This window comes from Spermophilus citellus, assembly GCF_964194105.1.
Source record: "Spermophilus citellus genome assembly, chromosome: 3".
NCBI classification, from domain to species: Eukaryota; Metazoa; Chordata; class Mammalia; order Rodentia; family Sciuridae; genus Spermophilus; species Spermophilus citellus.
The window spans coordinates 90,142,788-90,214,734 of record NC_138184.1 but is presented as its reverse complement, the minus strand read 5'-3'; the positions used below and the strand labels follow the sequence as shown (position 1 = coordinate 90,214,734).

The following is a 71,947-nucleotide window of genomic DNA, read 5'->3' as shown; positions in this document are numbered from 1 at the left end:
GTTCTTGTAAGGTCTGTGCCAAATGGGATATGTACAGAGTTGCTTTTCAGTATCCAAGGAGATTGGTTACAAGACTCCTTTCCCCCAGGATATCAAAATTTATGGTTGTTCAAGTCCTTAATAGAAAAGTATTGCATAGAACCTATGTACATTCCTTTTACATACTTTAGGTCATTTTCTAGATGTTTTATGATATTAAATACAATGTGAATTCTATAAAAGTGGTGATTACGTTGAATCATTGAGGGAATAATGCCCTGAACAAAAAATCTATCTGTGTTCTGTACAGATTCAGCAATGTTTTCCCAATATTTTCCATCCTGGGTTGGCTGAATCCATGGATGTAGAACCCACAGATATGGAGGGCCCACTTTCACAGCCAGTGGCCACTGTGGTCAGCTAACTCCGTCCCATTCTTCCACTGTAAATACTCACACACGCACACACATGCACACATGCAGAGTATTACGTATATATGCATATATGTTTTACATGTAAACACATATATAATTCCCTTTCCATATGTACACACACTAATATGAATAACACATATGCTGTATATAATATACTTAAAACTAAAACAATGTAAACTGCTGCATGGGTTTGTTAGGATTAAGTAATAAAAATGAATATAATGCATATATGATGTAGGAATTTGAAATTTTTAGCCATTTAGCAGTGAAAAAAAATAGTTACAAAATCACATCTTAGTGGATTGTTGTAATTTAGAGTTAGCAACACTTCCTTCCTTAGACTTTTCCTTGGTGTCCTAGGAAGGTGGCCAAGACTTTTCTTTTAAGTAGCCCTGTAAGAGAAGTTTCTGTAGTCAGGTTTCTCTTGTCATTGGACATGTAGAAAATGAACAGAAAATATGGTTTCCAGGGCTTAAAAATTGGTGTCAGATGAAGTATTCTCCAAGTAACATTTTATGTTTGATAAGCCTTTTTTTCTTGGGTTGGGGTTGCCTAGCATGCTTGAGGCACTGGGGTTGATTCTCAGCACCACATACAAATAAGTGAAAATAAAAGTCCATCAACAACTAAAAAATATTTTTTAAAAAGATAAGTTTTTTTTTCTTATCTGTCAAATGGCTATAGCTTCTTTTCTCTCCACGTTCTCTCTTTACAAAAAGATATGACTGTGCACGGTGGAGCATACCTGTAATCCCAGCAGCTCCGGAGGCTGAGGCAGGAGGATCCTGAGTTCAAAGCCAGCCTCAGCAAAAGCAAGGAGCTAAGCAACTCAGTGAGACCCTGTTGTTAAATAAAATATAAAATAGGGTTGCGGACGTGGCTCAGTGGTCAAATGCCCCTGAGTTCAATCCCTAGAACTTAAAAAAAAGTGGGGAAAAAAAAAAGATATGGGCTGGGATGTAGCTCCTTTGTAGAACACTTGCCTGGCATGCACACGGCCCTGAGTTTGTTCCTCAGCAACACACACATGCATACACACACACACACATATTATATTATAAACCAGTTATGCAATTCATTGGGAAGTCCTTTGAGATATATATATAATTTTTATTTGTTTATTTTTATGTTGTGCTGGGGAATGAACCCAGGGCCTCACAAATGCAAGGCAAGAGCTCTACCACTGAGCTACAACCCCAGCCCAAGTCCTTTGAGTTTTATTTATTTTTTTTTTTTAAAGAGAGAGAGAGAGAGAGAATTTTTAATATTTATTTATTTATTTTTTAGTTCTCGGTGGACACAACATCTTTGTTGGTATGTGGTGCTGAGGATCGAACCCGGGCTGCACGCATGCCAGGCAAGCGCACTACTGCTTGAGCCACACCTCCAGCCCATCCTTTGAGTTTTAAAAACTATCATCTTATCCAGGTACAGTGGCACAGGCCTGTGGTGCTAGGGATCCAACCCAGAGCCTCATGCATGTGAGAAAACACTCTACCAACTGAGCTATATCCCCAGTCCTAGGAAGTTTTCTTAATAGTTACAATAGTTTGCTAAGGTTGCTGTAACAAAGTATCACAAACCGGATGGCTTACACAGCCAACTTTTCACCTGGAGGCTAGAAGTCCAATATCAAGGTTTTGGCAGGGGTGGTTCCCTGAGAGGGCTGAGGAAGAAAGTGCACGCCTGTTATCCCAGAGGCTCTGGAGGCTGAGATAGGAAGATCACAAGTTCAAGGCTAGCCTGGACAATTTAACAAGGCCCTAGGCAATTTAGCAAGATCCTGTTTCAAACATTAAAACGGGCTGGGGATGTGGTAGTGTCCCTGGGTTCAAAACCTGATATTAGGGGGAAAAAAGGGTCACCCCAATATTTGCCAGCTTTTCCACATAGCATTCTCTCTGTCTCCAAATTTCACCCCCTTTTATTTATTTTAAAAATATTTTTAGTTGGAGTTGGACACAATACCTTTATTTTATGTATTTATTTATTCTTTTTTTAAAATATTTATTTTTTTGGGCTGGGGATGTGGCTCAAGTGGTAGCGCGCTGGCCTGGCATGCGTGCGGCCCGGGTTCGATCCTCAGCACCACATACCAACAAAGATGTTGTGTCCGCCGAGAACTAAAAAATAAATATTAAAAATTCTCTCTCTCTCTCTCTCTCCCCCCCTCTTCTCTCTCACTCTCTCTTTAAAAAAAAAAAAAAAAAAAAAAAAAAAAAAAAAAAAAAATAATAAAATATTTATTTTTAGTTGTAGTTGGATACAATACTTTTATTTTTATTTTATTTTATTTTTTTATTTTTTTATTGGTTGTTCAAAACATTACAAAGCTCATGACATATCATCTTCCATACATTTGATTCAAGTGGGTTATGAACTTATATGGTGCTGAGGATCGAACCTAGCACCTCACGCATGCAAGGCTAGTGCTCTACCAGTGAGCCACAACCCCAGCCCCGTTCCCCACCTTTATTTTACTTTTATTTCTATTATTATTTTTTGGGGGGGACAGGTTCTCACTATGATGCTCAGGTTGGCCTCTAACTCGAAATCCTCTTGTCTTAGCCTCTCAAATAGGTGGGTTTACAGATGGCACCACCCTGCCAGGTTCCTATTATTATTATTATTTTGTATGTATGTTGGGGGAGTATTGGGGATTAAACTCCTAGAGCACTCTTAACACTGATCCATACCTCATTCTTTTTATTTGTTATTTTGAGAGAGGGTCTTGCTAAACTGATGAGAACCTATATAAATTGCTTAGACTGGCCTCAAACTTATAGTCCTCCTGCCTCAGCCTCCCTAGCCACTAGGATTACAGGTGTGCACCACTGCACCTAGCCAGTTTCTCTTTTTCATAAGGACATAGTCATGTTGGATTAGGGCCCACTCTAATCATTAGAATAGATTAATTTGATTATATTTATAAAGATCCTATCTCCAAATAAGGTCACATTCTGAGGTAGTAGGAGTCACGATTTCAACATGTAAATTTGTGGGGGACAAAACACAATACTTAATGACAGTATTTTTTTTTCTTGGTATTGGGGATTGAACCCTCAGGGGCACTCAACCACTGAGCCACATCCCCAGCCCTATTTTGTATTTTATGTAGAGACAGGGTCTCACTGAGTTGCCTAGTGCCTCACCATTGCTGAGGCTGGCTTTAAACCCATGATCCTCCTGTGTCAACCTCCGGAGCCACTGGGATTACAGGCATGAGCCACCGTGCCCAGATAGTGACAGTATTTTTTTAAAAAATATTTATTTATTTATTTAGTTTTCTGCGGACACAACATCTTTGTTCGTATGTGGTGCTGAGGATCGAACCCGGGCTGCACGCATGCCAGGCGAGTGCGCTACTGCTTGAGCCACAATCCCAGCCCCGGCAGTATTTTTTTTAATACCTTTATTTTATTTATTTATTTTTATGTGGTGCTGAGGATCGAACCCAGGGCCTTGCATGTGCTAGAAGAACGCTCTACCACTGAGCCACAATCTCAGCCCCTTGACAGTACTTTTGAAAAATAATTTGGGCCAGGTGTGGTGGTGCATGCCTATAATCCCAGCAGCTCGAAGGCTAAGGCAGGAGGATCATGAGTTCAAAGCAAGCCTCAGCAACTTAGTGAGACCCTAAGCAACTCAGCGAGGCCCTCTCTCTAAATAAAAAATAAAAAGAGCTGGGATGTGGCTTAGTGGATAAGCACCCCTGGGTTCAATCCCTGGTACCAAAAATAATAATCATAATAATTCAAAATTTTAAATGTAGTGCTTTTAAGGGAAAGTTTACAAAAGTGAATAGCAAGTCTTCCATTATAAAAACATGAAAAATATTTTTATGTTGATCTATACATAGGGTGAAAAGTTCAAGCACAAACTCTCTTCCCACCCTGTCAATCCCCCTGATTTCAGAACTGTTCCATACACAAGCTAGAATAGTTCCTTTGAGAAGATAGTTACAGTGATGACCCCGTGGGATAATGACTATAAATGTGCTTTCTATGTGAACCTCCATGTTAAGAAACAAGTGATGATTCTTAGGTACCTGACATACTTAAAGTCAAGTGACTCAAGCTGGGTGCAGTGGTGCATGCCTGTAATCCCAGCGACTCAGGAGACTGAGGCAGGAAGAAGGAGGCTGAGGCAGGAGGATTGCAAGTTTAAGGCCAGCCTGGGGAACTTAGTGAGACCCTGTCTCAAAATAAAAAGTAAAGGGGCTGGGATTGTGGCTCAGGGTAGAGCGCTCGCCTAGCACAGGCGGGACCCGGGTTCGATCCTCAGCACCACATAAAAATAAAGGCATTGTGTTGTGTCCATCTACACCTAAAAATAAATAAATAAATATTAAAAAAAAAAAAAAGTAAAAAGGACTGGTGATGTAGCTCAGTGGTAGAGCACCCCTGGGGGCCATCACCAGTTAAAAAAAAAAGTAACCCTGGAATTGAGGCTCCCTAGCCTGACTCTAAGTCAGTCACTTTGGCTTTGCAATAGTTGAGTATTCCAGTTGGCCAAACCTGGCTTTCAAGCATCAACTCTGATGCTGTGTGGGGGTGAGGGTTGGTGTCTTTTGAGGGGACTTTTAAGAGGGGGAGATAAAATGGAGGTATTCTATGAGAAGAAAGAAGGATGGATTCTGAACAGTCAGAAACAGCTACTGGGGCTGGGGATGTGGCTCAAGCGGTAGCGCGCTCGCCTGGCATGCGTGTGGCCCGGGTTCGAACCTCAGCACCACATACAAACAAAGATGTTGTGTTCGCCCGCTGAGAACTAAAATAAATAAATAAATATTTAAAAAAAAAAAAAAAGAAACAGCTACTGTGTTTACTCTGAGGTCTACCATTTTGAAAGAAAACCATAAATACTTCAGCCGCATTCCAGTATCCTCTGCTGCATTAGCTATTTCAGACCACTCATTTCTTGAAACTTTACTCCCTTGGCATTCATGAAATAATCTCTCCCAGATTCAACTTGGTCTCCTTGACTGATCTATCTCAAGCTTACTAGGCACTCACCTCTTAGATGGGAACTCTAGGGTCAGCTCCTGGTCCTTGCTCTTGTCTCTGCAGTCTCTCCTAGTACACTCTCTTATTCTCCCCTGTCGTAACCCCCGCCAGGAACCTCAGCATGTTGATTCCAGTCACTTTCTAAACACTGCCATTGGACTTCCCATAGGCTTTCAATTCCTTTATGATAAGATAAGTGGCATATAATCCCAGCTACTTGGGAGGCTGAAGCAGAAGGATCACAAATTCAAGGACAGCCTGGGAAGCTTAGTGAGACCCTGTTTCAAAGTAAAAAATATAAAAAGAAGCCGGGTTCAGTGAGGCATGCCCATAATACCACTGACTTTGGAGACTAAGGTAGAAGGATTGCATGTTCCAGGCCAGCTTCAGCAATTTATTTTTATTTTATTTTATTTATTTATTTATTTATTTATTTATTTATTTAGGTATTGAGGACTTAACCCAGGGGCGCTTTACCACTGAGCCACCTCTCCAGCCCTCTGTTTTTTTTTTTTTTTGAGACAGGGTCTCACTAAATTGATTAGGGTCTCGATGAGTTGCTGCTGAGGCTGGGCTCAAACTTGTAATCCTCTTGCCTCGGCCTCCAAAGTCTCTGGGATTACAGTCATGTGCCACCACACCTGGCTTGAGTCAGCCTTGTTAACCAACATAAAGCATCACTTTGTCAAGTGTAAACCTAATATTTTAAAAAGACTAGCATCTTCTGTTTTCATATGCTTGAGATCTCTTAGCTGTCACATAAGAACCATGGAACGGCTACTGGAGAGACCACATGGGCAGGTCTAAGAGTGAGATAATCAGCTACTCCAACATCCCAGCTGAGCCCAGCCCATGGTTGACCCATCAGCTAGTTATAGTCATCCAACAAATAACTATTAGCAACATTTGCTTAGCTAAGTAAGCCCAGCCTAGTTTGCAACATCATAAGAAATTACAAAGTGGTTGTTGTGCTTAACCTTTACATTTTGGGGTAGCTGGTTACATGGCAGTAGATAAGGAAACCATTCTCTGCACCTGAAGCCAAAGTCATTAACTTTCTCTTTATACTTGCTTCTCTTCTTGGGAACATAGTTTCAACTTATTGCATCATTATCTAGGGTAGAACCCAAGCCAGAAACTGAGGTATCACCCTGGATTCCTCTCTCTCCAGTATTGCTATTCAATAAGTCGCCGTTTTTTTTTTTCTTTCCTGCCTTTACCTCCTAAATATTTCTTGAACTTAGTCATCTTTTATTGTTCAACATTTCTGCTCTGGTTCAAGTTCTTACCTTCTCTTGGCCTTTCTGGCCTTCATATCTGGGGCCCAGTCCTTCTCCCCTGCCCTACTGGGGCTGGAACCCAGGTCCTTGTGCTGAGCCACACCCCGTCTCCTGCAGTACAGCTCTCAGAGCCCTCTGCGCCACTCCATGGCTTCGAGAGTGACCTTCTAGCATGCACGTGCAAGTGTGATGGTTTTCTGCACAGGAGGTTTCTGAGTTCCCCATAGTTTATGGAATAAAGTCCAAACTCAACATCTTGAGAATAGAAGGCTCTTTGAGGATGGCCTTCAAATACTTTTGCAACCTTTTCCTTACTGCTAACTTTTTCTTGGTACTAGGGTTTGAACCTAGGGCACTTTACACAGAGCTATATCCCAGTCCTTTTTATTTTTTAATTTTTTTTTTTTGAGAGAGAGAGAGAGAGAGAGAGAGAGAGAGAGAGAGAGAGAGAGAATTTTTTAATATTTATTTTTTAGTTTTTGGTGGACACAATATCTTTATTTTATTTGTATGTGGTGTTGAGGATCGAATCCAGCGCCACTCGAATGCCAGGCGAGCGTACTACCGCTTGAGCCACATCCCCAGCCTTATTTTTAAAAAATTTTTAATATTTATTTCTTTAGTTGGACACAATATCTTTAATTATTTATTTTTATGTGGTGCTAAGGATCGAACCTGGGGCCTCACATGTGCTAGGCGAGTGCTCTACTGCTGAGCCACAACCCCAGCCCTTTATTTTTTATTTTGAGACAAGATCTGAATAAGTTGGTGAGGCTGGTCTCAAACTTGAGATCCTCCTGTCTCAACCTCGCCACAAGTTGCTGGGATTACAAGTGTGGCCACCACATGCTTTGTTTGTATTAATCAACGTTCAGGAAGGAGACAGAGACTGCATCAGTTTAAAAAAAGAAACTACAACAGTCTTTTATTTGTATGTTTTGGGGGGAACTGGAGATTGAATTCAAGGGTGCTCCTACCACTTAGCTACATCCCCAGACCTTTCTCTCTCCTCTCTTTCTCTCTCTCTCTTTCTTTCTTCTGGTGCTGGGGATTGAACCCAGGGCCTTATGCACACAAGACAAGCATTGTACCAACTGAGCTATATCCCCAGCCCCCCTTTTTATTTTTTGAGACAGGGCCTAAGTTGTTGACATTGGCCTTGAACTTGTGATTCTCCTGTCTGAGCCTTCAGAGTCTCTGGGATTACAGGGGTGTGCCATTAAATACCTGATTACACCAGTTATTTAATGGAGGTGATATAAGGCTTTGCTACCTAGGCATAAACTGAGGTAACTGAAAGGGTAAGAGAGTACTTCAAGATATCACAGGTAGCACCTGCAGGAAGCAGGTCTCACCATTAAGCACAGGGGCCACAGAACAAGAGCTGGTGTAATTTAACCTTAGAAACCTGGAGCAGGGGCCTCATGTCGCTGGAACTCAAACTCCAAGGAGGGAGTTCTGCTCAGCTGGTGCTCATGTCCCTGAGCTTAGAGGGCCCCCTGTGGGGCCTCTGGTGGGTCCTGGAGTCTCAGGGGAAAGGATTGGCGTGATGAGGCTAGTTTTGCAAGCTCCATTCCGCTGCTGCAGGAAGGAAGCACAGCTGCCAGGGTGGAGAGGTGCTGCTTAGAGGACAGTGATAGAAAACCTTTTCCTATGTGCTCAGCATAGCTGAGTCTCTCTAGCACTTTCCACTGTGCAGTTAACAAAGAACATCTGGAGAAGCAGAAATGTAGTTTGAGTGCATCACAAAGCCCAGTACAGGAGCTTGGGTTTGGACCTGAGGGACAAAAACCCATACCCTGCCTTTTATTGTCCTTTTTACTTGCTTTGCTTGCAGCCACCTGTCTCAGGATATTTGCATGTGCTGTTTCCTCTTCATTAACTGCATCTCCCTCTTCTTTTATCTAGTAACACCTTCTATTCTTTCTTTCTTTTTAGGTTCACATAAAAATTGAGTGGAAAGTATAGCGATTTCTATTTTTTATGATTTTTTTTCTTTTCACATTTTTTTGTGGAGGGGTACCAGAGATTGATCTCAGGGGCACTCAACCACTGAGCCACATCCCCAGCCCTATTTTGTATTTTATTTGAGACAGGGTCTCACTGAGTTTCTTAGTACCCTTCCTTTGCTGAGGCTGGCTTTGCACTCATGATCTTCCTGTCTCAGACTCCCGAGCCGCTGGGATTACAGGCATGTGCCACCACACCAGGCCTCTTTCCACATTTTTTATTGGTGTATTATTATTATTATACATAATGATGGGATTTGTTGTTACATATTTGTACCTATACGCACACACAATATAACAATATAATGTGACCAACATCCCTCCCAGCATTTCCCCTCCCTCCTCCCACCCCTGGTCCCTTTCCTTTACTGATCCCCCTTTGATTTTCATGATATCTGCTCCCCACCTTTCTTTTCTTTTTTCCTCTTTAGCTTCCACATGAGAGAAAACATGACTCTTGACCTTCTGAGTTTGGCTTGTTTCGTTGAACATAATTTCTCTAGTTCCATCTATTTTCCTTCAAATGACATAATTTCATTTTTCTTTATGGCTGAATAAAATAGATAACACCTACTTTTCAAATCTCAGTTCAGTCCTTACTTCCAAAGAAGCCAAGACAGCCCTGATGAGGTCAGATTCCCCTTTGGTGGGCTCGGCCAGCTACTTCGTAGCACTCTCACAGTTTTTACATTTTGTGTAATGTTTTGATTCATGTCCACTAGTCTGTAAGGGCATTGATCTCAAGGGTGGAAATCATCCCATCTTATTTTCCTTAAACTGGGATTCCTGGCCACTAACATAGCGCCTAGCATATGGTAAGCAGGCTTGTAAACATTTGTTGAATGAAGTGAGAAGTTCTGTGTGAGTAGTGGATATCATGCCTGAATAAGGATATGCTGGATCTTCTGCTTCTAGTAGCATCACTTCTGGGTATAGCTGGCTTTCACCCTCCCTTTTTTTTTTTAGTACCAAGGATTGAACCCAGGGGGCACTTAACTACTGAGCTACACCCCCAGCTCTTATTTATTATTATTATTATTTATTTTGAGATAGGATCTAGCTTAATTACCCAGGCCTCGCTTAGTTCCTGAGACTGGCTTTGAACTTGTGATCCTCCTGCCTCAGCCTCCTGAGTTGCTGAGATTATAGGCATGTGCCACTACTGCACCCAGCTCATTCCTCTTTGATTCCCTGATATCTCAGTATCTAAAACCTGATGCAACTTCTGCTGATTTGTGTTATCCTTCAGAGATGCTGTATGTGCATGTGAAAAAATCACACACACACACACACACACACACACACAAGCAGGCACCACTCATTCAGGCACCTGTCTTTGAACAAGGGGAGTAGCACAGTTGGGCCAACCAGCTCTTCTTCAAAGACATTTAGGCTGTTTCCAATCTTTTACTTTTACAAATAATGCTGTGATAAATTGCCTTGTATATAACACTAGTGTGCATATGTGCAGTTAAAAATATTCCTTGAAACACCATCTTTCACTTTGGTTCAATGTAAAGAGATTATGCAGACCACATACCAACAAAAGATGTTGTGTCCGCCAAGAACTAAAAAATAAATATTAAAAATTCTCTCTCTCTCTCTCTCCTCTCTCTTAAAAAAAAAAAGAGATTATGCAGATAGTAGCAAGCCTCTGGCTTGGATATTTAGAAAAAAAAAAGTATCTCAAAGAATGGGAATACTGAGGTCAGGGCTCACTTCCAGAATCTCGTACTCATCTAATCCTAGTGTGCAACTAGAATTGGGGCCACTTGGAAACAACCAATCTCTGAAGACACCCTGTATTAACTAGACCTAATGCCTTAGGTCTCTGCTGCTGTATTTCTTTATCCTTTTATAACATATCAGATTTGACATTGCTTGCTTGCTGTCTTCTGCACTGGGTCATAAGCTAGACTATCGAATAACAGCAAAAAAGACAAATGAGGTCCTTGTTGTATGAAAAAAAATAAATATTTTCTTAGTTGTAGATGGACACAATACCTTTATTTTATTTTGATTTTTTTTTAGTTGTTGATGGATCTTTATTTTATTTAATTATATGTGGTACTGAGAATTAAACCCAGTACTCACACATGCTAAGCAAGCACTCTATCACTGAGTTGCAACCCCAGCCCATGTGAAAATATTTAAATATTTTTGTCTTTGTAAGTTTTATTTTAATATATGTTTGAAGGTTAAACAAAAGGGAATCTCTATCTCACCATATAAAAATCAAGTCAAAATAGACCAAAGACTCAAATGTAAGACCCCAACTGTCAATCTACTAGAAGAAAATGGAGAAAATCCTTCAGGACTTTGGGTAAAGTTTTTTTTTTTTTTTTTTTTTTTTTTTTTTTTTTTTTTTAAGATATAAGCCAAAAGATCAGGCAACAAAAGCAAAAATTGACAAACGGGATTACATTAAACTAAAAATCACAGCAAAGGAAACAATCAACAGAGAGAAGAGATAACCTCAGAATGGGAGAATATATTTGGGAACTATTCACCTGATTAAGGGATTAATTTAATATGTAGCATATATAAGGAACTCAAAACACTATTCACAATAGCCAAGGTATGGAATCAAAACAACTCAATAGAAAAAAAAAATTCAATTAGAGAATGGACAAATAAACCAAATAGACATTTCTCAAGAGTATATACAAGGACTGGGGTTGTGGCTCAGCTGTAGAGCGCTTGCCTAGCACATGTGAGGTGCCGGGGTCAATTCTAAGCACCACATAAAAATAAATAAACAAAGTAAAGGTATTGTGTCCATCTACAATATTTTTAAAGAGTATATACAAATGGCCAACAAGTATATGAAAAAAATGTCAACATCACTAATTATCAGGGAAATGGAAATAAAAAACAAGGCAGTGCCATCTCACCGCAGTTATAAAGGCTGTTATAAAAAAGACAAAAAAATAATAAATGCTGGTGAAGATGTAGAGAAGGGAAACTCTCATACAAAATGGGATGTAAATCAACACAGCCATTATGGAAGACAGTATAGAGGTTCCTCAAAATGGAATCAGAAATAGAACTACCATAGGATCCTACCATCCTGCTATGGGGTATATATCCAAAGAGACTAAAACCAATATGTTGAAGAACATATGCACTTTTTGTGTGTGTGTGTGTGTGTGTGTGTGTGTATGGTATGGATTGAACCCAGGGGCTCACTCTATTGCTTGTTGGCCTTTTTATTTTTATTTATTTATTTTAAAAATATTTATTCTTAAGCTTTAGGTGGATACAATATCTTTATTTTACATTTATGTGGTGTTGAGGATTGAACTTGGTGCCTTGTGCATGCTAGGTGAGCACTCTATCACTGAGCCATAACCAGAGCCCCTGACTTTTTTATTTTTTATTCTGATACAGGGTCTTGCTAAGGTGCCCAGGCTACCCTCAAACTTGCGATCATCCTGTCTTAGCCTCCCAAATTGCTGGGTATAGGGGTGCACTACTGCTACTGGCTGTACTTTTGTTTATTGCAGCACTATTCGAGATAGCCAAGGTATGGAATCAAGGAAGGGGGTCCATCCACTGACAAATGGATGAAAAAATTATGTTATGTATGTGCAGTGGAATACTGTTAGGTCATAAAAGAGGAATGAAATTCTCTCATTCACAACAACACGGATGTAACTGGAGGACATATGTTAAGTGAGATAAGTCAGAAACAGAAGATCAATACTGCATGCTCTCACTTTTATGTAGAAACTTAAAAATTGATTTCAAAGTAGCAAATATTGTTTGTTTTGTGTGTGTGTGTGTGTGTGTGTGGGTGGGTGAAGTACTGGGGATGAAGTCCAGGGCCTTGCACATGTTTGGCAAGTGCTCCATCACTGAACTATATGTCCTTAGCCCCAGAAGTAGAGAATAGCATAGTAGTGGCCTGTACAGTGGCAAATGCTGTAATGCCAACAACCAAGGAGGCCAAGGCAGGATTATAGTAACTTTAGGAGAACCTTAGCAATTTCTCAAAGTAAACAATAAAAAGGGGTGGGGTTGAAGCTCAGAGGTAAAGCAGCCCTGGTTTCAATCTCAAGTACAAACACACAGCCACAGAGGTTACCAGAGCCTAGGAAAGATGTGGGGAGAGGAAAGGATAGCGAGAGGATGATTAATAGGTATAGGAGTACAGCTGGATAGGATGATTAACTTCTTTTTCTTTCTTTCTTTTTTTGATACTGGGGATTAAAGCCAGGGGCACTTAATCACTGAGCCACATCTCCAGCCCTTTTTTGTATTTTATTTAGAGACAGTCTCACTGAGTTGCTTAGCACCTTGCTGTTGCTGAGGTTGGCTTTGAACTCTCCATCCTCCTGCCTCAGTCTCCTGAGCCGCTGAGATTAGAGGCATGTGCCACCATGCCCAGCTAGAATGATAAACTTCTAATGTTTTAGAGCACAGTAGAGTAAAACGGTTGACAATAATTAATTGAGCATTTCAAAATAGCTAGTAAGATAATTATGCAAAGAAGTGATTTTTTTTTTTTTTTGTATTAGGAATTGCTCCCAGGGTTGCTTAATCCTGAGTTACATCCCCAACCCTTTTTATTTTTATTTTGAGACAGGGTCTTACTATGGTGTTTAGGGTCTTAAGTTGGTGAGTTGTCCTGGAACTTGCAATCTTCTTGCCTCAGCCTTCCGGAGTCCCTGGGATTACAGACATGCATGCACCACCACTCCCCTGGCAGAAATGGTGTTCGATATGACAGATATGCAAAATACCCTGATCATTATGTATTGTATGCATGTATTAAAATGTCACACTGTACCCCATAAATACGTACAATTATTGTCAACTAAAAATAAAAATGTATTCTAAAAAGAAAACCATGAAAGTAAAGTGATTACCAAATGATCAGCTGGCATTTAAAAATGTTTATAGAAATATGCACACATACGTAATACATATGCATACAAATTCCAGGTTGGAAGATTCATAATTACCCTCGTCATGCCTATACCCTCCACCCCCATACTTTCTCTTGGAGAGTTTATACTGCTCCAACTACAGAGCTGGTTCGCTTTCACCAGAGGCGAGTGAGATGCACAGCCGGTAGGGGGCAAGAATCACTCAGGCCTGCCCATTACCTAAGCAACGGAGTCAAACAGCATTCTCAGAATGACTCTACAAAAGGAAAAGAAGTTAGTATGTCTGGTCTGTTAGGTCACTTAATCGTAATGAAAGTGAAAGGTGGTAGGGATAAACGTTTCCTACAGCAAACATTAGTTAAGATCAATAGTTGCTTCGGGCGGCCGGGTGTTAACTAGGGACTGCGGTTGCTCACACTCCATAGCATGATGATGGCCGTGGAGGAACCCACGGGCTCCAGGTTAATTGCGGTTTCTCAATAAAGTGCTTTGAACGAGTCTAACAAGCACTGGCTATGTGAATATTATCCAAGGATGGCTAGGCATTGAAGAGCTTTTCCAAGTGACAGAAACACCACTAGGTAACTTTGCGGGCCATAGCAACCCACCAACAGGATTCTGAAAATAGCTTCGAGCCCCTCCTTAGCCGGACTTTGAAAGCTGGCACGGGACGCATGCGCAAGGCCCACCCGCTGACCTCCTGGTGGCAACCCCAGAAAGCCGACCTTCTTCCCGACAGCCCGCAGGGGAGAAAGGGAGGGGGAACGGTATTCTCGCGAGGTCTCAGCGAGAGCCGGCGGAAGCAGTAGACACGTGACTGTCCTAGGTGGCCTTCGCTTTCTCCCCTCCCCCTTCTCGGAAACCCGGCCCCCTTACCCCTCGCCCACCCCAGAGCCGCGGTAATGGACCGTTTGGGTTCCGGAGTTCCTTTGGATCCGATCACTGGTACTTGGCTAGCGAGAGCTAGTGGAGTCCGTTTTTGTTGGCGAAGGCAGAGGGCGGTCAAGATGGGGGGGGTGGACTCTAGGAGGGGGGCGGGGCGAAGGGCGCGGGGTGGGGGTGGAGAGGAAGTCACGTGGGACGCGGTGCGGGCTGCGTGCGCGCGGTGCCTCATCCGTCGCCCCGCCCCTCCCCTCCCTGCGGGCGGGGGGCTGGGGGAGGGGCGTCAAGATGGCGGCGGGGAGGTAGGCAGAGCCGGACGCCGCTGCCGCTGCCGCCGCCGCCGCCGCCTCCGCTCCAGTCGCCTCTGGCTCTTAAAGCTCTCACCCCCGGGGAGAAGCTGTCCTGGCGTCGGGTCCCGCGAGGAAAGTAAGTCCTCCCCTTAACCCTTTTCTCTTTCCACTCTCGTCCTCCCGGACAGCCTCCCACTCCCACCTTCCTCGGGGTCCGTGTGGGGCCGTCTGGGGGGGGTAACCACCTCGCTCCGGCTTAGGGCCTCGCTCCTGGCTCGCCGACCCCCGCGGCCGCAGGGCCCCGGCGGCGGCCCTCTGCTCTCGCTTCCTCCGCCGTCAGCGCCGGCCCTACGGTCGCCGCGCGTGGGGCTCTCGGGCCTCGGGAGCCCCGCTGTCCCGAGCCGGAGGCACCCCTGCGGCTGGGGAGGCGGGGGCTGCGCACGCCGGTGGCGCCGGGTCGCCCCCTTTGCTTCCGCGCACGACCCGGTGGCGAGGTCCCGGACCAGCGGGGAAAGTGAGCTCGGGGTCCTTCCAAGTCCTCCTGCCCGAGCCTTGGTCCCGGTTTAGGGCGAGGAAAGGAGGCGACGGGTCCCTCTTCCTGAGTCTGTCTGCCTCGCCGGCGGTTTTCCGAGAAGCCCTTAGGGCTGCGGAGAAGGTTGGCGGGACACATGGAGGCTCCTTTCACTCCTCGCCCCGCGATTAGCTTAGTTTTGCCTCCAGCGAGCCAGCAAGCTCGTCTTGTAGACCCTGAGGATAGGCACACAGGCGAGGGAATGGCGGTTGGGCATTTGCTTGCTTTCGGAGTGCTTGTGTACCGAGCATTCAAAGTTCCCCAGAGCAGTGTCTGCTCACGGGTTTCCCAGAAGTAGTTCGGGATCGGTTTAACCGCTGAGGAGATTTGGATATTCGTGAACCCTTGTGATTGTTTCTTTTCTGACCCTGGCATCCAGCTCCTCCCCTTTCCACCCGGCTTTGTGCTTCTGTTGGGTTAATGTTTGCGGACCACTAACTTGATCCTCGCACAGACAAGCATTATTTATGTGCGTGGTCCGTTTACTGTGGGAGGCTTTTGTTTTTGGGAGTCGCTGGTTGAGAAACGTGGGAAAAGAACGGGCGAGAAAATGAGAGTCAAATAAAGCAACGTTTTTATCCATTGAATTGCGCAGCCAATTGTAACCGCACCCGGAAGTTTGTGCTGAACACGTGTTGAGGGAAGGTTAAAATCTGGTTCCCTTTGACCTTTAAAAGTTCATTGCGAGCAGTTTATGTTAAGTTATATGTTTCATATTCTCCAGACAGCCTGAATTTGGGATGAAAGAATACTAAAGAGCCGGGCAAGGGGGTCCAGCAAACTGTCAAACTCTTAAGTGCCCCAGCTGGAATCAACTTAGCACTTGCAGATGGATTCTGTTTTCCCCGTATTTTCCAGTGATCAAGAATTGATTTTCATAAGTAGTGGGAAAAACCATATCATTGCACAAAAGATAGCTTTTACAGAATTTCTGGGATGAAATGCAGAATTTGCTACTGGTCATTGGAGTAGGACGTGAATTTTGCAAGGAACAGACGTGCTTTCATCTTGTAAAGAATTGTTTCTAAAATTTTCCTGACAGAAGACATCTTTTCTTTGGCTTCTACTTAGCTCCCAATCTTTATTCCATGCAACTCCCTTAAGTTTTAATTAAAACTTAATTTTAGTTACTGGAGAAGTATTAAAAAGGAGAGCCTAAGTAGTTGTTTATTATTCATTCCTTGAATGCTGTTAATACTAGGCAATATATGTTTCCAGAGCTTTGCTGAAATTGTTATTTAAAAATGGGCTGCATGGAGATTTCTTTTCATGCTCTTAGAGGTGATTTGCTTCAGAAGACTTCATCCACAGATATTTTATTGCATTTCTTAGAGTTTTGAGTTGAGACTTGCCACCTGTGAAGAATAAGAACACTCAGGTCTGATTTCATTGAATAGAACTTAGAGCAAACATTAGTCTCTTTGGTATCCCATGCTTTGCCTGCCTAAAGTTGGTGTGAAGATAGTTTTTGAAAGAAATTGCTTTCACATTAAGTAGCCAATCAATAACAAAATGATGTAATCCTAAACTTTTTGTAATCATCTTTTTTATAAGCTAATTGATTAACTTATCTGTCCCATTCTCCCCCACTGTCCCACAATCCCCAATGGGGATTGAACCCAGAGGTGTTCTATTACTGAATTACATTTCTAGTCCTTTTTATTTTGAGAGAGGGTCTCCCTAAGTTGTCCAGGGTGGCCCCAGCAATCTAGTGAGACTCTCTCAAAAAATGAAAATAACTTGTGATGTAGTTCAGTGGTAAAGCACCACTGGTTCAATCCCCAGTACCCCCCCCCCCAAAAAAAAAAAAAGGTAATCTTGGGATATCACTGAATTTTTCTGTCAGTGGAAAGGCTCTTGAAGAGCAGGAACTCTGTTTTATATTAGTAAGATATAGTGTAAAATCCATCAAACTAACTTGTTTACTTGTTTCTTGAGAGGCAACAAATTAGAGTGGTGATTTACAAATATTTGTATTACATCCACAGTAAGAAATGTTTTATATTGTGAAGTAGTGTATATGTGTATACACAAATAACAAATATTTCACAAAATAACGTTTCTCTGTGATAATTTTCTGTTCTATTATTAAATGGGTAAATATACTAGCCATTGATTTGAAAACTCATTAACTGTTACTGAAAATATGGTACTCTTGTCCCTTGGATATTTTGGGGAGATGAATATATTTCTACAGTGGGGGATATTTTATTGAGCAGTGTTCATTAGTAGGTGTTGAAAAATACAGATTATGATGGTGCATGCATATAATCTCAGTAACTGAGAGGCCAAGGCAGGAGGATCACAAGTATTAAGCCAGCTTGGAAAATTTAGGAAACCCTAGTTTCAAAATAAAATTAAGAAGGGATGGGTATATAGTTCAGTGGTAAAGTTCCCCTGGGTTCAATCCCAGTAATGCAAAAATAAAAAAAACAAAAAGGGCTGGGGATGTAGCTCAGTGGAAGAGTGCCCCTGGGTTCCATCGCCAGTTCCAATAAAACAAAACTTTTTTTTTTTTTTATCATAATACTCAAGTTTGTCAAAATGATAGTAACTAGTAGCAAATATTTATTGTAGGTAGCATCACATTCACTATTCAATACAACAGTTCCAGAAGGGAAGTTCTGTTTTTATTTGCCTTTTAAAATAAGGAAACTGAGTCAGGAGGTTATTACTTGACCATTATACCATTAGTGGATGATGTCTGACCCTACAGTCCTCAACTTCTGTGTTGTGCTCTTGTCTTACAGATATGTATCCCTTGTATCTGCTTAGAGCCATAAGGATCCTCTTTAGGTTTCAATGAAAAAAACCTTGTCCCATTTCAGTATTTATAATCTCAATGGGAGCTGTCTCCTTTCTGTCTTCTGATTGGTATTGTTCCTCAGTATTCTCTTCCTGCCAAAGGTGTTTATTTCTTATTCATCATAGAAATTTTCATAGGCGTACTATTTTGAAATAAGTGATGTTTTCACATACACTTTTGATAAAAGTTGAAACAGTTTTCTATTGTTTGTGATAATTTGGGGGTTAGGTTGCTGCATGGTAAGTATCACCTGAGGTCTGTGAACTTCTTTTTAAACATACTAATGTGATTTTCTTAACATCTAACAGTATTTAGCATTTACATTATACTTTGTGGATTCAAAGTGAAAATGTTTTCCTTCCCAGGAGTAAGTCTTACTTATTTACAAAACGAGATGGGCTACTATAAGTTTTTAAGGGCTCTATCTGCTTGAGAACTGAAATTGCATATGTTTATAATAGTTTCAGAATTAGAAATATAATTAAATTTCAGAGTTTTCTTTAATAGAGTTAGAGAATTGGAGTATGCTTTGCTTCTTTTTCTTCTTCACCCCAAGAAAAAATAATTTGTGTCCAGTTGGCTGAGAGAATGGATTCTTAGGTTCCATTTTTGTATAGGATGCATATTACATTAGGAACTTATTCACTGTTAGCTTGTGCAAAATAATGTCTTTTGTAGACATGGTCACTACTCCAAGAGTCTCAAATTGTTATTTATTTGACATGTAAAAATTTTTTATATTTATGAGGTACAACCTGTTCTAGTATTTGAATACATTTGAAACAGCTAGATTGTGATTCCTCTGAGTGAATTCTGAGCTGATCACTGAGTGTTATTTATAAATGTTGCTGTCTTTAATGAGCATCAAAATCTCTCCCCACAATTCCTTTCCATGATGATAGTTTTGTACTTTTAATGCTCATTGTTAAGAAAATACATTTCAAAAAGCTATAACATTTTTTTAGTGAATTAATATTTCATTAATAAATGGTATTTCTATACTTTGAGTATAAATACACAGGACTTGGTATGATGGATTAATGAATCTATTGAACTACAAGGGCTCTGTGGTCTGTAGTTTAGAATTTGCTGCCTTAAAACAGTACTTTGGGGTGTGGTGAATAGGCTAAGGCAAGAGGATGGCATGAGCCCAGGAGTTTGGGAACAGCCTGGGAAACATAGCAAGACCCTGTCTCTTTTTTGCTGGACAGGGGTACTGGGGATTGAACTCAGGGGCACTCAACCACTGAGCCATGTCCCCAGCCCTTTTTTGTATTTTATTTAAAGATAGGGTCTCACTGAGTTTCTTACTTAGCGCCTTGCTTTTGCTGAGGCTGGCTTTTAACTCACACTCCTTCTGTCTCAGCCTCCTGAGCCCCTGGGATTATAGGTGTATGCTACTACACCCAGCTAAGACCTTGTTTCTTAAAAAATAAAAACGTTCTTTTATTTCAAATGTAAACCAGTGATTTCTAATTTTACAAAAAATAGATAATATTTTGATAGTTTCTGAAGTTTTATTACTCTTTTTTTTTAAGTTGTAGTTGGACACAACACCTTTATTTCTTTTTTTTTTTTTAAAAGAGAGAGTGAGAGAAGAGAGAGAGAGAGAGAGAGAGAGAGAATTTTTTTTTTTTAATATTTATTTTTTAGTTCTCGGCGGACACAACATCTTTGTTGGTATGTGGTGCTGAGGATCGAACCTGGGTCGCACGCATGCCAGGCGAGCGCGCTACCACTTGAGCCACATCCCCAGCCCACAACACCTTTATTTCACCTGTTTATTTTTGTATGTGGTGCTGAGGATTGAACCCAGGGTCTTGCATGTGTGAGGCGAGCACTCTACCTCTGAGCCACAACCCCAGCCCAGTTTTATTACTCTTAAGTCAAGATTAACCATAGCAAAGAGTGTGGCGATGCAACTCTGTATGTAATACCAGCAACTCTGGAGAACTGCAAGTTCAAGGCTAGCCTCAGCAACTTTAGCAGGACCCTGTCTCTAAGTAAAAAATAGAAAGGGCTGGGGATATAGCTCAGTGGTAAAGCACCCCTGGGTTCAGTCCCCAGTACCCCCCCCAAAAAAAAAAAAAAAGCATAGCTTGTGGCCCAAGACCCTGTTCCCACAGATCATTGGTTCTAATGAACCAATGTGGGTTAAAAATGTTTTTAAAGCATTAGTTTAGAGCTCTAGGTACCATGTACTAGGATAATTGTAAAGTATGATCAAATATGTTTACATTAGAAAAATGGATAAATTTTATTGTAAATGAATATTGGGACATTTCTCCTTTTTTGTGTCCCTGTCATCCATTCCTTCGTATTCTTTTTTTGGGGGGGGTGGAGAGAGCTACTGAGGATTGAACTCAGGGGCATTCGACTACTGAGCCACATCCCAGTCCCTATTTTGTGTTTTAGTTAGAGATGGGGTCTCACTGATTTGCTCAGTGCCTCACCATTGCCGAGGCTGACTTTGAACTCGCCTTAGCCTCCCCAGCCATTTCCTCATATTATTTTCATCTTGCTGTCTAGTACTTTGTTCCTTGCCCCTTCATGTTTTTTTTTTTTGTTTGTTTGTTTTGTTTTTCTTGGTGCTAGGTATTGAACATAGAGGTACTCTACCATTGAACTATGTCTCCAGCCCTTTTTTATTTTTTGCAACAGGTTCTTGCTAAATTGCTGAGGCTGGCCTAGAATTTGAAATCCTCCTGCCTCAGCCTCCTGTGTAGCTAGAATTATCTGCAAGTGCCCCTCCATCCAGCCCCCCTTCAGTTTCAATCTCAGTCAGGCATTTATTCCAAAATAAGGTATTGAAACTTCTTAGGTTATTAACATCAGCTCTACTCATTGGAAAGAAGACCCATGAGGGCTGGGGATGTGGCTCAAGTGGGTGGTGCGCTCGCCTGGCATGAGTGGGGCGCTGGGTTCGATATTCAGCACCACATTAAAATAAATAAAATAAAGATGTTGTGTCCACTGAAAACTAAAAAATAAATATTAAAAAAAAGAAGATCCATGGCCTTTAAGAGTTTAAACTATGTAGATTTTAAATCTTCTACCACTCCCTGTTGAGTGAATTTAGGTAATTTAAGCTTTCTGAACTTCAGTTTCAGTGGTAAAAATTAAATTACCTATTTTATTCAGGGTGGTTGTGAGTTTACTGATGGTAATGTATATGAGGAGCCTGGCATTGTATCAGGTTTGTGGAACATACTTAGTCACTGTCAGTTTCCTTATCTTGCTCTTTCCTGCTCAAAATGTTTTTTCTCTTCTACACTTCTTTTTCTTTCTCTGTAAATTGTTGGCAAAGTTTCTTTTGGGTTCTATTTTTGTGGTGCTGGGGATTGAACCCAGGGCCTGGGCCTAGTGCATGCTAGGCTGGTATTGAACTACACCCCCAATTAATTTTTTTGAGAAAAATAAGTATAGTCAGATTTTTCATGTTTATATATATAAATTGGTTATTTCAGACAGATTGAGAAAAGTTAAAACTGAGAAAACACTGTTTTGTTTCCCTTTCTTCTGGCTCCTAAGATCATTATATTTTGAAAAACCCCAACTTAAAATGAACTTGTTTACTCCTAAATTAACCACTCCCACTGCAAAAACAAAATCCAAATAACACTTCACATAACTTGTCCTTAAAATTTCCTGACTCAACTTTTTTTATATATTTATTTTTTAGTTGTAACTGGGTACAATATCTTTATTGTATTTATTTTATTTTTATATGGTGCTGAGAATCGAACCCAAGGCCTTGTAGATGTAGACGAGCGATCTACTGCTGAGCCACAATCCCAGCCCCATCCTGGCTTAACTTTGACGTTTTCATTTTCTCATGGCTTAACTTTTTTTTTTTTTTTAAAGAGAGAGTGAGAGAGGAGAGAGAGAGAGAGAGAATTTTTTCTTTTTAATATTTATTTATTTATTTTAGTTCTTGGCGGACACAACATCTTTGTTTGTATGTGGTGCTGAGGATCGAACCCGGGTCGCACGCATGCCAGGCGAGCGCGCCACCGCTTGAGCCACATCCCCAGCCCCGTGGCTTAACTTTTTTAAGGGAGTGGTAGTGAGAGTTCTGGGATTGAATTTGGGGACACTTGGCCATTGAGCCACATTCTCAGCTCTATTTTGTATTTTATTTAGAGACAGAGTCTCACTGAGTTCCTTATCAGCCCACTTTTGCCGAGGCTAGTTTTGAACTTTCTATCCTCCTGCCTCAGCCTCCCAAGCTGCTGGGATTACAGTTGTGCGATACCACCCCTGTTTTATGGCTTAATTCTTAATTGTCCGTTAATTCTTAATTTCTCTGGAATGTGTTATATTCTCTCAGTCATTCTGAGTTTATATTTAAGTCTGATGTATTATTTCTCCTAATTGTCCTGGGATATTTTCTCCTCTCCCTGCAATTCAGATCTGTCATCTCTCTCTTGGTCTGCTGTAGCAGTTTTCCAATATGTCTTCCTGCTTCTGATCTTAGTCTGATTCTTCTCTATATTTGCTTCCCCACTGGTTTTGAGTAATCTTTCTAAATCGCAAGTCTACTGTCTCAAGTGGTCATCCATCTGAAAAACTCTTTAGTTACCTGTATTACCCACAGGATTAAGTGAACCCTCTAGAATGGTGGATAGTACTGTGGGTGATATCTTCTTTATCTATTATCTGAAACCCTTACTTAACTTATGAGCTTTCATACCCACGATGATTAATTATAAGTTTTTTTTTTTTTGTATGTGTGTGTATATGTGTTGTTGGAGATTGAACCCAGGGCCTCGGTCATACTAGGCAAGGCTTCTACATTCCCAGCCAAATCATACTTTTTAACGAGTGCCAAATTCTTTCATCCCTTCATGATGTTCAGAGAGTCTTGTCCACGTGGTGATTTCCTCCTTGAGACTAGGTCTCTGTTATCTTTATCATCTCTCTAACTAGGCAAAGTTCACTTTTTCTTTCTCTGATCCCATGGTCAACCCCTTTTTTGTTTTTGTTTACTGGGGATTGAACTCAGGGGCACTAAACTACTGAGCCACATCCCCAGCCCTATTTTGTATTTTATTTATAGACAGGGTCTCACTTGCCTTGCTTTTGCTGAGGCTGGTTTTGAACATGAAGTCCTCCTGCCTCAGTCTCCTAAGCTGCTGAGATTTCAGGGGTTCACCACGCACATGGCCCCACATGGATTTTTATTTTTATATATATATATATATATATATACATACACACACACACACACATATTTAGTTGTAGACGGACACACTATATTTATTTTATTTTTAAAATTCTATTTATTTTAACATTACGTATATATGTAATATTATATATATATACATTACATATATATATTTCATAAATCTATTTCTTTTTTTTAAGGGGGGGGGGAGAGAGAGAGAGAGAGAATATGTTAGTTTTCGGCAGACACAACATCTTTGTTTGTATGTGGTGCTGAGGATTGAACCTGGGCTGCACGCACGCATGCCAGGCGAGCACACTACGGCTTGAGCCACATCCCCAGCCCCAATATATTTATTTTTATGTGTGCCAGTACCTCACATGTGGGAGGCAAGTGCTCTACTACTGAGCCACAACCCCAGCTCCCCCCCAACTCCATGGAGTTTTGTAGACATATTCTTGCTGTGGTTGACATACTTTTCTGTCCTTTCCATTTCAGTCTGAGCTTTCTGGAATTGAAGACTTATTCTTATTTTTCTCATTTCCTGACATATATCAGGTTCTTCATAAATATTGAATGATAGATTATTTATATTTAGAGAAATGTTAATTTTTTTTTATGTTACTATTTAATATTTTGTCCTAAAGATGGTGGAACCAGGGCAAGATTTACTGCTTGCTGCTTTGAGTGAGAGTGGAATCAGTCCAAATGACCTCTTTGATATTGATGGTGGAGATGCAGGGCTTGCAACTCCAACGCCTACCACTCCAGTTCAGCAGGTAAGTTTTTTAAGCCTGTTAAAAGAGTAGAATTTTTTCTTAATTTGTAGTTTTCACTTATAGAAATAGATACTATTAAATTTTTAATTTTAAGTATACATGTATTTTTCTGTTGAGTATTTGTCTTCATAAGGTAGAAAATATTTGCAATGAAAACCAAGATATAGTATTATATATTTATAAACATAAGAGATGAATTTATTGAGTTTTTGAGGGAGTATCATTAATCTCCTTTATGGTTGTCTTTGTAGTTATATAGGGACATTTTTCTGGGTCTTCTCTATGTCCATTCTCTGAAATAAAAAAATAAGATTCTAATATAGTGGAGTTTTTATGCCTGCAAAAATAGCTTTGCAATACATGGTATTAGTGATTTCATATTTTTACGTAAAGCTTGACTCCCACCCCTGGGATTCAAACCCAGGGTTTTTTATGCTAGGCAAGCTTTACCACTGAGTCTCACCCCCACCCCCCCCACACACACATACACACATGTATTTTTCTTTTTGTTAAATGCAACTCTTGTTCTTGAAACAGAGTTTACTGCTGTCCTCCTGTTTCTTTCTCTGATGTGTTTTCTCTCCAGTCGGTGCCACTTAGTGCATTAGAACTAGGTTTGGAGACGGAAGCAGCAGTTCCTGTTAAACAAGAATCAGAGACGGTACCTACTCCCGCACTGTTAAATGTGAGGGTAAGAATTGTCCAGATTTGGCATTATTCTAAAATAGTTGAGGATTGTAGCAAGAAAATTGCCTTTTGAGTATGGAGTAGTTTTATTTCACCAGTTCTCCTTTTTTAATACTCACCCAATATCCTACTGTTATCTCCTGCTTTTTAAAAACTTTTGATTCTTGTCACTTGTGTTGATCAATGGTAATTAGAAAAAAAAATTATTACAAACCATTTAAAACTGATGAAATAAGGATGAAATGTACATTATCTCATTATTTTCATTTTTGTTTGTTTATTTCAGTTTCTATCCATTGATATTATAATTTTCATGAGATTGTTATGTTTTTGTGTGGGGGGGAAATCTGGGGATTGAATTTAACAAAATTCTGTCTCTGTGTTACATCCCTAGTCTGCCTTCCCCTACCCCCCAGCCTTTTTTTGTTTTGGTACTTGGGATTGAACCCAGGAGTGCTTAATCACTGAGTCACATTCTGAGCCCCTTTTTTTGTTGTTTTGTTTTGAGAAAAATTCTAAGTTGCTGATGCTGGCTTTGAATTTGCAATCCTCCTGCCTCAGCCTCCCAAGTTGCTGGGTGTGTGACACAAGCCCAGCTGTAATTATGCTTTACTTATAGAGTTCTTCCAACATTACCTTAAGCACAGAAATTATTAACTGACACCTAGTGATAAAATGTTATTGGACCAACTGTTAACATCTGATAATTTGTATTGTCATTGAGTTGTATTACATGCCTGTAATCCCAGTGGCTCAGGAGGCTGAGGCAGGAGGATTTTGAGTTGAAAGCCACCTTCAGCAAAAGTGAGGCACTAAGCAACTTAGACTTTGTCTATAAATAAAATACAAAATAGGGCTGGGGATGTGGTTCAGTGGCCAAGTGTCCCTGAGTTCAATCCCCAGGACGCACTCCCTCCCAAAGAAAAAAGTAATAAATTGTAATCCAGAAGAAGATTTTTATTAAAAGACTCATGGACAAATAGTTTGAGGAGGAAAGACATTTAAAACTATCTCAATTGTACTAATGGTAATAGATTTGCATCCCCCCCTTTTTGGGGGTTTATTTCCACCCTACTTTACCATCTAATAAAAATAAAACAGTGGTTTTGTGTTAGGCTCACTAGCACCTACATTATCACCAGTGTTTGCAGTTTACCTGGTTCAGTTGCTTTTGTTATTTTAAGTTCTAAATAATAGTGTAGCTTATATAATGAATCATTGAACAGGGATCATAGAATGTTAAAAATGGAAAATGGGCTGCAAGAGAACCCACACCTCCAGTGGTTTAAGTGATTTGCCTAAGGTTATCTACCTAGTTGGGGCAGTGCTGGCATTAGGAATCTTTTCTGTTACTAACTATATTATTTGGAATTATTGTATATCATGGTTTGCTTGGAATAACTTCTTTTTATGTTTTCTGACTTGATGTTTATATAAAATGTCACCTTACTACCATACCTTCTTTTCCTCAAAGTGCTATGTTTTAACTTGGTAATTTATAGCTAACCTTATTAAGTTAGAAGTGAAGTGCTCTACCATGTTTATAGGTAAAGACTATGTTAGAGAAGAAAATATTGTCAGTATTTAAGTGTTTTATTTTCCTTCCTAAGCAGCAGCCTCCATCTACTACAACGTTTGTGTTGAATCAAATAAATCAGCTTCCAACCTTGGGATCTACAATTGTAATGACTAAAACACCACCTGTTACAACCAATCGGCAAACCATCACTCTAACAAAGTTTATCCAGACTACTGCAAATACACGCCCTTCCGTCTCAGCACCAGTAGTACGAAATGCCATGACTTCTGCACCTTCAAAAGAGCAGGTTCAACTGAAGGATCTACTCAAAAATAATAGTCTTAATGAACTTATGAAACTGAAACCACCTGCAAATATTGCTCAGCCAGTTGCAACAGCAGCTAGTAAGTCTGTTTTCAGCAGTATCATTTTCTGTCTTGGGTAAGCTATGTCAAAATGTTTTGTTTTTTCTAAGGATTTACTTGGGTCTCAAAAGAACAGGGCATGAAAGAGGCATTATCTGCCTTGCTCTGTATGCTTTTAACATTCGAAATCCAAGGGAAGCAAACATTTGGAGGCCGAGGTAGAGCAGGAAACTCTGCAGTGAAGTGTATGAAATTATCAAATAGCTACATTAATATGAGATCATCTTGTTTTTATATTTTGAATAACTATTAACATTTTTCTTAATCCATAAATCAGTGCTTCTTACACTTTGTGCCTATGAATGAATCACTTGGGAATCTTGTTCAAGAGCAGAGTCTGATTTAGAATGAGGCCCAAGATTCTGCATTTCTAAGTTCTCCAGAGATGTTTTATTGGTGGTCTTTGGACCATACTTGAGGTAGCAGGCTTTTCTTTGGAAGGAGGGTTGGTATTGAGAATGGAACCAAGGGTCACTTAACCACTGAACCATATTTCCAGTCCTCTCCACCACCACCCCCTTTGAGATAGGGTCTCACTAAATTGCTTAGGACCTCCCTAAGTTGCTTAGTGTGGCTTTGAACTTGGGATCCTCCTGCCTTAGTCTCCTAAATTGCTGGGATTAGAGGCATACACCATCACACATCTGGCTAGATACTTAGATACTCTAAACTTACATGGTTTATGATTTTATCTGTCTTGGCTTCATCGCTTGTGGGTAGTTGTCTTAAGTACTCTGATTCAGTAATACATTTTTTTTTTTTTTTTTTTGATATTAGAGATTGAACCCAGGGGGTGCTTTACCACTGAGCTACATCTCTGCCCCCCCCCCTTTTTTTTTAAGAGAGAGTGAGAGAGGAGAGAGAGAGAATTTTTTAATATTTATTTTTTAGTTCTCGGCAGACACAACATCTTTGTTTGTATGTGGTGCTGAGGATCGAACCCGGGCCGCACGCATGCCAGGCGAGCGCGCTACCGCTTGAGCCACATCCCCAGCCCTCTGCCCCCCCTTTTTAATATATATATTTTTTATTTTTAAGTGGACACAATATCTTACATTTATGTGGTGCTGAGGATCGAACTTAGTGCCTTAAGCATGCTAGGCGAGTGTTCTACCTCCGAGCCACAACCCCAGCCCCTCTCAAGCCTTTTTTATTTTTAGAGATAAGGTTTTGTTAAGTTGCTGAGGCTGGTCTCCCAACTTGTGATCTTTCTGCCTTAGCTGCCTGAGTCCCTGGGATTATAGGTATGTGCCATCACACCTGTTCAGTAATACACTTTCAATATAAAATTGTTATATTTTCTTTGAAGAATGAGCACCCATAATTTTTTTTTTCCATTTTTTTGGAGAGACATATAGTTCAGATAAATAGCCATTTATTTATTTATTGCAGTACAGGGGATTGAACCCAGGAGTGCTCTGCCACCCAGCCACATCCCCAGCCCTTTATTTTATTTAATGAATAAATGAATTTATTGACATATTTTGCAATGCTGAGAATCAATCCCTGGGCCTCACATATGTTAGGCTATATCCCCAGCATTTTATTTTCTATTTTGAGACAGGATTTTGCTAAATTACTGAGACTGGCTTCAGTCAGATCCTTCTGACTTGCCTTCCTCAGTTTCTGGGATTAGAGGCATTCCAACATGGCTCATTTATTCTTTCAAAGTATACAATTTAGTGGATTTTAGTATGTTCATAGAGTTGTGCAACCATCTCCATTATAATGTTCAAATTAAGAACAGGTTCAGGGCTGGGTATGTGGCTCAAGCAGTAGCGCGCTTGTCTGGCATGCGCAGGGCGCTGGGTTCGATCCTCAGCACCATAAAAAAGTGTTGTGTCCATCGAAAACAAAAATAAATATTAAAAAGAACAGGTTCAGAATATTAGTGGGAAAAACTCAACAATGATTTTTTTTTTTAAATTTGTTTATAGTTGTAGGTAATCTCTACAACTATTTTTTTTTTAAGTTTCTTGTCTTTAATTTTTTTTTTTTAAGAGAGCGTGAGAGAGGAGAGAGAGAGAAAGAGAGAATTTTTTAATATTTATTTTTTAGTTCTTGGCGGACACAACATCTTTGTTTGTATGTGGTGCTGAGGATCGAACCCGGGCTGCACACATGCTGGGCGAGCATGCTACCGCTTGAGCCACATCCCCAGCCCCTATTTTGTTTGTTTTTATGTGGTGCTGAGGCTCAAGCCCCGGGCCTCACTTGTGCTAGGCAAGCGCTCTACCACTGAGCTACAAACCCAGCCCCTCAATAATGACTTGACCCGCTCCTTTTTAAGGAATTTGTTTGTAAATAAATTTAAAAAAAATACATAAGGAATGTCAGTTTTATAGTTAATTCTTCTCTCTAGTGTCTTTTATTGCTCATTCATTCACCAAATATTTGAATGTGTATTAGGTGCCAGACACTCTTCTGGAATTTTGAGTCTATAACTAGGAAGAAAAAAAAAAACAACTAAAAACTCTGTACTCAAGGAGTTTGCTTTCTAGTGGGAAAGACAGGTAGTTTAAAAAAATTAATTACATAGTATATCAGAGTAACTAGAACCATGGAGAAAAGTGAAAATGTGTGTGTGGGTAGGAGGAAATAAGTTTTAAATGGAGTGGTCAGAGGAAGCTTCCAGTAAGTGTGCCAAGGTAATTTTTAAGGGTAAAATAGAATAATGTGTCTTTTTTTTTTAATTATTACAATTTCAAACTTTGGCAGTATAATGTATTTTAAGTTATAGACATAATGCCTTTATTTATTTATTTGTAAGTGATGCTGAGAATCAAACACAGTGCTTCACCTGTGCTAGGCAAGTGCTCTATCACTGAGCCACAACTTCTGTCCTAGCAGTATAGTTTTAAAAGACTAAAAAATAAAAAGTTAACCTGTAAGAGGGAGAGACTTGCCTTCCCTCCTTCATTGGGTTAAAGATTGTCTTGAATCTTTGTTATATAAAAGTCCCCCAGTGTTGAGTCCTGTTTTATAATAGTCCTCTGGTGCGCACCGTTGGAGATACTCTGACTTCAGCTATAACCTGTGCTGGCCACTGTTTTTATAGTTTCAGCATACAAATGGGTGTTCATAGCTTTTTTTTTTTTTTTTTTTTTTGTCAATTTTATGGGGATGAAGGGGCTAGTAGTAGGAAGATAAAATGTGAGCTGTTAAGACATGTTTCTGATGATTTTTCACTAGTATATACATAGCATTGCATCAGGCTCTTCAAATTAGGTGGTGATTTTTATTTTATTTTATTTATTTTTGCATGGTGTTGGGTGAAGAACCCATGGTCTTGAGAATGGTTAGGCAAGCATTCTACTGCTGAGCTACAACCCCAGTCTAAGATGATAGATTTCAAGTGGACAGTTTCTCCTTCCTAAGAACTTTATTCTGTTTGTTGGAGCTATGAACAGTACATATTTGTGGCAGAATTGATAGCTTGGAAATTGTAATGTTCATGTGTTTATTAAGTAGAGTGCGAGGGCTTTCTGAAAAATTATTAAGAAGTGTTTCTAGGATAATGTAGAATTAATTTTATCTCTGTGTTGGGTCCATACCATTGCATCATCATTCTGATCTAACTATACCCAACAGCTATATCCCAACAGCTAAAGGATACTTGGGTAATAATTTTAATTGTCTCAGTACTGGTTTTCCTTTCCTGCCATGGATTTTAGGATGGTGGCCTGACAGGGCCAAAGTTCAGGCAGCATCTAGATGGCTCCTGGGGATTTTGAGGTGGTCAGCAGTTAGTGGAAGCCACTTTTTTGAGTCAGGTCTTTGGGTTTAATGAGGAAGCCTGCCCCTTTTATATGAGGTGTTCCCTGAGTATCCTAGTTTTCAAATTAGTTTATGCCCTTGTAACTCAAAGATAGGATGTATGCCATTGGGAAGAGAGTTTGAAGAGAAAAACAGAATAAATTGGAGCTTGCTGAGTAACATCTGGTAGAAGAAGTTCTCCCACATTCAATGTAGTAATTTTTAAAAGATGAAAGCCTGCAAATCAAGGTCATCCTTGCATGTAATCTGAAAAACTTAACAAACTAGAATAGGACTAAATAAAGAAAGATGGTAAGTGAATGCTGAAGAAAAAGGTTTGTAGGAAAGGATCATCTTTTTCCTGATGGGAAGGACATTGAAAGTATAAACATGGCAGACACGATGATTTTGCATGTTCCACTTTTTTTTTGGGGGGGGTATCAGGTATTGAACTCAGGGCACTCAACCACTGAGCCACATCCCCAGCCCTATTTTGTATTTTATTTAATATTTGTCCTTTTTAAGTATTTTTTTTTTTTTTTTAGTTGTAGACGGATACATTTGATTTTATGTGGTACTGAGGATCGAACCCAGTGCCTCACACGTTCAAGGCAAATGCTTTACCAATTGAGGTACAACCCCAGCCCTTTGTATTTTATTTAGAGACAGAGTCCCACTGAGTTGCTTAGCGCCTTGCTTTTGCTGAGGCTGTCTTTGAACTCATAATCCTGTCTCAGCCTCATGAGCCACTGGGATTACAGGCATGTGCCAATGAGCCTGACACATGTTCCATTTTAATTGTGCGGTATTGCCCCTTTTGGGGCTCTTAGACCTTTGGGTTCTGATCTCACTTGAGCTCTACTATTTTTTTTCTTTACTCATGTATTTGTGCTGCGGTGAGTATAAAACCCAGTGCCTCATACATGCTAGGCAAGTGCTCTACCACTGAGCTACAACACCAGCCCTTGAGTTCTAGTCTTAAAATTTTGAAATGATCACTGTTTTTTCCAGAGTTTTTCAACTGTTTCAGTTTCCTCATTTTTAATATTTTTTAAGACTTTTTTTACATCTACTCATTTTGGACTCCCAAGTGGTAAATTTCCCAAATACTCCCAATCTTTGGTAGAATAGATAGATGCTAATCAAACTTACTGGCATTCTCTCTCTCTCTCTTTTTTTTTAATATCTATTTTTTGGTTGTAGTTGGATACAATATCTTTAATTAATTTATCTATTTTTATGTGGTGCTGAGGGTCGAACCCAAGGCCTCGCCTGTGCTGCTAGGCGGGCGCTGTACCGCAACCCCAGCCTGCCTTCTCTCAAGCTCGGTGATTTTCACACTGTGATATCAAAACTCCTTCATACTAGAGGTGCTTCAGGGATATTAGAGGTTGGTTACATAGTCTTTGGCCCCACCCTACTCCATAAACCCATTCAGTTAAATAGTTTAGATTTAACTGATATGGGTTCTGGGGTGCTATATTTAAAAATATTTTGAAAACCGCTGGTATAGAAGAAAGGGTTCAGTCATTGTGTGGATCTTTATTCCAGGGACAAGAGTGAAATAAGGAGTTCCCAAAATGATTTTTCTTCTACAAATAATAATTATTCCTTTAGAAATTAGTAAGTAACCACCAAATTAGAACTTGCGGTACTCTTACCTCAGCTTCCCTGATAGCTGGGTTTACAGGTGTGTGCCCCCACACCACTCTGTGGATTTCTTTTGAACTACTTGTTTTCTAAAGTTGATTCTTGCATAAAGACACAATAATTTGGAATGTGTCCGCATTTACACTAAATTCAGCAATAGGCATATTGATGTCCTTTATGAAATGGATAAAAATCTAAATTTGTAAACTAGGAAAAGAAATTGAGATTTTGTTCTAATATATGAATATATTCTCCCTCTCAGCTGATGTAAGTAATGGTACAGTGAAGAAAGAGTCTTCTAATAAAGAAGTAGCAAGAATATGGATAAATGACATGAAAATGAGAAGTTTTTCCCCAACCTTGGTGAGTTTCAAAAGGTTTATCTGTTTTTATGTAGTATGAAAGTATACTTAAGTTCTTTAGAGCAACTCTCAGGAGGATTTGAACAGAGAAGTGTTACGTAAATATGGGAGAAGCTTAAGCCTCATAAGAGTAAATAAAATCACCAAACTGGATGATTTTATAAAATTATGTGTTTGATAGGAATTGACATTACACGTAGCTTTGACAGGTTTTTGTTATGAATTTTACCTGATTAGGAAAAAAGAACGTAAAAAGAATGTAGAGTTAAAAATCTTTGATAACTGTTCATTTTACTATTGAACCTGAATGAGCTATCAGATTGTGTAATGATTTCTTTTTTATTTTTTTATTTTATTTTATTTTTTTTTTAAGAGAGAGAGAGGGAAGAGAGAATTTTAATATTTATTTTTTAGTTTTTGGCGGACACAACATCTTTGTTTGTATGTGGTGCTGAGGATTGAACCCGGGCCGCACGCATGCCAGGCGAGTGCGCTACCGCTTGAGCCACATCCCCAGCCCCATCTTTTTTATTTTATTTATGGTAGTACTGAGGATTTTATTTTATTTTTTGTAGTATAAGTGCATGGTAGGCACTCTTGTCACTGAGCTACATCTGCAGAGCTGCAGGGGTTTTGGGGGTAAGGGGGTTAAGGTTTTGAACTCAGGGGCACTCACCAATGAGCCACATCCCCAGCCCTATTTTGTATTTTATTCAGAGATGGAGTCTCACTGAGTAGCTTATCACCTTCCTGTTGCTCTGGCTAACTTTGAACTCACCATCCTCCTGCCTCAGCCTCCCGAGCCTAGTTTTTTTTTGTTTGTTTGTTTGTTTTTTTGTTTTTTAACTGGGGATTTAAACCAGTGAGTTGAATACCCAGCCCTTTGTAAATTTTTTTTATATTTTTGAGACCGGATCTCTCTAAGTTGCTTAGGCCCCATATTGCTGCTGAAGCTTGCCTTGAACTTGCCATTTTGTCTCAGCCTCCTGAGTTGCTGGGATTACAGGTGTGCACCACTGGGCCCAGTATCTGTAGCACATTTAAAAAAAAAAAATTAATTTCAAGATAGGGATACACTAAGTTGCCCAAGCAGGCCTTGAACCTGTGATGCTCCTTATTCAGCCTCCCATGTATAATGATTTATATATGAATAATTTGTGATAATCTTTTTTCTTTCTTTCTTTCTTTTTTTTTTTTTTTAAAGAGAGTGAGAGAGGGGGGAGAGAGAGAGAATTTTTTTTTTTTTTAATATTTTTTAGTTCTCGGCGGACACAACATCTTTGTTGGTATGTGGTGCTGAGGATCGAACCCGGGTCGCACGCACGCCAGGCGAGCGCGCTACTGCTTGAGCCACATCCCCAGCCCCTCTTTTTTCTTTATATTAGAAATGTGGTAGGTGTTAGGTCAATTGATTTTAAATATTAGTAACTTCTCTGTGGATAATGTTGTAAGTGGAGTGGATTTCTATAAGAAGAATGTTATTTGGTGTCCCTCCCTCCCATAAACATAAAATGTGACAACCACCTGAATTAACTAGTAGTATAGGTTGACCAGAATGTACAGTGTGATCCTCACAATGGAGATTATGAGTTTGGAGGAAGGTGAGACCTCCATGAAGCTTTTTACCTATGGAGGAGGTATGATTTGCAGGAAGAACTTGCAGTGAAAGATGGAGGTTCTATGGAGGGCCCTGAATTGAGCTTAAAGAACATCAGTTTGATGGAGCCACTGGAGGAAAGGGAGAAGCCCGCTAGTGACTCAGGATGGGTAGGGGGAGAGGCACGTTGAAGACTGGTTAGTAATCTAAAAGTGAGGTAATGAGGGACTAACCTAGGAGAATTATAGGAGGGAATTTGAAAAGAGCAAGGGGAAAGAGGAAAAAAAAAGAAAATGAGAGGTGGCTGTGTACAGAACACTAAAGAATTGTTAGGACTTGGGCATGGAATATGGAGTTGGAGACTGCACAGCACCTGTATCTTGGATTTTGAATAGGGACCAGGAGACCACATACTAGCAGCATCCAGTTTATTTAGTATAACAGTAGCAAAGCATTATTCTTTTAGAGACATTTGATATATTTATTACTCATGTTCCCATTATAATCCATGACCAGTTTGCCCATAGTATCCTAAAAGTTATGGGTTAGTCTACTTGTGAATAAACACCTAATACATTGCAAATTGGTAATCTGTGAACCAAAACTAGGTGACAGTTTTTTTCCCCCTTTGGCATTTACAATATTTTGAATAATTTTGAATTTTTTGCTGCCACATAAATCCTGATTTTTGAAAAACAGTGTATCTGACAGCCCTAGGCCCGCATTCTTTGCCTAGTAAAATTTGCCTAGTGTTGAGTAGTGAATGTCTGCATTGTGTGTTGGCAGGCATTGCCCAGGAGTCATGGTTTCCCTCAACCCATTATCTCCTTGATCCAAAACTTGTTGTTAGTGGCCATTTCACAACCACTTGGCTTAGAAATGGTGTTGAACTGTGAGCAGCAGTTGTGCGTGCTTATAGTATCAGCTACTGAGGAGGCTGGGGTAGAAGAATTCATAAGTACAAGGCCAAACTTAGTGACAACCTATTTAAAACTTGTTTTTTTTTTTTTTTTAAGGGGACTGATGCCAGGTGTGGTGTTGCACACCTGTAATCCCAGCAGCTTGGCTGAGGCAGGAGGATAGCAGGTTCAAAGCCAGTCTCAACAAAGCAGGTTGCTAAGCAACTCAGTGGGGTCCTGTCTCTAAATAAAATACAAAATAGGGCTGGGGATGTGGTCGAGTGCCCCTGAGCTCAATCCCCAGTACCAAAAAAACCAAAAAACAAAAAATATTAAAAAAAAAAAAAAACAGAATTGGGAATCAGTTTTGTTTTTCTGGCCAGTCCCATTGGTTTCCAGTTTCTGAAATTAGGTTTCATTTTGGTGTAATTCTAAGAACTTTTGGAGTACTTTGGATTCAATCTCAGGATCCCGTCAGTATTGATTAGCGGGTCCCCCACGCGCTCTCACAGGTACACACACCCCTTTTCCTTTTCACACTGAGCATCTTTGTGGCATATTCTCCAGGTTCAGGCAAATAACGAGAGAAATAAACCTGCCTTACCTTTCAGGGATCTCTCTACTCTAGAATTTCTGACTAGGCTTTCTGCCTCTTTCTCCTTGCTATGTTTTATTTTTTAGTTATAGCTGGACACAATACTTTTATTTCATTTATTTACTGTTAGTGGTGCTGAGGATCGAACCCAGGGTCTCACAAGTGCAAGGCGAATGCTCTACCGCAGAGCCACAACCCCAGCCCTTTTTAAAAATATTTCTAAATTTTTTTTAGTTATAAATGGACACAATATCTTTATTTGTTTACTTTTTATGTGGTGCTGAGGATCAACCCAGAGCCTCACATGTCCGAGGCGAGTACTCTACCACTGAGCCACAACCTAGCCCTTTCTGATTTCTTTTTTCTTTTTTTTTTTTTTTAGAGAGAGAAATTTTTTAATATTTATTTTTTAGTTTTTGGCGGACGCAACATCTTTATGTGGTGCTGAGGATTGAACCCGGGCCGCACACATGCCAGGCGAGTGCGTTACCGCTTGAGCCACATCCCAGCCCTCTGGTTTCTTGATACACTTGAGTTTCACAACATTTTTTCTGCTGTTCCTGGAATAAGGAGCTGTTTAATGGTTTTACTGGTAGTGAAGAAAGACATGTTAGGATCTTCCCATTCCCTTTTCATTCCCTTCTCTGTAACATTTGGTCCATTCCCTGGGTTTACCAGGGACAGTCTTGGTTTATTCTTTGTTTCTTAGTATAATTGTTTATAGCACTCCATTTTACCCTCAAGTGTGTTAGGTTTGAAGAGTGAAGTCTGTGGCCACCTTATGTGTGCTTGTTGTGATTGTGGCGATACAGAAGTCTTGAGTAAATTCTCTGTACTCCTGAAGAGTCTTTAAACTCCAGAATCTCTTGGGTTTTGATGTTAGCATCTGAGGGAAAGAAGACACGAGGGAGTGGAATGAGAAGGTGGTCCCGATGTGAGACTTAGTCCTGCTGTGATTGCATGGACTCTGTGTTGGGCTATTTCACTTTTAGTCTTCACATTCCTTGTTCTTTCTAGCACTGGAATTGGAATGAGGAGAGGACTGAGATTAGAGTGAGATGTGGGTAACAGAGAGGTAGTATTGAAGGGAAAAATAGTTCCAGATAATGGTGACTGAAGGGATTGGAGCCCTGTGGTTACTGATTTGTCTGTAAGGAGTAGAGTGGGTTGCTGTTGGCTGTGCTTATCATTAGAGAAGCAGGGAAGTTGCAAAGTATGACTTAAGTTTTAGGAAATGTGCAAGAGGTGACATTACAAACTTTCCAGGTATAAAGATTGTGGATATTCCCGCAGAATAGTTTTTCTGTGTTGGCTGGGCCTCTGGCTTCTGGACTTGGTATTGATGATACTTTCTTTGTTACAGAAGGTTCCTGTTGTAAAAGAGGAAGATGAACCAGAGGAAGAAGATGAAGAAGAAATGGGTCATGCAGAAACCTATGCTGAATATATGCCAATAAAGTGTAAGTCTTTGAGATTTGTCAAAATTATAAGACTTCTGGGTTCCTCTGGAATTTAAATAACTCTTCTCTACACTATCTTTTTGTGGTATTGGGAATTGAGCCCAGGGTCGCTTAACCTCTCAGACACAGCCCTTTTTTAGTTTTTCTTTTGAGACACAGTCTCACTGAGATACTTAGGGCCTTGCTAAGTTACTGAGGCTGGCTTGGAAATTGTGATCCTTTTGCCTCACCCTCCCGAATCACTGTAATTATAGGCATCTGCCACACATCTGGTTCCATATTGTTTTATTGTGAAACAAGGTCTTAATAAAGTGCCTAGACTGGCCTTGAATTTGTAATTCTCTTGCTTTAACCTCCCAAGTAGCTGGTATTACAGGCATGCATTAGTACACCTGGCTCCCGTACACACTTTTATCCATTAGAACTTGTTAGTGTTGAATACCATAGGATTTGACTAATATAAGTTTTATAATGTGTTTTAGTTACGTTAGCTGGGTGCAATGATGCCTGCCTATAATCTCAATTAGGAGGGAGGCTGAGAAAGGATTGCAAGTTTGAGGCAAGCCTGAGAAATTGAAATTTTATCTTATTTCAATATAAAAAACAAAAAGGAGTGAGCAAATAACTGAGTGGTAGAGGGTCCCTGGATTCAGTCTCCAGTACCATAAGAATAAATAAAGCTATATGAAAGTTTTACTGAGGATTTTTTTTCCTCTACACAATTTGAAAACTTTGTTATAGATTGAAGATTTTTTTTAATAATATTTTTAGTTGTCGATGGACTCAATACCTTTATTTTGTTTCCTTATTATTTTATATAGTTCTGGGAATCGAACGAAGCGCCTCATGCATACATGCTAGGCAAGTACTGTACCACTGAGCCATAACCCTAGCCCCCAGGTTGAAGTTTTTTAAAAACTAAGATGAATAATTCTTAGGTTATAGTTGGGCATGGTGGTGCATGCCTGTAATCCCGGCAGCTTGGGAAACTGAGGTAGGAGATCTTGAGTTCAAAGCCAACTTCACCAAATTTAGTGAGGCCTGATTCAAAACAAAACATAAAGTATGGACTGGGGATGTGGCTCAGTGTTTAAATACCCTTGGTTCAGTCCCTAGTACCAAAAAAAGAAATTCTTGGGTTATATTTTGTTTAAAGTTTATTTTGCTCAAATAAGTAGAGCTTATAAAATCGAAACAAATTGTAGAGATGTAAATATATGTAATAATGTATATTTTGCACAGGTTATTCAAAAGCATAAAGACATTGGACTTTTAAATAACTTGTGCTATTTAAAAATGACTGATTTTTGGGCTGTGGTTGTGGCTCAGTGGTAGAGCACTAGCCTAACATATGTGAGGCCCTGCGTTCCATCCTCAGCACCACATAAAAATAAATAAACAAAGGTAGTATTGTGTCCAACTACAACCAAAAAATAAATGTTTAAAAAAAAATCACTGATTTTTCTTAACACAGTTTTTGCCTATAATATCCATGATTAATTTTTTCAGTGACCACTCTATAAAGTTGAAATTTAATTATTTTTAAGTGTTTATATAGAAATTTTTACTTTTTCATTTTGTGTGGGTAATATCATGGGTGAAAATCTATGTTTAGGAAATATCTTTTATAAATTTTAAAATTTGTAAAAAGTTGCTAATATTTATTTTTTAAAAAATATATTTTTATTGGGCTGGGGTTGTGGTTCTGGAATAGAGTGCTTGCCTGGCACACGTGAGGCACTAGATTCGATCCTCAGCACCACATATAAATAAATAAACAAAATAGGGGTATTGTGTTCAACTACAACTAAAAAATAAATACTAAAAAAAAATGGAGTTGGGATTGTAGCTCAGTGGTGGAGCGCTTGCCTAGCATGTGTGATGCACTGGGTTCGATTCTCAGTACCACATACAAATAAATAAAAATAAAGGTCTGTCAACAACTAAAAAAAATCTAAAAAAATTTTGGAGGGACTGGGTTTTTTTTTAATATTTATTTTTTAGTTTTGGGTGGATACAATGTCTTTATTTTATTTTTATGTGGTGCTGAGAATCTAACCCAGTGCCTCACGCATGCCAGGTGAATGCGCTACCACTTGAGCCACATCCCCAGCCCAAGGGCTGGGGTTTAACAAAGGTATTTTAAAAAATGTTGGAAAAAAGTGTTTTATTGGTTTTTTTCGTATTAGATAGACAAAACACCTTAATTTTATTTTTATATGGTGCTGCAGATCAAACCCAGTGTCCCACGCTCACTAGGCAAGCATTCTACCAACTGAGCTACAATCCCAGCCCCTACAATAGTAATATTTAAATTGAACTAAAATTCTGTTGACCAACTTCATGTTGTCCCTGATACACTAAATATTTAAAATGAGTTTTCTGGGCCAGGGTTGTGGCTCTGTGGTAGAGTGCTTGCCTACCATGCATGAGCCATTGGGTTTGAGCCAGGAGTGGCGATGTACACATATATGCCACCAACTTGGAAGCCTGGGGCCAGGAGGATTGCAAATTTGACACCAATCTGGGCAAATTATTGAGACTGTGTTTCAAAATAAAAAAAGGGGTTAGAATGCGGCATAATGGTTGAATGACCCTCAGTTTAACCCCCACTACAGGAAAGAAGAAAAAAAAAGAATATCAAACGGGGTGGGTATGGTGTCAGGAATTGTTTTTTTCTTCTAAACTTAAAGTTTTCACACAAGGGTCAAGAATTTGTCTGTTTTTTTTTTTTTTTTTTTTTTTTTTGAGAGGGTCAAGAATTTGTCTTTTTTTTTTTTTTTTTTGAGAGGGACAAGGGTACCGATGATTGAACCCCATGGCACTTGACCACTGAGCCACATCCCTAGCCCTATTTTGTATTTTACGTAGAGACAGGATCTCACTGAGTTGCTTAGCACCTCACCATTGCTGAGGCAGGCTTTGAACTCGAGATCCTCCTGTGTCAGCCTTCTGAACTGCTGGGATTACAGGTATTCACCACTGAGCCCAGCTGCCTGTGACCTTTTAAACCAGAGGTTAGCAGATGAAATCCAAACCATTGCCTGCTTTAGTAAATGAAGTTTTGTTGAAACATGGGCATACTCGTTGGTGTATTTACTGTCCATGGCTGCTTTTCCACTGTAGTAGTTACAGGGGAAGCTGTATGACTGAAAATATTTACTATTTAATCAGAAAATATTTGCCACCATTTAAAATTATTAGTGTTGTACATTGTGAGGAGTTAATTGTTCTTTAATATTATAGGTAGGGTTTTCCTTTCAAAGTAAAATCAGATTACAGATTTATTTCTCTGAATGAAATGAGTGAGGTATAACCTAGGATTAATGAGTTATTTCTGGAAAACCTAATGGTGTGAACTGAATTCGTGTCTTTGATTTTTTTTTTAACTTTATTTATTTATTTATTTATTTATTTTTTTAAGAGGGAGAGAGTGGGAGAGAGAGAATTTAATATTTATTTTTTAGTATTTGGCGGACACAACATCTTAGTTTGTATGTGGTGCTGAGGATCAAACCTGGGCCGCACGCATGCTAGGCGAGCGCGCTACCGCTTGAGCCACATCCCCAGCCCCACTTTATTTATTTTTTGAAATAGTGTCCTGCTATGTTGCCCAGGTTGGCCTCTAAACTCATCCACTGGAGTGATCCTCCTGTCTTGACGTCCTGGGACTATACACATGCCCACAATGCCCAATTAATTCCTGAGTTTTAAAACTAGACCTTATCATTGTGTCTTTGTTCAAACCATATGCAGTTGTTACTCATTTTAGCCAAATTTATTTACTTTATTATCAGTAACTTTTTCTCTACAACCTTGGAGTATTTATTTTCTTGTTTTAAGAAAAATGTTAGAATAAAACTGGAAATGTTATTAGAATGTTATAAATGAAGTATTTTAAAATTTTTCTAGTAAAAATTGGCCTACGTCACCCAGATGCTGTAGTGGAAACTAGCTCTTTATCCAGTGTTACTCCTCCCGATGTTTGGTACAAAACATCTATTTCTGAAGAGACCATTGATAATGGCTGGTTATCAGCTTTACAGCTTGAAGCAGTTACATATGCAGCCCAGGTAAGCAAGAATTCATAATTACATACATACATATATATATATTTTACCTGAGTCCGTGTACTATGGTTATTTTAGTTGAAAGGTAGCTTTCTTGCATGAAAATCTTTTTTATTTTTTTGTATTGAGGATTGAACTCAGGGGTATTTCACCACTGAGCCATATCCCCAGTGTTTTTGTTTGTTTGTGTTTTTTGTTTGTGTTGTTTATTTATTTATTTTTTTTGAGACAGGGTCATATCAAGTTTGCCGAGACTGGCCTTATACTTGTGATCTTCCTGCCTCTGCCTCCTGAGTCGCTGGGAGTAAAAGGACTGGGGATGTAGCTTTGTGGTAGAGCATCCATGGGTTCCAGTACCTCAAAAACAAACAAAAAAAGCCAAGCACAATGGCCCATGCTGGTAATCACTGTGTGAGGCAAGAGGATTACAAGTTTTTAAGACCTGTGCTGGCAATTGAGAACTTGTCTTAAATTAAAAATATAATTTAGTAGTAAAGCATTTCTGGGCTCAATCCCCAGTACCAAAAATAAAAATACATATGTGTGGATATTTGTTACCACCCAAAGCTGGAAAGATAGACTGCTCCTACTGTTGTGGATGATGGAGTAAATATATGTGACCACATTTCAAGGCATATTCAATAGGCCTTGAAAGCTATGTGACCTAGAGTTAAACACCAGTGTTGAAAGGATTTTAGACATTTTTTATTTCTCTGAAATTAATGACTTACATAGCTGACACACACCCAAATCACATGTGACATAGAAGTTTGCATTTGAGTATGTAAATATTGAAAAGGGGTATGGAGGATTTCTCACCATTTTATAGTCTGAGTTTTTGATGACTGGGAAAATAAGAGAAGAAAATGTGATAAATCTGTAAAGAGTATTTACCTTGAAGTACTAACACCCTTTGTAATTCATGTAAAAATAGGTGAAGTCAGTATGTTCTTTAAACCATATATGAAAGATAAAAATATATATAGGATTGGGGCTCAGGTTATAGCTCAGTGGTAGAATACTTGCCTATCATGTGTGTGACACTGGGCTACATCCTCAGCACCACTGAAAACAAATAAGTAAAATCATTTTAAAAATATACACGTATATTTCTCAGCACCACATAAAATAAATAAATAAAATAAAATTTTAAAAAAACCATACATGTATATAGGATTAAACTCCAGCCGTTTTTTTTTTTTTCAGCAACATGAAACATTCCTACCTAATGGAGATCGAGCTGGCTTCCTAATAGGTGATGGTGCAGGTGTGGGAAAAGGCAGGACGATAGCAGGAATCATCTATGAAAATTACTTGTTGAGTAGAAAAAGAGCATTATGGTAAGAGTTTGGTTTGTCTTCAGTAGCTCTCATTTCTGAATAATTAACTTCAATTAGAGATGGGTTTTAGTGTGTAGGTCTTTTGAAGTGTCGAAACCTGGCTTTATTCCTGAATTCTAGAATGATGTGATTTGAATTTAATTTTTTTTTTCTTTAAAACAGGTTTAGTGTTTCAAATGACTTAAAGTATGATGCTGAAAGAGATTTGAGGGATATTGGAGCAAAAAACATTTTGGTTCATTCATTAAATAAGGTATGAAAGTTTCCTGTTCAGTTGGAAATTTAGTAAAGTATTGACTCCTCTTTGAGATGGGAGTAATAGTTTCTACTCTTTCCACAGTTGCTGAGGATTAAATGAGCTGTTCCATAGAAAGCGTAGTGAGTGCCAGCTGCTCTTTGAGGGTTTGACTCTTTGTCATATAGTAGCAAGCAAAATAGGCAAGTTCTCTGCTGTATTAGCATTTAGCCTCTAGGTCTTCAGTGTTAGTTTCTAGAGTAATTTTTTATGGCTATAAGGGTAGTGTAGAAAGGTAGTTGTGCCTGTCATTTTAGGTCACCAAATCCCCTGTAGTGTATGTAGGAAATTGGCTTGGAGACTGTTTTCAGTATTTGTCCAGCTAATGGACTTGCGTGTCTGCAAGAAAATGTATGTTGGTGTCTAAAGCAAATTTTAATTTGATTAGAACCTTATTGTTCATTTAGGAAAGCTTTATTAACATTCTGTGCATCTTTTACTTGTAAAGGTACATGTGACAGACATAGTTCCTTCAAATGACTCCCCATTGTTCTTAAAAATAAGTACATGTTGGGGCTGGGGTTGTGGCACGGTGGTAGAGTGCAATTTAAAAAAAAAAAAAGTACATGTAAGTCTACTTTTCAGTCCTAAATTGGTTCATTTTTTGCTGTTGCCTCTCCAATAAGCAAGTCACTGATGAACAAGGGATCTGAATAATGAATTGATGGGCAGTTAAAAACACTGTTTTGACTACAAACAATTTAAAAACATGTAGCTGGCATCTACAAATGGTTTTTATTTTTGAGCAGTATAGATGAGTAAGAGCATATTAACTATTACTTATAAATCCATACTCTTAGAACTTAAATAACTGTGTCTGCCATATAATCAGTCTACAATAAATATTTGTGGAGTAAGTATTATAACTTTTTCTTAGGGGAGTTTTGGTTTTCATTTTTTGGTGATAGATTTTCTTGAGACTTTGAAAAGTAAATCCTGTACCAAAAAGTATGTGTGTACATACAAGAAATTTTGCATATTGTCTTAAGTGGTAGTTTGATTTTTCTGTACTTGTCTTTAGCCTACCAGGTGAAGAGGTTGGGATGGGATAAATGTTTCCAAGAGAAAGTTATGCTGATCACATTCTTCTCTCTCTCTCTCTCTCTCTCTCTCTCTCTTTTTTTTAGTTTAAATATGGAAAAATTTCTTCCAAACATAATGGGAGTGTGAAAAAGGGTGTTATTTTTGCTACCTATTCTTCCCTTATTGGTGAAAGCCAGTCTGGTGGTAAATATAAAACTAGGTTAAAACAACTTCTGCATTGGTGTGGTGATGACTTCGATGGAGTGGTATCCTTTATGACAGTTGTATTTATTTTATATTTCTTAATTGCACAAAGATTTGTAAGGAAGTACCTTCACAAAGGAAGAATGCTCAGTTTAATAATTTTTGAAAATGAGCACTTTAATGATTAGAGTCTAAGGCACCTGGAAAATCTGTCAGATAGTGCATCAATATTTAAACTCCTGGTTTTGGGAAGTGTTTATATATATATAGGGGAATTCTGAATTATTCTGTTAACCTTTTTTTTTTTTTTTTTTTAAGAGAGTGTGAGAGAGAGAGGGAGAGAGAATTTTTTAATATTTATTTTTTAGTTTTCAGCGGACCCAACATCCTTGTTTGTATGTGGTGCTGAGGATCGAACCTGGGCCGCACGCATGCCAGGCGAGCAAGCTACCGCTTGAGCCACATCCCCAGCCCCGTTAACTTATTTGGGGGTTTATATTGCATATTTAAACATTTAGTACCTGAGAATATTTTTTTCAAAATGTATTTGTTCATAGCACATTTTATATCATCCTGCATGAGGGACATAAAGTGTCCTGGTTAAATTAAAGTGCTGGTTAAATTAGTTGCCAATTATTCTTCTAAGTACATAGTTTTTACCAAAATATCTCTCTTGCAGCAGGTATTTTTTTTTATTATTCTAATTAAGAACTTAAATATCTGTACAGGCACTGCGCCACTTGTCTGGAATTCCAGCTTGGGAGGCTGAGGCAGGAGGACTACAAGACTTGCACAGCTGGGTGATTTAGCCATACCCTGTCTCAGGATTTTAAAAAATAGCTGGACAGCTTGGTGTATTCCTGTAGTCCCAGTGATTCTGGAGGCTTATACAAGAACAATGCAATTTTGGACCTGCCTTAGCCCTGTCTTAAAATTTAAAAAGACTGGGGATGTAGCTCAGTAGTAAAGTGCTCATAGGTTTAATTCTTAGTACTGTTCACATACACAGTGGTTAAGATATATACCAAATTCAGTGGATTCCTCAGAGCCTGGGGGGGAGGGGGATGAAATAGAGGAGAAGCACATAGAGGTCTTCCTATGCGCCTGTAATCTTTTTTTTTTTTTTTTTTTTTAATGATGTGCTGGCTCACCACATTTTTTTTAATTTTTTTTTTTTTTTTTGAAGAGGGGAAGAGAAAGAATTTTTTTTTAATATTTATTTTTTTAGTTTCAGCGGACACAACATCTTTGTATGTGGTGCTGAGGATCAAACCCAGGCTGCACGCATGCCAGGCGAGCGCACTACCGCTTGAGCCATATCCTCAGCCTGCGCCTGTAATCTTGAAAAGAAAACCAGAAGACATTAAGGAAAAGTTAATTTTTTGCTGAAAATTCATAGGCATTTAATATTAATGTGATATTTTCCTTAATTTGTTCCTAATAGATAGTGTTTGATGAATGTCATAAAGCAAAAAACCTTTGTCCTGTTGGTTCTTCAAAGCCAACCAAGACAGGCTTAGCAGTTCTAGAGCTTCAGAACAAATTGCCAAAAGCCAGAGTTGTTTATGCTAGTGCCACTGGTAAGTAGTTTTCTAATGTAAAGAGATAGGTTGGGCTGGGGTTGTAGTTCAGTGGTAGAACACTTGCCTAGTATATGCAAGGCACAGAGTTCGATTCATATAAATGAACAAAATAAAAAAGGCCCAAATAAAATAACACCAACTTTGTTTAAAAAAAAAAAAACAGAGAGGTATATGCCATTTTTGCAGTTCTAATATATTTGGGGGTTTTCCAGGTGCTTCTGAACCGCGCAACATGGCCTACATGAACCGTCTTGGAATATGGGGTGAGGGAACTCCATTTAGAGAATTCAGTGATTTTATTCAAGCAGTGGAACGCAGGTAATACGGCTTATGGCACATACTTTTCCCACTAGGAATCTTTAATAGATGTGTTACTGCTAAAACCCCATCACTGTATGTTAAGTCCTAATTTATTTACTGATAGTTACTGTGTGTTTTAATTTTATTCAGAGGGGTTGGTGCCATGGAAATTGTTGCCATGGATATGAAGCTTAGAGGAATGTACATTGCCCGACAGCTGAGCTTTACTGGAGTAACCTTCAAAATTGAGGAAGTTCTTCTTTCTCAGAGCTATGTTAAAATGTACAACAAAGCAGTCAAGCTGGTGAGAAATGTTTCTTAATTTCTGATGCTTTTAATGTAATTGATAAGATTTCTATTAGGTTTGTCCATTATAATGTTTCAGCCCACAAGAAACCATTTCGCTGGGAAACAACAAATAAATATTATGACAGGCTATTTACCCAAGTCATCATTTCCCAAATTTTCCAGGTTTTCCATTTATTTCGGTTACATAAATTTTGAAATTATAATGTAGCTATATCCTGTAAGAAAACTGCATTATGTATTAAGAAATTTTGATTCCAAGTTACGATTGAATAACTGCATTATATAGCTGTTTTCATAGATGAAATATGTAAAATGTTGATTCTGTGTCTTCAGTGGGTCATTGCCAGAGAGCGGTTTCAGCAAGCTGCAGATCTGATTGATGCTGAACAACGAATGAAGAAGTCCATGTGGGGTCAGTTCTGGTCCGCTCACCAGAGGTTTTTCAAATACTTGTGCATAGCATCCAAAGTTAAAAGGGTTGTGCAACTAGCTCGGGAGGAAATCAAGAATGGAAAAGTAAGTTGGGGAAGACTTATTGGTTTTCCTTAAGTTGTTAGTTTTGTGGGTGTTTTTTTCTACTTGTGAGTTGTATCTTCTAAAGAATAGTTGCAAATATATTAATGTATTAAAACTTATAAACATATATTTTTTAAAACCATAAAACCAGTATCTGTTTAGAAAATTTTTTAGATAATTCAGTATATGATATAATAAATAATTCTATGTCTGCCATCCCTACCTGTCACTGCTAATGATCTGGGGATATGTATCTCCTTAAACTGTTTTTTTTTTTTTTCCTTTCTTTCTTTACTTTCATGGGGGATTGAAACTAGGACACTTAATTACTGAGCTGCATCGTGGTCCCCCTTTTTTTAATATCTTCATTTTATTTATTTTTTTTATGTAGTTCTGAGGATTGAACCCAGGATCTCGCACATGCTAGGCAAGCGGTCTACTGCTGAGCCACAGCCCAGCCCTACATCGCTAGCCTTTTTTTTTTTAAATTTTTTGTAGTTGTAGATGGACAGAATGCCTTTATTTTGTTTATATGAGGTGCTGAGAATTGAACCCAGTGCCTTATACATGCAAGGCAAGTGCTCTACCACTGAGCCACAATCCTAACCCTTGATGAATATAGTGTCTACTTAAAACACAAGAGCTGTAAACTCCCTAAAGGCAGGAATAGTAATCATGCTTCCTATTTATAATCTATTTCCTGAGTTTTTGAGATATAGTATATCTCAAATATATGTAATGAATCAAACATTCTTTACATTAATGGTGTCATTCTATGAACATTTTGAATTCAAGGGCACATAACCCCAGAGCCACATCCCCAACCCTGTTTTATATTTTATTTAGAGACAGGGTCTCACTGAGTTGCTTAGCTCCCTGCTGTTGCTGAGGCTGGCTTTGAACTTGCAATCCTCCTGCCTGTACCTCCTGAGCTGCTGGAATTACAGGCCCATTCTTTGACTCTTTTTCAACAAGTTTTCACTATTTGAAAATATGTCTTCATAAGAAACCATAAGTATATTTTTATTTATATTAAATACACTTATAATAAATACATTTTCTTTTCTCCAGTGTGTCGTAATTGGTCTGCAGTCCACAGGAGAAGCTAGGACTTTAGAAGCCTTGGAAGAGGGCGGAGGAGAATTGAATGATTTTGTTTCAACTGCCAAGTAACATTTTTGGTTTTCTTCTTGGGTTTTTACTTAGATTAGTTCAAATGTTGGCATTTCCTTGAGGCAGAATGTTTTGTTCACTTATATTTTCAAAAGTTTACCCTTCTGGGTTTTTGCAATTCTGTCCTTGTTTATATTGCAATGTCTTTTGGGAATTAATAATATAAAAATCTCATGATCCTGAAATGTTAAGCATTTTGCCAGTATTACACATAATATGTGAACTAACAGAAGAACTTAGTTTTTGTGTTGTACATCTTAGAAATATGTGACAATGTGATTGGGTTTCAGTTAAGCTTTATGTATTTTTTATTTCGCAGAAGAATAGTAACTGTAGTCAGCCCCATTATAAGATATGCTAGAAAATATGGAAAATATTCTGGACATGTTGGTGCGTGCCTGTAATCCCAGCAACCTGGGAGCCTGAGGCAGGAGGATTGCAAATACAAAGCAGCCTGGGCAACATAGTGTGAGAACCTATTTCAAAAGGGGTGGGGGTGAGGCTCAGGAGTATAGTGCCCCTTGATTAAATCCACAGAACCCCCCGTATATCCCAATACCTAAAAAAAAAATAGACCTGAGATCTTCCAAAATCTTAAAAATATTCTGATAATAAAATTAGTATATAATCTTTATACTCTTTCTTGCCTTTGGGAATACAGGTAAATACAACTGAGAACAGCTTAGCAAAATTTGTATTTTTCTGTATTTAACTACCTAGAACTGCCACCTGTCACGTGGCTATTGAGCAGTTGAAATGACCATTCCAGATTTAGTGCCATTAATGTAAAATACACACCAGATTTCAAAGGCTTCCTAAGGAAAAAAAATATAAAACATCTTATTAAACATTGAAGTGCTATATTTTGTTAAAATATTATCAAGTGTATATTTTCATGTAGTAGTATGAATTAAATTCTGGCTATCTATCATTGAGCTACATCCCAGCCATTTTATTATTCACTTATTTTTTTAGAAACAGGGTTTTGCTAAGTTGCTGAGATTGACCTTGAACTTGTGATACCTCTGCATTAGCCTCCCAAGTCACTAATATTAGAGGGTATCTGCCACTACACCTTGGGCTCCCCTCCACCCAAATAATGAAATTGATTGTGTTTATTTTGTGGCACCAGGAAGTAAATCCAGGGCCTCGCAGATACTGGGTCACTTTGTTGGCCAGTCTGGGGTTCTCCCGAGTAGCTGGTTTGGGGATTTGTTGTTTGTTGTTGTTTTCTCCTTTTCCCAGACAGGGTCTTGCTATTTTGCCCAGTCTGGTCTTGGCTCAAATGATCCTCCTGCCATGCCTCCAGGTAGTAGGACTACAGTTGTGTTCTACTATACCCAGGTCTTTTATTTTATAGTGTAGGTATGAGGACATATGAAAATTGCTTATGTGATTTTGTGTGCAGTATAATAATTATACAGATTTGACCTAGAAAATTAGAATTTGTTTGAACTGGGTTGTGTTTTGTAAGATTGAGCAAAGTGTATTTTTTCATAGAAATATATTTAGTGGGACTTTATATGTAATAAATTATTTTCTTTCCTACAGAGGAGTCCTACAGTCACTCATTGAAAAACACTTCCCTGCTCCAGATAGAAAGAAACTTTATAGTCTGCTGGGAATTGATCTGACGGCTCCAAGTAATAACAGCTCACCCAGAGATAGTCCTTGTAAAGAAAGTAAAGTAAAGAAGCGGAAAGGTGAGTGCTTTTCCTTAAATAGTTAATGTTGAAAGAACTTAAATTTGAATATTTTGAAACAACTTTGTTTTATGAATGAACTACTGTCCTCACACTGGCAAGAGGTGGTCAGTTTTCACTGGTGTGCTTCTGTAGTATTGAGTGCAAAACTATACCCTGTTTTAATTTAGATCTTGAACAGTTGACAGGTGCTAGATGCTGTGGTCAAGCATTTGGCCATATATTATGTTATTTAACCCACCAGAGGTCGTAGGAAATTAGATTTTGCTTTTTTAGTTTTATAGACAGGAAAACAAAAACACAAAAAGATAAATAGGTTCAGGAATCTTCCAGCTTCACATGGCTAATGAACAATGCCATGTGGACCAAAATCTGGGACTTTCAATTTTTAGAACTGCCTTTTAATAAATAGAGTTGGGTGAGGAATTCAAAGAGCCTTTAGGCTGGGCATGGTGGTGCACACCTGGAATCCCAGTGACTTGGGAGGCTGAGACAAGAGGATTGCAATTTGAAGGTCAGCCTCAGCAAGTTACCAAACCTTTTCACAAAATGAAAAATGAAGGATTTGGGCAGGGTTTCGTTGCAAATGCCTGTAATCCCAGGTACGCAGGAGGCTGAAGCAGGGATAGTAAGTTCAAGGCCAGTGTCAGCAACTTAGAGAAACTCTAAGCAGCTGGTGAAATGGCTGTCTCAAAAGCAAAAAAGGGTTGGGCATGTGCTTCATTGGTAAAGTACCCCTGGGTTGAGTCCCCAGAACTAAAATAATAAGTAAAATAGTTCAGAACAACAGCTTGTTTACCTTTAAAAATGAGAATTTATAAATTGATTACTTTATATGTATTCCATGACCATGAACCTGTATTTATTATTTGGACTCTTCCCACAACCTGTTACACAATGAAATTGTGTTTGGCCCAGAGATTCCGTCTTAAGTCTTTTGTCCTGAATTTGTTTTGAAATATGTGCACTTTGTAAGCAGGTCTGGAGTATGTTCTTGGATATCTGATTTTTTTCTCAAGAGTGATTGAATATAACCTGAGTTATTAGGGGAGTCCAAAAGGTTAGCATTTGATTGCGAGTTTTCTTTGTAATTATATGTTTGCCTAAATGTTTTCCTTCTGTGCTTCTCATTTGAATTAACTCATGACCTAAGTGTGATGTCCTGGTCTTTAAAAACGTATTTTGGCTAACTATCTTTTTTTGGGTCTTGAGAGTAGGTGAAGAAATAGCTCGAGAAGCCAAAAAAGCACGAAAAGTTGGTGGCCTTACTGGTAGCAGTTCTGATGACAGTGGAAGTGAGTCTGATGCCTCTGACAATGAAGAAAGTGACTATGAGAGCTCTAAAAACATGAGTTCTGGAGATGATGATGATTTCAATCCATTTAGAGATGAGTCTAGTGAGGATGATGAAGATGGTAAGTTTTTCTGTGTATTGGGTGTGAATGAAGGATATTATGCTCCAGGGTATTCGACAATGGAATATTAGCATCTTTTTTTCTGGGTAGTGCAAATGGTCACATAGTCCTAACCTTTGCTTGGTGGAAAGCTCCTAGCTTATCTGTCTTTGGAGGTTTGAACCTCATTTATGGCAGATGATAATCTGTTTTGAGCAGTTGTTTTAATTGAACCTCAAAATGTGGGATGGTGCCTGTGTTATATGGCAAGGTTGTACTGGACGTTGTAGTTGATGACGACTCAGAAGTATCAGTTCACAATATAAAAATATTCAAAGGTTAGGGGTTGTCTTCTTTAAGTATTGTGTGTTCAACAGATGATTTGACATCTTTCCTTGACTTTCAGATCCCTGGTTAATCAGAAAAGATCACAAAAAAAACAAAGATAAAAAAAAGAAGAAGAGTATAGATCCAGATTCTATTCAAAGTGCCTTATTAGCATCAGGTCTTGGATCAAAACGACCTAGTTTTTCATCTACACCAGTTATCTCACCTGCTCCTAACAGTACACCAGGTATCTTTGTAGAAATGTGCTGATGTGCTTTATCTGTAATATATGCTGTTTATTTATTGTGACAGTAGGGATTGAAGTCAGGGCACTCTACCACTGAGTTGATATCCCCAGCCCTGTAATATTTTAATGTTTTTTGTTGTTGTTGTCAGTGGACTTTTATTTTACTTATATGTGGCGTAAGAATCGAATCCAGGGGCTGGGGATGTGGCTCAAGCAGTAGCTCGTGCTCGCCTGGCATGTGTGCGGCCCGGGTTCAGTCCTCAGCACCACATACAAACAAAGATGTTGTGTTTGCCGAAAACTAAAAAATAAATATTAAAAAAAAAGAAGAATCGAATCCAGTGCCTCATACATGCAAACTATAACCCCAATGCTTTCTTTATTTTTTGTTTTGAGATGGTCTCACAAAGTTACCAAGGATGTCCTTGATCTTTCCACCCTGTTGACTCATCCTCCCCATTGTTGGGATTATAGGAGTACACCACTATGCCTGACTAAAATATGCTTTTTTATGGTACTATGGACTGAACTCTTTAGGTGCTCTACCACTGAGCTTTGTTACCCTCCCCCCCTCTTCTTAGTTGTAGTTGGACATAATACCTTTATTCATTTTTTTATGTGGTGCTAAGGGTTGAACCCAGCACCTCGAATATGCCAGGCAAGCACTTTACCACTGAGGCACAACCCCAACCTCTATTTTCTATTTTGAGACAGGGTCTGGCAAAGTTGCCCAGGCTGGCCTCAAACTTGAAATCCTCCTGAGCCACTGGGATTATAGTCATGGGTCAACACACCCATCTTTAAATACCGTTTTCTTCTCTGTGTGTGTGTAGTCTTTATATATTTTTTTTCAGTTGTTGGACTTTCAGTTTATTGATTGATTGAGGTGCTAAGGATCAAACCATGCCTCTGAGCCACAACGCCAGCCCCCAAAATTTACTTTTAAATGAAACAAGTTTTTAAACTTTGTATTGATTTTTTTTTTTTAAAAATATTCTTTTAAATCTAGCTAATAGTAACACCAACAGTAACAGTAGCCTCATAACAAGTCAGGACGCTGTGGAAAGGGCCCAACAGATGAAGAAAGACCTACTGGATAAATTGGAAAAGCTTGCCGAAGACCTGCCACCTAATACTCTGGATGAACTTATTGATGAGCTTGGTGGTCCAGAGAACGTTGCTGAGGTAAATGTGTGGGACTTTATTAGAGCTATGTCTTTTTGGTAACAATGTAGCCACTTTTAAGTTATAACTGAGTGGTATTTAAGCCCTATGGAGTGACTTGTGGCATGGGTATCACCACATCATAATCTGTCTGGTTTCCTCTGGTAACTCTTAGAACACTCATTCTACTCTAGTTGTCCTGAAGCTGATGAAGTCTTGTCTCTAGTATACAAGTGTGTCTGGAGCCCTGAGTCTCAGTGCTTGCTACACTTGTCTTAGAGTCCTTGTGATGTTGGCCATGTGTCAGTTTTTCTCAGGGACTATGTTGCAGTATTTTCTATTTCTGCTATCTAAATTTCTTTAATGAAGGAGCTGCTGAGTTGCATGCCCCAGAGTCAAGTACCATTGTTGTAATGTCTTCATTTTTCTCAGATGACTGGCCGCAAGGGGAGGGTTGTGAGCAATGACGATGGAAGCATATCTTATGAGTCAAGATCTGAACTTGATGTGCCTGTGGAAATACTAAATATCACAGAAAAACAAAGATTTATGGATGGAGATAAGGTATGTTTTTCTTAGATGCTTTTATTTATAAAAAAGGGAAAGGAAGAATTCCCATATGTTAAGCTTTAGGGCTTTTTTTCCCCTATTAAAGTTACCTTTTGTGCGCAAATCCATGTGGTTCTGTGGATTGACCCCGTGGCCTTGTGCATGCTGGGCAAGTATTCTATCACTTTGCTACAACCTTCATCCTCACAGTTGTTTTTTAAAAATGTTATAAAACTATGCCTAGTGTGGTGGTTCACATTTATCACCTGTAATGCCAGCTGCTTGGTAGGCTGTGGCAAGAAATTGCAGATCAGCCTGGGCACATTAGTGAAACCTTATGTAAAAATAAAAGAGGAGCTGAGGATGTGTAACTCAGTGCCAGAGTGTTTGCCTTGCATATTTAAGGCCCTGGATTGAATCCACAAGAGTGCATTAAAAAAGAAAAACCCCAAAACTGTCAAGAACCATATCTGGTTCATTGTATTCAATTTATTATTAAATGATAATAAAAACATGTAAAATAGTCCCAGTTATTTACCAAAAAAGAATAATAGGCATGTAACTTCTGTCCTAAAGTTGTCTCCCCCCCCCAACACAACACATTTATTTATTTATTTATAAATTTATTTATTTATAATGTGGTGCTGAGGATCGAACCCAGGTCCCACCTGTGCTAGGGGAGCGCTCTATCGCTGAGCCACAATCCCAGCCCCCTAAACTTGTCTTCTAAAAATAAAAGGCAGTCATGGTACTGCACACCTGTAATCCCAGGTGGCTAAGACTGGAGTATCTATCACAAGTTCCAGGACTCTGCAGCTAAGACCCTGCCTCAAAGTAAAAAGAGCTGGCCATGTATAGGTCCATGGAAGACCGCCACTGGGTTCAGTCTCCAGTGTTGCCAAAGAGAAGACTTGCTGTCCTCCTGCCCCAGCCTCTGAAGTTATTGGGATTATAGGACTGTACCACTATGCCCAGCTTGTCCCCCACATTTAAACATGTTTTAGGATATTGTACTTACCATCTACATCCCACTGGTTACATGCCCACTTGTAGCCATAAGGGAGACTTGGATAGGTGATCATGATTCTAGCTAGGCATTCATGTATCCAGCTAAAACTGGGAGTCCTATTATTGAGAAAGGCAGAAAATAGCATTTAATTAGGGCCTGCCCTGTTTGTGTACGAAAGTGATTTTTCTTTTTCTTATATTTAATATAGAATATTGCTATCATCTCAGAAGCTGCTAGCTCAGGTATTTCATTACAAGCAGATCGGAGAGCCAAAAATCAAAGGCGAAGAGTTCATATGACTTTGGAGTTACCATGGAGTGCTGATAGAGCAATTCAACAATTTGGTGAGTTCTTACACTGAATTTTACCAGGTGGGTCCTGGGAATCATAGGGCAAGTGTGTACATACATACAATTTTAGAACTTGAAATCTTGGATTTTGCATTTAACGTATATTGTATATACATTATGACATATAGGTCTTCATGAATTGTTTTCTGTTTTTTAAAACTATCCACTGGGCATGGTGGTGCATGCCTGTAATCCCAGTGGGTCCAGAGGCTAAGACAGGACGATCATGAGTTCAAAGCCAGCCTTAGCAACTTAGTGAGGCCTAGGCAATTCAGTGAGAACCTCTCTCTAAATAAATAATGTATTAAAAAGCACTGGGGATGTCGCTCAGTGGTAAAATGCCCCTTCAATCCGTGGCATATAAAGCCAGCCCCCCCCCCCCCCCAATAGATAGATAGATAGATATCTGGGAGACTTCATGGGCTTTCTGGCATTTTATCCAAGAATGGGGCTTCTTTAGTATCTTCATTTTGGACCTGTAGGATTTATGGGGTTTGTGTTACAACATCTCTTTCTTCCATGTCCCTTTTTCAGTCCTCAGGGGCTCCACTGATAGTACATCATTAGTGCTTTTCATTTTCATATTCTTGACACATGGTAATTTAATAACAACAATTTTGGCAGAATCCAAAGTGCCCACATGTTAGCAACATTATGGTTACCCAAAACTAAGCAATAATAATATTTTGGGTATTTAAGTCTCACAAAAGGCTCTGTTTCCTCATAAGGGGGAGTATTCCTCTGAATTTGCATTTCTTTTGTCAGTATTTTCACCTGTATACTTTTGGGTAGCTATGGAAAATGTTAAAAATTTCTTTGTTTTCCTCTTATGGGTTATTCAGTATAAGCTTAGTTTTAAATGCTAGGAAAACATCTCAGAGTATCTGTCTCTAGTGAACATAATCATTGACATCTAAGAAAATGTTGTTACAGGAAGAACTCATAGATCAAACCAAGTTACTGCTCCTGAGTACGTCTTTTTGATTTCTGAGTTGGCGGGAGAACAAAGATTTGCATCTATTGTTGCTAAAAGACTTGAGAGTTTGGTAAGTTTTTGAGTAGTCTAGTGTGTAAAAGATGGTCTCTGTTACCTGTCTTCTAGTAAGGGGGCTAACCATGCTTTGATTGAAAATGTTTGTGTTTTGCTAGGGGGCCCTTACACATGGAGACAGGCGAGCAACAGAATCCAGGGACCTGAGCAGGTTCAACTTTGATAATAAGGTATGTTTTGTCATTCAGTATTTTTGAAAACTTGTAGAAGTGTGTGATGTCTATAGTGACAAAAGGAAAAGGTTACTGTTTAAAATTGAAAATGGGCTGGGGCTGTAGCTCACTGGTAGAACACTTAACTAGCAAGTGTGAGGCATGGATTCAATCCCCAGTACTGCCAAAAATATAATTGAAAACTCTGTCTGCAGTTTTAGTTTTGCTTTTATATTATGACTTCCTTTAAGATGGAATTTCAAATATATGTTACATCTTTAGTGAGCCTGCTGCAATATAGTTATCTTTCCACTTCTATTGGGAAATAGAAATATAATAAATAGGAATGAATCAAGTGCAAGTTCCTGGAAGTAAAGCAAATTATTGTTTATTGAACAATGTGTACATAGACTTTATCTCGGCAACAGAATAGACATACAATGTGGCATGTGGAGAGCAGTTGCATAGCATGTAGGAGGTACTGACATATCAAATATATAGATAATTGAGAACTTTTAGTCTTGAATTCTTCAGTACAATAATAGCTTATTCAGTCTAAAATGTAATTGAAAAATGTCCTAAATGCTGAAAGTGGTTAAAATATTTTGGTTTTTATTGTAGTATGGAAGAAATGCTTTAGAAATTGTTATGAAATCCATTGTAAATTTGGACTCTCCTATGGTATCACCACCTCCAGACTATCCCGGAGAATTCTTTAAAGGTAATTTTTAAAAATAATGATAACAAAAAAGTCATAACCATGAAGAATACTTACTGACAGGAATATATTAAAACCTGTTCTAACATTTAGTTTTTATTTTTCTTTAAACACAACTTATAAACTTCAGATAACTTAGTTTACTTTTATAATAAACAGATTGGTTATAAGTAACTTAATTCATATGAAAGTGCTTTTGCTCTTGGCAGAATTTATTGCATGTTGTCTTAAAACTGAACTTACTTAAAGAGGGTAGTTTTTTTAAAAATTAAATCACTCTGCCAAATACCTTTTAAAATTTCATTTTAATGTTAAAAAAACCTCAAGGTGAATAATCTGGGGGGTGGGTTTTGTGGGGATTGTAAATGAAAGGACATAGTAATCATTGTAAAAACTAGGCAATGGGCACATGTGGCTTATAGGATCTTCTTTTTTGAAATTTTCATACTTAAAAAAAAAAATCCTTGCTAGTACTATGGAAATTACTCATTCCAAATTTATAAATCTATATTTTTCTCATCCCATTATATAAGTAGTTTAGATTTTAGTAGTTTGGAAAACTGAAAATATTTTGAAATATAAGGAGAGACCAGGTAACTTAAAGTGTTGTCATTGTGGAATTGACATTTTTCACTAGAAAGTGCTTTCCAGTATATCAGGACATACTAATATGTATCTTAATAGTCTGTATTGACCTTCCAGTAAGGGTAGTCATCATCCCTGTCTTTTGACAGAAGAAATGACAAAGCTTTAACTCAGTTCTTATTTTCCTTCAGAGACCTCCAATGACCAAAAAAGGAGACTCTTTCTCACTCTTTCACTTTTTTGATCATTGGAGGGAGTATACAAAATTACTGTTATTAATAAATGATCACTTATTCATTGTAAATAATGAAAATCAACTATAGTGAAACTGGGCATGGCAATGGATATCTTATAATTTCAGTTACTCAAGAGGCTGCTGAGGTGAGAGGATCTTAAGTTTGAGGCCAGCCTCAGCAATTTAGTGAGTCCCTATCTCAAAATAAAATATGGGCTGTGGAGCTGGGTGCGATGGTGTATGCCTGTAATCCCAGCAGCTCTAGAGGCAGAGGCAAGAGGATCATGAGTTCAAAGCCAGCCTCAGCAACTTAGCAAGGTCCTAAGCAATTCAGACCCTGTCTCTAAATAAAGTACAAAAAAGGGCTGTGGATGTGGTTCAGTGGTCAAGTGCCCCAGAGTTCAATCCCTGGTACAGAAAAGGGGGAGCTGTGGATGTAGCTCAATGGTAGAGCAACCCTGGGCTCAATTTCTAGTAACCCCTCTCCCCAGAATGACAAGTTAATACTCACATTTAATTTTTAACCCTGAAATCACAGAAATTGACGGTGTGAACAGAGGCAGCACTCCACATCTTTTCTCTATTTAACAGCTGGGGTATTCTTTTATTTACTTATTGTGTTCATTTATTTTATGGTACTAGGGAGCAAACCCAGGGTCTCATACATGCTAATAGCAATAATAATCTGACAGTTTATTCACTTACTTATGTTCAGATGGTTTCCTATTTTTTGCCACCAGAAACAGTGCTGAACTTACACAGCTATCCTTACATATAGGTGATTTTTCCCCAATTGGAGTGATTCCCAAAAGGAGAAGTCTGGGTCAGAGTTGACCCTCTTCGCTTATATACTCTTATTCTGTAAGTTTGGGTTGGAACTTATATACCTTTTTTTTTTTCCCCTTTTGGTATTTGGGTTTTCTTCTTTCTTATACAATCAATACTCATCTTTGAATCCAAGGCCTTGTGCATGCTAGCCATGTGCTCTATCACTGAGCTCTACTCCCAGTCTCCTACTTTTTAAAAAAAAAAGTCCATAAACTCCCCTCTTAGTATTAGAATTCAAGACATATTGACTATGTGTTATTTACCTTTTGCATTACTTTGTCAATAATGGTAACATCTGGATAGAAGAATTATTATGTTATTAATTTATACAATTATTTGATCAATATTCTGCTGATTGTGCAAAATGGTTGAGATTCTGTGCATGACAGCTGCATAAAGAAAGGTCTCCATTGTGTGGTATTGCTATTGGAAAGATATTTTAATGAAGGTCCAGGGGTATATACATTTCAATAAGTCACCTTCTTAGCAAGCACAAGGTGTCCTGGGTTTGAACCCCAGTACCCTAGGAAAGAAAAAACAAGAATGAAGGTAATATAGTATAAAGTTTGAGTACTGCAGGATTTTTGAGTGGCTAAAGACCTTTGGGGACTGTGAGTATCACTTTATTCTTCTACTTGGAACTGTGGAAGATATATAGGTTGAAATTTTTTCCCATCCTCTGTCTTTGGAGATTGAACCCAGGGTCTTCCACATGATAGGCCTGTGCTCTACCACTAAGCAGCATCCCCAGCCCTTTTTGTTTTTGACGAGGTCTTGCTAACTTGCCCAAGCTGGTCTCACAAGTTGTAATCCTCCTACCTCAGCATCCTCAGTAGCTGGAATTTACAGGGATGTGCCACCATGCCCGGATGGGCTGGATCTTAACGTAGAATTATTTATCTAGTTAGATTAGTTATGTAATAGCTCATTGGATTGTTTGAATTAGGCTTCTTACAAATTTATTTTCTTACAGATGTTCGACAAGGACTGATAGGAGTTGGCCTGATCAATGTAGAAGATCGTTCGGGAATTCTTACTCTTGATAAAGGTAGTATTGTTAACTTTGTATGTGCATGTAACTCTTAAATTAGTGAAGTCCATTTTGGTATATTTGTCAACAGAGAGGAAGCTTTTAGGTCAGTAGTTGTGTTCTTGTTTTTGTTTTTGCACTGTCTTTGGGTGCTGGGGATCAAACCCAGGGCCTCATGCATGCCAGGGAAAATTACTATATCTCTGAGCCATATCCCCAGCCTTAGTCAATAGTTCTTAATCTATCATTATTGACCACTCTGTGTGCTTTTGGCTATTGTGGTTTATTCAAATGAAGTGAAAAGTCTATTATGCCTACTGAGCAGTAGTTCTCAAACCTGGCTGCAAGTATGATCAACTATAAAACTTTTAAGTAATACTGGCTCTAGGTGTGGAGCACAGATGTTTTCTAAAGCTTACAAGTGTTCCAGACAAGGTTGAGATTCGCTGGTTTTCATAGGACTTAGAACTTAGTTCTAAGTTTTTTTGTATGTGTTTATGGTGATGAGGATTCAAGCCAGGGACACTTTACCACTGACCTGTATCCCTAGCCTTGTTATTTTAAGACAGGATCTTGGGTTGGGGATGAGGCTCAAGTAGTAGCACACTCACCTAGCATGCGTGAGGCACTGTGTTCAATTCTCAGCACCACATAAGTGTAAAATGAAGATATTGAGTCCACTTAAAACTAAAAAATAATTTGTTTTTTTAAAGGCAGTTTCAAAAAAAAAAAAGAAAGAAAGATAGGGTCCTACAAGTTGTCCAGGCTGGCCTTGAACTTGCAGTCCACCTGCTTCAGCCTCCTAAGTAGCTTGGCTAACAAGCATGTGCCACTGCTCCCAACTTGAGTGAAGATTTAATGTTGATGAACCAGTTGTGCTAAATTGTATTCATAATTTTCCTTCAGCAAAGTTGAAAACGCCAAAAATGAATTTGCCAACATGTCCTGAATGTGCACTACAGTGCTAATGGCTAAAGGTAGAAATGGGCAAATTATAGCCCTATTGTAGGGACAACATAAGAGTTGAAAGGGAAGACTTTGCAAAATAATGTGGAAGTTGAAGTTTGTCTAGAGGGTTATAAGAAGAATTTTAATTAACATTTGAATGCATGAAATTGTTCATATAATCTTGTTGCAGATTATAACAACATAGGAAAATTCTTAAATAGAATTCTGGGCATGGAGGTGCATCAGCAGAATGCATTGTTTCAGTATTTTGCGGACACACTTACTGCAGTTGTGCAAAATGCCAAAAAAAATGGAAGATATGATATGGGAATCCTAGGTAAGTGAGGAAATTTTAACATGTCACATGTATTCCTAATCAGTGTTCATTTTACATTTACATGTTGCTTTTTCTCATTTAAGATCTTGGTTCTGGAGATGAAAAGGTGAGGAAAAGTGATGTTAAGAAGTTTCTGACCCCAGGATATTCAACTTCTGGCCATGTAGAATTATATACAGTAAGTTTGAAAAGTATGTTCGTGTTCGATTGTGTGATGGGCATTTACAGAGCTAATTTAATTTAAATCCCATGATTTCTTTTACAGATTAGTGTAGAGAGGGGAATGTCTTGGGAGGAAGCAACCAAGATTTGGGCAGAGCTGACAGGACCAGATGACGGCTTTTACTTGTCACTGCAAGTACGATGTCTCCTTTGGATCTTGGCTGCTCAAATACATGATGCTTTTTACTGCCAGCATCTGTCTCTTCCCTTTTTTTTTGTACATTTATGGTTGTTTCTGTCTCTGTTGTGATGGTTTATTCTTGTGATTGTATGTTTATCCGTTTTACATGCTTTTTTACTTAATATATTTAGAGGGTCACTACTATACTCAAGTTCATAATTTTTATTTATTCTTAGTAAATCAAATCTTTTTTTAAAATAATATAACAGTTTTCTTCTTAATGCTTCGTGGGTTTTTTTGTTGTTGTTTTTGGAGGTTTTTTGACTGATTTAGAGTGCTTGTGGGAATATTGCCTTGAGTTGCTGCCAGCTGATCAGTTTTTCTCTGCCCCTATACTTAAGAGACATGTTTACCATAGACAAAGTCATAGGTTCACATTTTTTCCCTTGGCATCTTAGATGTGCTACTGTGTTCTTCTGGGATAAAAGGTTGTCCTTGAAGTTTCTGGTGCTCTGGTCTTTCTTTCTTGTTTCTTTGTTTGTTTGTTTCTTATTTATTTATTTATTTTACTTTATTTTTTTAAGTTGTAGGTAGACACAATGCCTTTATTTTATTTATGTGGTGCTGAGGATTGAACCCCAGGCTTCACCCATGCAAGATGAGCATTTTACCAATGAGCTCCAGCCCCTTTCTTTCTTTTTAAATTCATTTCTTTTGCCTAAATGCTCAAAGAATGTTCTCTTTAAAATATAGTAATTTTGCCAGATGCAGTGGTGCATGCCTATAATCCCATCGACTTAGGAGGCTGAGGCAGGAGGATTGTGAGATCAAACCTAGCAATTTAGCAAGGTCCTAATCAGCTCAGAGAGACCCTGTCTCTAATAAAATATAAAAAAGGGCTGGGGATGTGGGTTGGTGGTTAAGCAATCCTGGATTCAGTCCCTGGTAAATAAATAAATATAGTAGTTTTACTATATTGTCAGGTATGTTTTATGCTTTCAGTAGTTTCAAATCTTATTTCAGAAAATTTTATAAATTTTATTTTTTGAAATATTTCTCATATTCTACTTTTTTGTCTTTCTCCCATATTGGGGCTTATATTATTCTTATTTATTTATTTGTTTGTTTATGTGGACCTATATTATATAAGTCTATCATTTTAATTATTTTGAAGGATACATTTCAGTAGCATTAATTACAGTCACAGTATTTTGCAACCCATCACCAACTACTGTCCAAAACTTTTAATTATCCCAAACTCAAACCATTAAGCCATAATGCCCCATTATGCCAGCCACCACTGTTCTACTATTCTAGATACCTAATGTAAATTGAATCATATTATATTTGCTTTTTTATGTCTGACTTATTTCCCTTAGTCTAATGTCTTCCAGGTTTATTCATATTATGGCATGTGTTGGAGCCTCCTCATTCCTTTTTGAAAAGGATGGACAATATTCCATTCGTTGTAAATTCACATTTTGGAACTATTTATGGAGTGACAGCTGTAAAGACAGAGATCAACTGCAGTGAGGCTGGAGATGTAGCTCAGTGGTAGAGTGAGTGCTTAGCATATGCAAGGTCTTGGTTGGATGTCCAGTGCCAAAAATAAATAAGTGCATGAGGGAATCATATACGATGATGTCATAAGCAGCATAATTCCCTTAACCTTTCTGTAAAAGGCCCAATTGATAATAACTGTGTCAGGTTTTGAAAGCAATCTCTGGTCTATGTTATATATCCATTCTTTCTTTCTTTCTTTTTTTGGACTTCTTTTTCTCTCTTTCCTTCCTTTTTTGAACTGTACTTAAACTTAGGAGCCTCAGGCTAGAGTTGGTCTATAAGTCTAATTTGCTGGTTCCTGATTTAAAGTAGAGCCCTCAAACCATCTGGCTTCTAGTTTGTAGTTTTGTAGTTTTGAGTTTTTTTCCTTTTCTGTAAGATGTGGTCTTATTTTATTGCTCAGGATGACCTTGAACTCCTGGGCTCAAGTGATCCTCCTGCTGCAACCTCCTGAGTATCTGTATCTATAGACATATACCACCATGCCTGGCTTGCTTGCTTATTTGTTTTGAGTGGTGCTGGGAGAATTTTTTTAATGGATGTGGATTCACATGCATCTAAAAGAATTTAGAGCCAGGTGTGGTGGTGCACACCTGTAATCCCAGCAAATGTCTTAAAATAAAAAGAAGCGGGGATGTAGTTCAGTGGTCAAGCCTCCTTAGATTCAATTCTTAATACAAAAAGAAAAAAATAATTTTGAGAAATCCTTATATACTTTGCCCACTTCCCTTTATGGTAATATTTTGCAAGATTGTAGTATCACAATTATGATGTTAACAATTAATCAAATAGGATGTTAATAATTAACCTAGTTTAGGGGCTGGGGATATAGCTCATTTGGTAGAGTGCTTGCCTTGCATGCACAAGGTATGGGTTCAATTCCCAGCACCACTAAATAAATAACCCATTTTATTCAGGTTTTCCCCTAGATTAGATTTTGATTAATTAGTTTAAATAAGGTGCTGTTATTTTTTTAATTGAAATTATTGTCAGAATTGGTTGAATTGGTTGAAAGTTCTGATTTTTAGCTCCCCTTGAGTAGAAGGATGTGGTAATTGGTTTTCCTCGTGGCAGTAGGAGACTGGATCCCAAGGGCAATGGTTCTAGAGGGGCATCATTCCAGGACCGTGCAGCCATTTTTCTCTGAACCTCCACAGCATTAAGCAGACATGCGTTATGTGTATAATGTGTGCTATCCTTAAGCAGCAGTGGAAAGGGTTACCTTTATTTCCCTTATACCATGATGATTTATTTTGTAACTGTAACTAGTTAGCATGACACTTACAGGACATTGCATGTCCTCTAAGGGACAGTTAGTGTGTTTCACATCATCTGATGGAAACTTTAAAAGTGTAATTTTCCCTTTATTATTTTGTGACTCTACTATAATTATATAAATTATAGTAAAAAAAAATTTTTTTTAAACTTGAACAGGTAAAAGACAAAGCATCTTTAACGTCCACAAATTAGAGAGTGAAATACTGCCTTTTTACCATTGTAAGACGTGGCTTTTATCATAATATAAAGTTAATAGCTCAGTGAGCACTGTTATGTTGTGTGGAGGAGGTGGTAAAGCATTTGTGTTTTGAAATTTTCCCTCCATTTCCATACTAGAGATTATTGCTTGGAGCTGGGCACAGTGGTGCATGCCTATAATCCCAGCGGCTCAGGAGGCTGAGATCATAGGATCACTAGTTCAGAGCCAGCCTCAGCAAAAAGTGAGGCGCTAAGTAACTCAGTGTAGACCCTCTCTCTAAGTAAAATACAAAATAGGGCTGGGGATGTGGCTCAGTGGTCGAGTACTCCTGGGTTCAATTCCCAGTACCCCCCACCTAAAATAAAAAGAGAGAATTGCTTGGAAGTTATGTACCTTATTAAAGAAGAAATAATTCCTTTTCCCTCAAACACCACTTATAAGTCCAAATTAAAAAAAAAAAAATTTTTAAATATTCAGCCAAGACTAAGTATGGTGCACACCTTTTAATCTGAGCTGTTTGGGAGGCTACTCTGGCCAGTTTATTGAGACCCTTCCTCAAAATGAGAAGGGCTGGGGGCTACAGTTGTGGTTCAGTGGTAGTGTGTTCACCTAGCATGCTTGAGGCACTGGTTTTGATCCTCAGCACCACATAAAAATAAAAGAAAGGTATTGTGTCCACCTACAACTAAAATTATATGTATTTTTAAAAATGTGAAGGGCTGGGGTTACAGCCCAATGGTAGAGCATGTTCAATCCCTAGTACTGCAAAAAAGTTTTGTTTTTTAAGAGAGAAAATTTTTAATATTTATTTTTTAGTTTTTGGCGGACACAACATCTTTGTTTGTATGTGGTACTGAGGATCGAACCCGGGCCGCACGCATGCCAGGCGAGCACGCTACCACTTGAACCACATCCCCAGCCCCCCAAAAAGTTTTAAAAATAATAAATTACACATATCTGTTAAAGCCAATGTATTGGTTCATGCCTGTAGTCCCACTCAGGAGACTTGAGTCAGGAGAATCATTTGAACCAAGGCCAGCCTGAGCAACATAGACCCCAAATCTCCAAAATAATAAAGGTCAAAAATATAGACTTAATTTCCATGTTTCCTCTAATGTTTCCTTTTCTGCATACTTAGTCACTCTTAATTTGCTCAGCATTTTGGCTTTCTGCTGTCATAGCCTTGCTGTTCACAGAAAGCTTATATAGGACATCATGCTTTGTCTCATTTCACCTCACAACCACCCTGGGATATAGGGAAGGGAAGGGCGCGTTAATGGAGAGCCCAAAGACGGGGGGCCAGGCTCTCTGGAGGGCATCTTGGAGGAGGTTAAATTTTATTGCAACTGAAAGAGCTTTCTCTAGCAGTTTTTATGAAAATTTTTAAACATATAGCAGAGATGAAAAAGTTTTCCTGAGGTACCCTAAATAGTCTAATTGTGTTATATGTATTTTTTTTCCCTGTTTTGACTGTACAGAGAATAGAAGAAGCAAAATTGTCTGTATTGGACATTCATACTTTAAAAGCTTATTTCTAACATTTTTCTAAAGAATACCATGGCCCTCAACCTGTGTTTTTAGCCAGATTTATGTTGCTGCCTCTCTGGTATGGCCTTGTTAAAGTCTAAACATTACTATGTTTCTTTCCTCTCTCCCTCCTTCCCTCCCTCCCTTCCTTCTTTCCTTCCATTTTTGGTAACCCAGGGACGCGTTCCTCCTGCCTCAGCCACCCTAGTCCCTAGAATCATGTGTTATGGTCCTTTCTCAACGTTTCATAATCTTTTTTTGAGAGGCAGGGAGGAGGTACTGAGGAGTTTGAACCTAGGATGTTCTACCACTGAGCTATACCCCAGGGTGCCACCACTGCCCCCCTACCCCTCCACTTTGAGACAGGGTCTCCTAAGTTCATGGCTGCTAAGGCTGGCCATGAATTTAGGATCCTTCTGATTCAGCCTCCCAGTTGCTGGTATTACAGGAGTGTACCACCATGCCTGTCTTGGTATTTTAATCTTTTCAATGATTATATTTGAAGATATGATGTAACAAAAATGTGTTTTAAAATCTATAGTATCAAATTTTCATATTTTCTCATTGTTTTTTTTTTCTTTTAATAGATAAGGAACAACAAGAAAACTGCAATCTTAGTTAAAGAAGTAAACCCTAAAAAGAAACTCTTCTTGGTTTATCGACCAAATACTGGGAAACAGCTCAAATTAGAAATTTATGCTGATCTAAAAAAGAAGTATAAGAAGGTATTTTCTTATTTGTATATTGCACTGCGTATTTAATACTTGTTTTATGATATGTTAAAATTATGTCAATAATATCTTCTAGACATAAAATTGTCAATTTTTATTTGGCTACTTTTTTTTTTTAATTATTGTTGTAGATGAACATGATACCTTTATTTGTTTATTTATTTTTATATGGTGCTGAGGATCGAACTCAGTGCCTCACACATGCTAGACCAGTGCTCTATCACTGAGCCACAACCCTAGCCCATTATTTGGTTATTGTTTAAAGGACAAGTTTCAGAAAAATATTGTTTTGTTACACTAATATCCCAGTCTTAATGTTTTATTGACCATTGAGCACTTAATGATGATGATTTGAAACACTGTATATTATCAGTAAAGGTCACTTCAGTGCTGAGGACAGGAGTTAGAATTTTCTTTTAAAAAGTGAAGATGTGTGAGATTGAAATTTCTTAGTACCAACTCTTGGTTTTTTTGTGAGTGGTATTTTTTGTATCTTGCAATGATTTCTAGAAAACACAAGTAACTTTTTTGTTTGTTTGTTTGTTTTAAGTAAATTATGATTAGTTTCTGCTTTTTTAATATTCTCTTAAATTATTATTCCTAGCCATTCTCGTTTGAAATTCATTATCAACTCTTATATCACAAAACATTTTGAGTGGTGTTCAAATTCAGCTAATAACAATGGTTAGGTTTTCTGTATAGAAATAATTTTAAGTTGGCCTGCCTTTGAAGTTAAAGGCTGGATAAGACAATCAAAGCAATACTGTTTAAATGGAATTTTTGTTTTATTTTTATAGGTAGTCTCAGATGATGCCCTGGTGCACTGGTTAGATCAGTATAATTCATCTGCAGATACTTGTACTCATGCTTACTGGTTAGTATTTTCATGTTTCTCACCATTTTTTTAAAAAAGAGCAGTCAAGATTTAAACACACTTTTTCTTTACTAATATTTCTTTATGAGTAAATGAACAAGCTAGCTGTTATTAGGCTTGGTTGATTTCATCAGGAATTCTTCCTGGGCATTTGTGGACCAGATGCTGTCCAGGTATCCCCTGACTCTTCCTTGATGCTTTGTTATTTCCACCCAGCTGTTATCTAGCAGTATGGTCTTAACTGTCATCCTTGGTGTTATAATTTGCTTTTTCTTCTCAGTTTCTTATTTTCTCCCTCCCTATATATCTTCTTTCCCTTCTTTATTTTTATTTATTTTCAAGTTTTTTAGTTGTAGATGGACACAATACCTTTATTTTGTTTATTTTTATGTGGTTCTGAAGATCAAACCCAGTACTTCACACATGCAAGGCAAGTGCTCTACGGCTGAGCCACAACCCCAGCCCTGTTTTTATTTATTTTAAAGCTTTACTGTGTCCAGCTCCAAGGAACTTCTAAGAAACTGGGAGATGCCCAAAGTAGCTGCATAACACCAGTAAACTTGATGTTCTTTCCTGGAGCTAATCCCTCTGGGCTCCCCAGCTCACCCCTTTCTGTGTTCATTTCAGGGTCTATTAGAGTATTTCAGTATTCTGCAGTGTTTTATCATACATTAAGTACTACTTTTATACTGCCTGTTCCATTCTCTGAAAAGGGTTGTAGAATAGAAGTGAATTTGAGCTCAGAGTTTGTTGATTTTATGTTAGTATGGGAATTGAAGCCAGGCATGCTTTACAACTGACCTATATTGCCAACCCTTTTAAATTTTGAGACAGGATCTCACTAACTTGCCAAGACTGACCTCAAACTTGAAATTCTTTGCCTCTGCCTCTTGTTGTGTTGCTTGAATTATAGGCATGCACCAATGTGCTAAGCTTATTTTGATTTTTTATTCATACAGGTAGATGAATTTTCTTCAATGAGAGCAGTATTTTTGTTTTCATTTTGAGATAATTAAGGCAGTTAGTGAAAACTTTATAGCTTTCAACATAAAATATTTTCAGAAGTTAACCTCTAAGCCAGGCGTGGTGGTGCATGCCTGTCTAAAACATTTGCTTTGTTTGATAGCAAAAAAAAAAAAAAAAGTGCCCATATGATACATATATACAGTTATATATATACACGTTGTATTAAATTCATCTTGATTTGATCCTGACCAGAAAGATTTCTGTTGATAATAACTTTGACCATAAGATATTGGTATGTGTTACTTTTTTCTCCATGTGGTCTCTTTTTGATTACTGAGGCCTTTTCCATTAATTGGATTTAGACTGGTATATTGGCAATTTAATAATGTAGAAATGACTGGCTTCAGAAAACAGCATTACTACAGTAGATATAAAAGTGGTTAAAATGCTTACTAACACAGTAAGTCAGCCCTTTTACACCTAGGCAGCCCCACAAACAGCTGTAGTCTTGGAAGTCAATAGTAATAATTTGGAAGGATAATCCAGTATGCCAAAGATTATTATGTATGAAAAACTAAAGGCAAATAATGCTACATGGTTTCCATTTGAAATTTGGATAGACTTTGTAAACACTTTTATGAATATGTGTGTTTGTATGTACATAAATATCCCCTGTCTTTTCTAGGCGTGGCAATTGCAAAAAAGCAAGTTTGGGATTAGTTTGTGAAATAGGTCTTCGCTGCCGCACATATTATGTATTATGTGGTTCAGTGCTGAGTGTGTGGACAAAAGTTGAAGGTGTTCTCGCATCTGTCAGTGGCACAAATGTGAAAATGCAAATAGTTCGGCTAAGAACAGAAGATGGACAACGGATTGTAGGTGAGCCTAATTTTCATTTTGGTTTGAGTTGTAGGTAGAAAGTAGATCCTGCCTTGTTGTTGTTTTTCTTCTAACATCTTAGATTTATTCCAGATGGATCTAAAATCTGTTCCACCAGTGGGTGCAGAACTTGTAGGTCTTTGAACAGACATTACAATCTGGCTGTAGTTCTCATGTGATGGTCCCTATGGTGCTTCTTACAGCTCGTCTTGGTCCACTGCCTGCTGCTGCTGCTCTTTGGGTGGGCTGCTTGTGGTAAAAACAGCCCAGGCTCTTACCTAGGGCTCTGCATTGAGCTAGGTTGAGGCTACTGAACTCAAAGCCACTGGCCACAGAGGATGTTCCAAATACTGCAGGAAGCAAGAACAGACCAGAGTGGCTGCCCATCATTTGCTCAACTACAGCTGTCCCAGCAAGTGGACCAGTTATTGCTCTTTGATTTATAGCCACTGCCTTTTGTATAGTGGGTTAAAGATTGATATCCCATGTACCAAAGACATTCCATAAACTTGACACCACCACCCCCTGCCAAGCCTTCAAGTTTACTTTTAGTTTTAGCTTTTGTACTGATTGAACCCAGGAGCAGTTCACACTGAGCTACATCCCAAATCCTTTATAATTAAAAAAAAAAATTTTTTTTTTTTAGTTGTAGATTGACACAATACCTTTATTTTATTTCATCATTTTTATGTGGGGCTGAGGATTGAACCCAGTGCCTCACATATGCCAGGCAGGCGCTCTCCCACTGAGCCACAACCTCAGCCCTCCTTTGTAATGTTTTTAAAATTTCAAGATAAGGTATTGTAAAGTTGATGTAGGCCTCACTAAATTGCTGAGGCTGGCCTCAAACTGAGACTGAGGCAGGAGGATCACGTCTCCTGAGTCACTGAAATCACAGGTGAGCTTCAGTGTAACCAGCTATATTTTTGGTTGCAACAGATTTTCATGAATTAGTTGCCAGTATTTAAAAACTCAAGAGGTTTCATATAAAAGCCTGAATTTCCACCTGTTTCTCAAAAAAAATCTTATGTGGAACATAAGTTCACATTCCCATATGACAAATTTTGAAGTTCCCATAACCAGGACCTATGATTTCCAGTTGTCCTTTCAAAGTTACCTGCTTGGAAGAGCATTTGAGTTTGTAACTCCTGTTTTATATCATTTTGTGTATTAGTACCTGTCAAAGAAGATGTCTGCATATTTTTGCAGAGCCAGAATGATGGTGGACAGAGAAATGCTATACTTTGCTCTTCTTATCTTTCCTTAAGAAGATGGTGTTAGGTGGACGCAGTGGCACACACCTGCAATCTCATCGGCTCAGGAAGCTAAGGCAGGAGGACTGTGGGTTCAAAGCCAGCCTCAGGCCTCAGCAACTTAGTGAGGCCCTAAGCAACTCAGCCAGATCCTGCTTAAATATAAATAAAGGGCTGGGGATGTGGCTCAGTGGTTAAGTACCCAAGTTTAATCCCTTATACCAAAAAGAAAAGAAAAAAAGATGGTGTTAACTAGACACATGTACTTGAGTGCTTGTGGGAAACACTGTTGAAGAATCAGGTTACGTCTAAATGGACCATTGCAGTTTTTAGGTACTTGTTTAAATTTTTTTGCAAAATTGTTGTTTATTCCTCATTTTAAATATGCTCTGAAGATATAAAATACAGTATGGTGTCTACTTGAGCAATATTTAAAATTCTTCTTGTTAATTGCAGGTTTGATCATTCCAGCAAATTGTGTATCTCCTCTTATAAATCTCCTATCAACTTCAGACCAGTCTCAACAGCTTGCAGTCCAACAAAAACAGTTATGGCAGCAGCATCACCCGCAGAGCATCGCCAACTTGAGCAACGCATAAAGAAAAGATAGGTTTCAACACGGATGTATCTGAAATGCTGTGGGAGCATATCATTTGCATAAAAATCAGGGACAGTTTCCAAAGAATTATATATTTTTTTCAGTTGTGCTCTCTGTAGTTAATTTTTTGGGGAATAAGGACAACCTGGAATAGATAAGAAAACTGAAAATCAGCAGTGCCGTTGGTGGTACATGTGTCTTTCCTTTTGCTTCTTTTGGGACTTTTCTGTATGCTTTTACTTTGGGTGAGCAGAGGAGGATGTGTGTGCACGTATGTTCTGTGTGTGTGTGTGTATGTGTGAGAGAGTGAGTCTGTTTGTGGATTTGTTAAAGGCTACAAACCACAATCAATTTAAAATGCTTGGAACTTCCCAAACTGGCTTTATTTTCTGTTACACAGTGCTCAGGGTTAACACAGTACATCCATGTCATTGCTGTGGGAATTATCCCCAGATGCATGTGTTTCAAGTCTGTAATTATAGAAAATATATATTGGTTTCTTTTTCCAACTTAAACAATAGGTTTACTAATGCATGAAATGAAAGGTTGCATTATCATGCATTCGGGTTCTTCTGTAGTTTTGTTTTGACCGTGCATGTCTTTGAAAGCATGCGTAAACAAGATTAACACAGGAGTCAAGTATCAGAGAGAAACATTTTTAGGTGTACAGCATTGGTCATTGCATTTTTATAGTGTTTATACCTGGGTATTGCTTCTAACTCTGCAAACCCCCCTCCCCCATCTCCTCTTGCCCCAGGTTTCTTGTCAAGATAATGAGTACATACCTTTTTTGTGATAAAACTCTGAAAAGTTAATTTTAATGTATTAATAGTATTCCTAATGTGTGCTGCAAAAAATGGCTGTAAGCCCCTTTTTCTTAAAGTTACATTTTCCTTAAGGACAGTTTTAGGAAGAAATACAATTGGCTTCCATCTGGCAAACAATCTTTTTTTTTTTTTTTTTTTTCATTATCTGAATTTACTTTGTCATTCATGAACAGGAAACCATACTTGAGTTGTGAACTAGACAATGAGGAAACACTTGAGGCTTCTGCTGTATGCGTTTTTTGTTGTTGTTGATGTTGTTGTTGTCGTTGTTACCCAGTAACTTGAATATGTTTAACATGTTGTAAGACATTGTAGAGTTTATTTCAAGCTGTTAAAAATGGTAATGTACAAATGTGAATAGACACTTATCTATAACATGGGTAAGTTTTGTTTCGCCTATAATAATAGATGTTTATAAAAACAA

At 38.6% G+C, this 71,947-nt stretch overlaps 1 protein-coding gene across 5 annotated transcripts; it reads left to right on the top strand.

The window, feature by feature from the left end:
• Positions 1-14,297: 14,297 nt before the first annotated feature.
• SBNO1 (strawberry notch homolog 1) lies at positions 14,298-71,718 on the top strand. Of its 5 annotated transcripts, none has more exons than XM_081288460.1 (32): positions 14,298-14,545; positions 23,964-24,095; positions 24,682-24,786; positions 26,396-26,705; positions 32,395-32,495; positions 36,949-37,045; positions 40,958-41,118; positions 42,322-42,455; positions 42,618-42,708; positions 43,878-44,039; positions 45,422-45,557; positions 45,773-45,878; positions 46,011-46,164; positions 46,503-46,685; positions 47,757-47,854; positions 49,410-49,561; positions 50,779-50,976; positions 51,362-51,529; positions 52,539-52,714; positions 53,126-53,257; positions 54,460-54,595; positions 55,535-55,647; positions 55,751-55,822; positions 56,426-56,525; positions 59,144-59,218; positions 60,339-60,485; positions 60,569-60,663; positions 60,751-60,843; positions 65,983-66,120; positions 66,924-67,000; positions 68,652-68,845; positions 70,555-71,718. In XM_081288460.1, exons 2-32 carry the CDS (start codon positions 23,964-23,966, stop codon positions 70,695-70,697), a joined length of 4,179 nt encoding a protein of 1,392 aa, XP_081144586.1. In that variant the 5' UTR covers positions 14,298-14,545; the 3' UTR covers positions 70,698-71,718. The 5 variants fall into 5 exon arrangements, with proteins under 5 accessions (XP_081144586.1, XP_081144587.1, XP_081144585.1 ...); XM_081288461.1 differs by lacking the exon at positions 14,298-14,545 and adding an exon at positions 14,590-14,908 and having other exon boundaries at positions 36,952-37,045; XM_081288459.1 differs by lacking the exon at positions 14,298-14,545 and adding an exon at positions 14,590-14,908.
• Positions 71,719-71,947: the final 229 nt, after the last annotated feature.

Excerpts from the sequence above, each read along its gene's own strand:
- SBNO1 (XM_081288460.1), top strand. The coding sequence starts at position 23,964 with ATGGTGGAACCAGGGCAAGATTTACTGCTTGCTGCTTTGAGTGAGAGT. Across the intron at positions 32,496-36,948 it reads GAAGTTTTTCCCCAACCTTG|AAGGTTCCTGTTGTAAAAGA; the intron begins GTGAGTTTCAAA and ends TCTTTGTTACAG. Across the intron at positions 42,456-42,617 it reads AGTAGAAAAAGAGCATTATG|GTTTAGTGTTTCAAATGACT; the intron begins GTAAGAGTTTGG and ends TCTTTAAAACAG.